This window comes from Miscanthus floridulus, chromosome 8 (genome assembly GCF_019320115.1).
Source record: "Miscanthus floridulus cultivar M001 chromosome 8, ASM1932011v1, whole genome shotgun sequence".
NCBI classification, from domain to species: domain Eukaryota; kingdom Viridiplantae; phylum Streptophyta; class Magnoliopsida; order Poales; family Poaceae; genus Miscanthus; species Miscanthus floridulus.
In genome coordinates this window covers 203,999,332-204,059,480 of record NC_089587.1, presented here as the reverse complement: position 1 = coordinate 204,059,480, position 60,149 = coordinate 203,999,332, and the positions used below count along the sequence as shown (strand labels likewise).

The 60,149-nt window shown below is 43.6% G+C and overlaps 2 protein-coding genes and 3 pseudogenes across 3 annotated transcripts; 2 read left to right on the top strand and 3 right to left on the bottom strand.

Moving 5' to 3' along the window:
- The first annotated feature begins 132 nt into the window (after positions 1-132).
- On the top strand, positions 133-2,384 carry LOC136470513 (protein EXPORTIN 1A-like; annotated as a pseudogene).
- Positions 2,385-20,804: 18,420 nt separating this feature from the next.
- Positions 20,805-24,598, top strand: LOC136477962 (protein KINESIN LIGHT CHAIN-RELATED 2-like). The gene is made up of 3 exons (XM_066476261.1): positions 20,805-21,254; positions 21,554-23,552; positions 24,194-24,598. Exons 2-3 carry the CDS (start codon positions 21,625-21,627, stop codon positions 24,405-24,407), a joined length of 2,142 nt encoding a protein of 713 aa, XP_066332358.1. The 5' UTR covers positions 20,805-21,254; positions 21,554-21,624; the 3' UTR covers positions 24,408-24,598.
- A 482-nt stretch (positions 24,599-25,080) lies between these two features.
- Positions 25,081-27,447, bottom strand: LOC136477963 (uncharacterized; annotated as a pseudogene).
- Positions 27,448-28,407: 960 nt separating this feature from the next.
- Positions 28,408-40,627, bottom strand: LOC136474645 (inorganic pyrophosphatase TTM1-like; annotated as a pseudogene).
- An 11,734-nt stretch (positions 40,628-52,361) lies between these two features.
- Positions 52,362-57,474, bottom strand: LOC136474644 (carbamoyl phosphate synthase small chain, chloroplastic-like). 2 transcript variants are annotated; one of them, XM_066472211.1, is made up of 12 exons: positions 56,951-57,474; positions 56,677-56,865; positions 56,416-56,458; positions 56,130-56,256; positions 55,193-55,281; positions 55,053-55,113; positions 54,897-54,964; positions 54,607-54,735; positions 53,919-54,025; positions 53,498-53,845; positions 52,732-52,897; positions 52,362-52,624 (listed from the first exon to the last, which is right to left on the bottom strand). In XM_066472211.1, exons 2-12 carry the CDS (start codon positions 56,833-56,835, stop codon positions 52,581-52,583), a joined length of 1,341 nt encoding a protein of 446 aa, XP_066328308.1. In that variant the 5' UTR covers positions 56,836-56,865; positions 56,951-57,474; the 3' UTR covers positions 52,362-52,580. The 2 variants fall into 2 exon arrangements, with proteins under 2 accessions (XP_066328308.1, XP_066328307.1); XM_066472210.1 differs by having other exon boundaries at positions 56,968-57,474.
- Positions 57,475-60,149: the final 2,675 nt, after the last annotated feature.

Here is a 60,149-nt window from a genome sequence, read left to right as displayed (position 1 = left end):
ACGGTGTAGATTGCCTCCGAAGTTTTCTACAGTACTCCACCCCCCTGCGAAAGCCTCCTGTCTCTCCTCGACCCCGACGCTCTCCTCCTCTCTGCTCTCTCTCTCTCTCTCCCTCTCTCCATCCATGCCACCATGGCGACCGTGCGCGGAGCACACCGGCGGGCTGTCGCAGGTGCGAACGCCCTCCTCCTCCCCCTCCCCCACACCCCCACGCCATGCACTCCCCACCCCTCTCTCTCCTCTCCACTCGCTACCTCTCTCTCCCAATGCGGCCAGGACGACGGCAACCGGTGCGCGCAGCCGAGGCGACACGGCCCGCAACCACCGCCGGCACTTCTGCGGGAGGCCTGGCCACTGCCCTCAACTGCCCAACAGTTGCACATGTTAGGGTTCGCTCTCTCCCTTCCTCCCCCTCCCCTTCCCATGCCGGCGCCGGGGACAGACGTCGATGTAGCTTGGTCGGCTCGGTCTACGTTGCTGGTGGAGGCCCAAACCGGCGGATCTGGTGGATCTAGTGCCTCCATGGCTGGATCCGTCTCACAGCGCTACCCACTGCCTCCTACGCATCTTGTCCCGCTGCTTTGCTTCCCTCTGCTCTATTGTGGTGCTACACCCAGCGCCGCCCGCCTACTATGACCGATCTGCAGCGGCGCCCATCCTCCTCATCCTCCTCCTCTGCCCTCCCTACCCTTACTCTCCCTCTCTCCCCTTCCCTCCCGAGGCAACGGTGAGTGCGAGGCCACAGCGCCCGCAGCCTAGTGGCCTCCTTCCTCTCCCACATCCTCCGCACGGCCTCCTCAATGCCCCCTGTGAAATGCTAAGTACATATTTTGCATTTGGATTCCCTCTATCCCTTTTACTCAGAACTTGACAATTATGCAAAGGGGAAATGCTTGAGGATGTGCCTCATATATTTGAGGCTGTTTTCTAGTGCACTCTTGAGGTAGGAATACTATTACTAAGTTGCTTTTGTTACTAATTTTGTTTTCAAGTACATCTTTACGTACCATTTTGTTGTTTATTCTCTCTCTTACCAGATGATTACTAAGAACTTTGAAGATTATCCTGAGCACTGCCTCAAATTTTGTTCTTTGCTTCATGCAATTGGTACTAATTGCTTCCAAGCATTAATCTAGCTTTCAAGTCTGGTTAGTAGTAACCCTTTTTATTTTGAGGTCTTGATGTGAATTTATGATGTGAGATATTGTCAACTTCAACTCTTATGTTATTTATGGTTATCATTTGACTTTCTATTTCAGCAATTGAAGCTTGTGATCGATTCGATTAATTGGGCATTCAAACATATAGAGAGAAATATTGCAGAGACTGGCCTTAGTCTATTGTTGGAAATTTTTAAAAAATTTTAGGTAGGAAAACATATTCCATCCAATGTTGTCATCATATAGCTATATGGAAGCTAACTATCCCATGTGATCTGTTTGCAGGCTTTAGGATTCCAAAATCAATTCTACAAAACCTACTTTTTAATAATTGAGCAAGAGATTTTTGCAGTTCTCATAGACACATTCCACAAACCTGGTTTCAAGCTTCATGTTTTGGTGCTACAACACTTATTTTGTGTGGTATGCTTATATTCATCCTCCCTGTAACCAATCATTTTATTTGTTCATCTAATTATTGGATTTGCTAATATGTAGGTTGATGGTCTAATAGACCCTCTATGGGATGCTTCTTTAGTACCATATCAATATACAGATAGTGCCATCTTTGTTCGAGATTACACCATAAAACTATTAGGAACATCATTCCCTAACATGACGGTAACCTAGGTACGATTGCAGCCGCACTTCTTGGGTTGTGCCATGAGTCACCACAAACCTAACAAGATTCATTGGACAGGTGACCAAGTTTGTAGATGGCTTTCTTAGTTCACAACATGATCTTCCAAGTTTCAAAAACCATATTAGAGACTTCCTGGTGCAGTCGAAGGAGTTCTCAGCTCAGGTAACCTCCTTAGTTTCGCTTGCCATAACCTTTATCCTAATTATATGCATTTGACGCAAAACCAAAATAGATAAATAGGGATGTGACAGACTACCACAACTAGGCTCTAGGAATAAGGATGCATTTCTTGCTTACCATATACTATTGTTTTTATGTACTTATGGACCAGATAGGCCCTTAGTTCCACCAACAGATTAGTGATGAATTTCGATCCTGCTCCCTTTTTGTTTACACAAGTGATTTTGTGCAAATTGTCTTGTGATTCATGTTTGTGGTTGCTTGTCTTGTGATTTCAGGATAACAAGGATCTATACGCGGAAGAGGCTGCCGCCCAAAGAGAACGGGAGCGCCAATGGATGCTTGCCATTCTAGGCCTCATTGCCCCTAGCGAATTGCAAGATGAGATGGTAGATTCCTAGTGTTCCCTTGTTGATTTAGCTTTCTCTAATGTAGCTTCCTGTTTGTTGGTCCGGCCTCAGAATACCTCTGGAGCCCTCGACTTCCAAGTGCCCGAGTTTTTTTCCAGGGTGGTGAAAAAAGGTGCCTGCTGTAATTTTATTTTTGGTTACTGAAAGCATCTAGGCCCCTAGTTGGATTTCGGTGATTAATGTCAATACAAGATTACTATGACTAACGTGTGTTTTGTAGAGGCAATTAAGTTAGGTCATGGTAATGGAGATTGATTGGGCAATCGAGGTGGTCATGCCCCTATGATGGAAATCGTTTTGGTTTTCAAAGGATGGACGACAAGGTTAAGGATGACTAGTTCTAAGTGTCGATTGGAGTTGGAGAGACACTTAGAGTAGTTTAGGACTTTATTTTTCCTTTGGCCATACTATTAAGGGGGGTATGGACGGGTAGCTTGACCTAGATGAGTCTAGTGAGTTAGGTGTGGTGCACACTTGTTAAAACTAGCTCTAGGTAGCTCTTACGAATGCCTAAGATCCTTTGGAGCTAACTTCATTCACATATGATTGAGAGTTGGAAGTGAATAGAGGGTTAAATCCTGACCGGACGCTGGCTCCGGTGCGACTGGACGCTGGCCGTAGGGTCCGATCAGTTCATTTGATTAAGCAGTTAGCGTTCGGTGCGATCGGACGCTGGAGTGGTCAACTAACCGAACGCTGAGAGGCAGCGTCTGGTCGACTCTAGTAAGGTTCTAGAGACGGGAATCTGCGACCAGATGCGTCCGGTCAGTACTGACCGGACCCTGGGGGGTTCAGTGTCCGGTCGAGTATAGTAAGGTTCCAGTAAGGGTTTTATGCGACCAGACACGTCCGGTCAGTGGTGATCGGACCCTGCCAGCGTCCGGTCAACACATTATCACTGGAATGTGGGTTGAACTGACCGGAGCGTCCAGTCAACCTAACCAGAGCGTCCGGTCACCCCGTAGAAGCTCATAATGGTTCGTTTTTTAGGCTACCTTATAAATAGAAGCTCCACTCATGTGTGGAGTTACTTTTGCTCATTCCAACAGCTGAGAAACATGTTTTAGAGTGCCAAGAAGAGCAAGGTCCTAGTGAGATGATTGAGATTTAAGAATCCAAGAGAGTAGCCTCATTAGTGAATCAAGAGTAGCCAAGTGTGCATCCATCTTCTCATTAGGCTTCGTGTGGTCAAGTGAGAGTTCGTGCTTGTTACTCTTGGTGATTGCCATCACCTAGATGGTTTGGTGATGATTAGGAGCTTGGTGATCATCTGGCAGAGCTTGTGGGTGACCCAACTCAAGTTATGAGCGGCTTTGGGTGATTCGCCGCGACGGAGTGTTGAAGAATCAACCCGTAGAGAGCACTTAATCCTTGCACGGATCAAGGGGGAGCTACACCCTTGCACGGGTGCTCCAATGAGGACTAGTGGGGAGTGGTGACTCTTCGATACCTCGGCAAAACATCACCGCGTTCCTCTATCTCCATTTACTTTGAGCATTTACTTTGTGCAATTCAATACTTATCTTTATATTCATAGAATTGCTATGCTAGAGTAAGTTTGGAACATAGGTTGCAAGTCCATTGTGCGTTAGATCAATAGAAACACTTTTCTAGGCACAAGGGGTTAATTGGGCTAACCGTAGGATTTGATTATTACAAGAAAATTTAGAATTAGCCCAATTCACCCCCCCTCTTGGGCATCTTGATCCTTTCAATTGGTATCAGAGCCTCATGCTCATGTTTTTAAGCTTAACCGCTTAGAGCAAGATGTCTCATGGGGATGGACCTCCTCCTATCTTTGAGGAAGATGACTTTCCATATTGAAAATTTTGCATGGAGGCGTACTTAGAAGCTCTAGACATTGGTATCCTTAGAGCCGCCTCACAAGGCTTCCTAAAACCTTGAGATGCTACTAACCTACAAGGCGATGAGGCTAATTATGAAAAATGGAATGCAAAGGCTCGCAACACCATCTTTAGAGGCCTTTGCAAAGATGTGTTCAACCGCGTAAGGAACCACAAAGACGCCTATGCACTATGGTCAGACATTTGTGCGCTCTATGAGGGAACCAAGAGTGAGCGTGAGGAACGCTATCATCTTGTAATAAAAAAGTTAAATTCATTTGGGATGCTTCCCAAAGAATATGCTAATGAGATGTACTCACGTTTAAATGTTCTTATAGAGGAAGTCAATGGGCTTGGACTTACTCAAATGTCACCATCCGATGTTGTGAGAAAGATCTTGAGTGTCCTCCCCATTGACAAATATGGGCATATTGTGACCGTGCTACATCAAGGTGATCTTTCCGCCGCTACACCGACACAAATCTTGGGAAAGATCAATGCTCATGAGATGTACAAGCACATCACGCCACAAGATGGCTCATCCTCTAACAAGAAGAAAGACAAAGACTTAGCATTCAAAGCTAGCCAAGAGAAGGGCAAGGCAAGACTTGAGTATGAAAGCTCAAGTGAAGATGAAGTTGATGATGAAAGTCTTGCTCTCATGGTGAAGAAGACCGCCAAGATGCTAAAGAAGCTCAACAAGAGTGGCATCAAGTTTGATGGCAAGAAGGAGAAGTTCTTCACAAGCTCAAGAAGAAAGTCTATCTCTGAGATGGATTACTATAATTGTGGCGAACTTGGCCATCTCGCTCATCAATGCACAAAGCCCAAGAAAGACAAGTTCAAGAACAAGAACAAGGGCAAGAAAGATGACTCAAGCAATGAAGATGAAGATGAGAAGAAGAAGAACAAGCCATACAAGAAGAGAGATGGCAAAAAGAGAGACTTCCACAAGAAGAAGAAGAGTGAAAAGGCCTACATCGTTGATGATTGGCTCACGGACATTGATTCATCAAGTGGATCATCCGATGATGATAGTGACAATGAGAAGGTGGCCACCATTGCTATTGATCTTTCATCTTCACTGCCACCATCGCTATCATCCTCTACACACCTATGTCTTATGGCCAAGGGTGAACTCAAGGTATCAAATGATGGTGATAGTAGTGATGATGAACATGCTAGTGATGATGATAGTGATAGCGATAGCGATGACGATGATTCACCTTCATATGATGATCTTGTTAAAATACTAAGAAAATACACTAAGATTATTAGGAAGAGTAGAGCTAAAAATGAAAAGCTTGATGCTAAAAATAATTCACTCTTAGCAAAATGTGATACATTAGAAAAGGCTAATGTTGAGCTCAAAGAAACAAATGATTCTATATCATCCAAACTCAAGGAGCTCAAATCTTCTAAGAAAGAGCTTAAAGATAAACATGATAAACTTGAGTGGGTGCATAATGAGCTCATCACTAGCCACAACAAGCTAAAAGATTAATACACTACTCTTAAGATCAATCATGATACACTTGTTATTGCTTAAGAATTTTTACCAAATGAGCCACATGATGCTACTAACCATGTTGTTAAGATTGATATAGCTACATCATGTGATGATTTGATTGATGAGAGCATTGAGCAAGGATCTAGTGGCAAAGGCAAGCAAGTGGTTGAGTGCAATGACTATGATGAATATGTCAAGCTCAAGAACACAAATGAAAAGCTCATGAAAGATATTGAAGAAATGAAAAGCCACAATATCATTGTGCTAGAAACTCTTGATCATGATAAAGAGTTGATTCTAGAGAATGAGAAGCTCAAAGAAGAAAACAAGAAGCTCAAGGAAGAGAAGAAAGATGATGCTCTAAAGGAAGAAAATAAGAAGCTCAAGTTAGAGAAAGAGCATCTCAAGATTAGGTTGAGCAAGTTTGCTAGAGGCAAGCACCTCCAAAGTGAGCTACTCATGAACACCGTCATGAAGATGGATAGAAGTGGCATTGGATATGTGGCAAGTGTAGAGAAAAAAAAGGCTCAAGTTCAACAACAACAATCAAAGCCAAAGCCAAAGCCAAAGAGATGCTTTGAGTATGGACAAGAAGGCCACTTTGCTCATGAGTATAAAACTCCACCGCCACAACCCTTGCCCAAGCATGCTAGACCCTTTACCTTCAATGCTCACTACATGCTTAGAAAGGACTCTAGTGGGAAGATGAAAGTCATGTTCTTAGGACCTCCTAACAAGAATAGGCCTAAGAAGATTTGGGTGGCTAAGTCACTTATTGAGAAAGTGAAGGGCCCTCAATAAGTTTGGATTCCTAAAGCTTGAATCTCTTGTGTGTAGGTGAACTACAAGACCGGTGGAAGTCATTGGGTTATTGATAGTGGTTGCACTCAACATATGACTGGTGATCCTCGTATGTTCACCTCACTAGATGAAGAGGTAGATGAACAAGAGAAAATAACATTTGGAGATAACTCAAAGGGCAAGGTTAAAGGATTGGACAAAGTGGCAATATCAAATGATCATTCCATCTCCAATATGCTCTATGTTGCTTCATTGAGCTTCAACTTGCTATCCATTGGACAATTGTGTGATCTTGGTTTCCAATGCTTGTTCACCGAGAAGGAGATTGTTGTATCCAAGGTAGATGACAATCAAGTGATATTCAATGGATTTAGATACAACAACTTATATCTAGTAGATTTCACCTCCGAAGATGCAAATTTGAAGACTTGCCTATTCACCAAAACAACACTTGGGTGGCTATGGCATAGAAGACTTGCTCATATTGGGATGAGTTCACTCAAGAAGCTTATGAAGAATGATTTGGTGAGAGGGTTGAATGATGTGAAGTTTGAAAAGGATAAGCTTTGTAGTGCATGTCAAGCCAGCAAGCAAGTTGCAAATACTCATCCAACCAAAGCTTTCATGTCAACCACAAGAGTGCTAGAACTCCTACATATGGATTTATTTGGACCAACAACATACAAGAGTTTGGGAGGGAATCTTTATTGTCTTGTGGTTGTTGATGACTATTTAAGGTATACATGGGTATTCTTCCTTCATGACAAATTCAAAGTTGCATCTTGCTTCAAGAAGTTTGCCAAGAGAGCTTAAAATGAATTTGAAGTGAAGCTCAAGAAGATAAGAAGTGACAACAGAAAAGAATTTGACAATACAAACAATGAAGCTTATTGTGATGAAGTTGGGATCAAGCATGAAGTCTCCGCAACTTATACTCCTCAACAAAATGGTGTAGTTGAGAGGAAGAACCGGACTTTGATCACTCTTGCAAGGACAATGCTAGATGAGTACAACACCTCCGAAGCTCTATGGGCAGAAGCAATCAACACTGTATGCTATGCATCCAACCGCCTATTCCTTCAAAAGTTATTTGGCAAGACACCTTATGAGTTGCTCAATGAGAAGAAGCCGAATGTCTCCTTCTTTAGGGTATTTGGTTGCAAATGCTACATCTACAAGAAGCAGCAACACCTACGGAAGTTCCAAAGACATTGTGATATTGGTTTTCTTATTGGTTACTCATCAAAGTCCAAAGCATATAGAGTATTTAATCATGCCACCGGCTTGGTTGAAGAAACATATGATGTGGAATTTGATGAATCTAATGGCTCCTAAGGAGCATATGAGAATCTTAATGATGTAGGTGATGAACCATTGAGAGAGACTATGAAGAACATTTCGGTGGGAGACATCAAGCCAAAAGATGATGAAGATGATGTACAAGTCATTGATCAACCTTCTTCATCAAGTATGCCACAAGATGGTGAAAAAGAGGGGAGAGTAGAAAATGAAGATACTCATATCTCCCATGAGCAAATGGTGGTACAAGCACAAGATGTTGATGCTCCACAACCTCCTCCTCAAGTGGTCAATAGAAGAAATACACCTCTCCTACAAGATTATCCATAAGATCTTATCATAGGGAGTCCATCAAAGGGTGTAATGACTTGGTCTCAAAAACTTACTTCATTTATTGCTCATCACTCTTTTGTCTCTTGCTATGAGCCTACCAAGGTAGAAGAAGCTCTTAAAGATCTAGATTGGATCAATGCCATGCATGAAGAGTTGAACAACTTCACTCATAATGAAGTTTGGACGCTTGAAGAGCGACCAAAAGATGCAAGAGTCATTGGAACAAAGTGGGTGTTCTACAACAAGCAAGATGATCAAGGTGTTGTTGTGAGGAACAAGGCAAGACTAGTTGCAAAGAGGTTCTCCCAAGTTGAAGGTTTGGATTTTGGAGAGACCTTTGCACCGGTTGCAAGATTAGAAGCCATCTATATCCTACTTGCATATGCATCACATCATAAAATGAAACTATATCAAATGGATGTGAAAAGTGCATTTTTAAATGGCTTTATTAATGAACTAGTCTATGTTGATCAACCTCTCGGGTTTGAAGATCCTAGATATCCTAATCATGTTTATAGGTTGTCCAAGGCACTATATGGGCTTAAACAAGCCCCAAGAGCTTGGTATGAGCGCCTTCGAGACTTCCTCATTGAGAAGGGCTTCACTATTGGGAAGGTCAATACCACACTATTTACCAAGAAGCTTGATGGGCATATCTTTATTTGTCAAGTATATGTTGATGATATCATCTTTGGATCATCAAATGAAGACTCATGCAAAGAATTTGGTGAATTGATGTCGAAGGAGTTCGAGATGTCAATGATTGGTGAGCTTATATTCTTTCTTGGTTTTCAAGTCAAGCAAATGAAAGAAGGCATCTTCATCACTCAAGAGAAATACACAAAAGATCTTCTCATGAGATTCAAGATGGATGAATGCAAGCTAATCAAGACACCAATGCCTACCAATGGACATCTCGACCTAGATGAGGGAGGTAACCCGGTTGATCAAACTCTCTACCGTTCTATGATTGGTAGCTTGTTATATTTAACCGCATCTAGGCCCAACATCATGTTTAGTGTGTGTATGTGTGCTAGATTTTAAGCTAATCCTAAGAAAACACATTTAATTGCCATAAAAAGAATCCTTAGGTATCTTAAGCACACACAAGCATTGGCCTTTGGTATCCCAAAGGAGCTATATTTGAATTAATTGGCTATTCCGATTTGGATTACGCTGGATGCAAAGTTCATAGAAAGAGCATATCCGGAGGGTGCCATTTGCTTGGTAGATCACTTGTATCTTGGTCCTCCAAGAAACAAAATAGTGTAGCTTTGTCCACCGCCGAAGTAGAATACATTGCCATAGGTGCTTGTTGTGCACAAATATTATACATGAAACAAACTTTGCTAGACTATAGTATAGTTCTAGAAAAGGTATCTATTTTGTGCGACAATGAAAGTACAGTAAAACTTGCAAACAATCCAGTTCAACACTCTCGCACCAAGCACATAGATATCCGCCATCACTTTCTAAGAGATCATATTGCTAAAAATGATATATCACTAGAAGGTGTAAGAACTGAAGATCAATTAGCAGATATCTTCACTAAACTGTTAGATGAGGCTACATTTTGTAGACTGCGGAATGAGCTCAATGTACTTGACTTTAGCAACTTTACTAAAAATTGAGCTTGTATTGTCCCTTGCATTCATTGTAATATACAACATGTTTAATTTTTGGCAATGCATATAGGGCTTGTCTAACATGGTTAAGATAACCGCCGAAAAGCATGCGAAGAAGCTTACCCTTAGATCAAACTTGACAAGCAACTAGATTTACTTACAAAGTATTGCATATGCATGGATGTTGTTTTGTCGTTTTGTTCCATTTGCCCTCTTATTGCCTATTTTCTTAAAAAGAATTATAGCCTAAGGCAAAATATTTTGAAAAATATGAGGGTTTAAGAGAGGTCACTCACATCAGTCCCAATTGGTATTTATTTGGATCTTATTTAAGTTGGGACTTAATTGGGAACAGGCAGCACGAAGGAACTTCGAAGATTTGCTGGAAAAGGACCATCGGACGCTGCATCGGACTCTGCAGTCCAGCGTCCGGTCAGTTCACAGGAGGTGAACTGTAGCTGAAGGAGTGACCGGATGCTGCGTTTGTGTGTCCGGTCAGGAAGGGATCCAGCGTCCGGTCGATCTACATGGAGTTCAAGGCAACTGACCGGACCCTGCCTGCGTCCGGTCATGGACCACCGAACACGTCCGGTCACGATTCTAGAGGAATTGGACCTCTCTGGAATCGATCGGACGCTGGGTGGTAGCGTCCGGTCGCTACCATCAGAGCGTCCGATCAGTGGATCTCGTGCGGCATTAGGACTCTTCTTCCATTTCCTATTCTGTCATGTTGGGGTCCTCTTTTAACCATAGCCGTCGCGTGCATCTTGACCTAACCCCATACGCTGCCGCAACTTTCTCGTGCCTAAGCTCCGCACCGCCGCAGCTCTTCCACACCGCCGAGCATCCTTGTCACCAGAGTGCTGCCCACGCTCGCCTCTGTCCACGACTGCCCGCACCAAGCACCTTGCGCCACCGCAGCCGCACGCCTCCCGCGACCGAGCGCTCATCCTTACAGCCGCATCCGCTCGACCTTGCCGTGTTCCCACGCCTCCACCGTGCCAATCCGCCATGCCAGCAGTGCTCGGGCCAGCCACCGAGAGCCATCCAAGCCAGCACCTGCCATGCCCTAGCCCTGCCTCCTCGTTGGTAAGGCCATAGCATCCACTCTGCTTGATCTTGAACCTTTCAATTTTCAATGCTTTGACCTAAATCATCCAGGGCCGTAGATTCATCGAAGTGCTTCGCCAACCCTAACCCTAGCCGGTTCCGAGGTTCCCCGCGTGACGTCTCTTCTTTTCTCGGATCACCGGTTCATCAGGTAGAAAGCCCATCGCCTCAATTTCATACCTACATTGCTTGCTTCCTAGGGTTTTCGCATCTATTAGATATATTGTATTTATTTGTATATCCATCTATTCCATCGTGCAGCGAGTCGGTGCCGTTGATGTTCTTGTGGCAGTTGTCAGTTAACTCGGAGCCAAGTTCGCGAGTACGGATCGAGGCCAAGCCTTAGGAGTGTCAGTTTGACAGTTGATCTTCGTTAGCGGCAGTTCATCCTCTTGTCAGATCAGTTGGCTCGCACGAAGAACATTGGTGGTGGTCCAGGAGATGACGATTGGAGGCCCTTGCCTTGCCTGCCCGCAGGAACCAAAGGCAAGGCAACAAAGCAGGTTACATCCAAGAAGCACAAGTACCCCGATGCAGAGACAGCGAGAGCAGCAGCAGTCGCTGAGTCCGTAGAGCGTGTTGAGAGAGGTGGTGCTCGTAGTGGAGTTATCATAGCATATCATCTGGCACCAGACGCGCAGGGCAGACTTAGGGAGATTGAGCGACTTCATGGTAGTCCATCTAGGACTGTCATGATGGCAGGACGTCATCTGGCTATTGAGGAGCCTCAGCGTTAGGGGGAGTCTCAGCAGGAGCCACAACAGTAGCCCCCCACCAGCAGAGCCTCAGCCAGCTCAGGAGACTCAAGAGGGACAACAGGCCGAGGAGACCGAGCAGGCACTCTAGCTACGCCGCTCTGGTCGTACTAGTGCTACAGTTCCACCGAGGCTAGCTACACAGCACAGGGGTTCACGCCCACTGCCTAGACCACAGGGTCTGTCTCCAGTGGTACATCTTGACTTGAGGGCCACCATAGCCAGACAGGTTCGCTAGCTAAGGTTTGTTGAGTTTGACGTGTGGTTCCCTTCGAGGAGGGATGAGAGAGCAGCAAAGGGTTTCTATACACCGCTCTAGGAGGATTTCTATAATGCTTATCTCAATAGTGGGGCAGTGTTCAGATCTCAGCAGGTATGTAGTATAGAGTCTATTATGGCAGTAGTCAGAGAGTATATCTGCCCCTACTTGTCATATTTGCCAAGGCTGACAGATCTGATTAGTTGGACAGGAGTATATGTACCATCTTGGGTTCGGTAGTTTTATGCTTTGCTCTATGTTGACCCGCATCATAACTTCATTCACTTTGCATTCAACAATAGAGACTACAGGGTGATAAGTTTTAGGGTTAGGGAGATACTGAGGCTATAGGATCAGCCTATCAGATTGCATAAGGTATGTTATAGACAGCAGGAGCCTCCTAGGCGTCCTCATGGAGGGATGGTGCCCCCTATAGATCTTGTGCGCCATTGCTTCAAGGAGCCCTTTAGTGATGGGTCGAGGAGGAACCCTAGTGACCTTACTCCTATAGCTTGAGTGCTAGATGCCATCATTAGGAGGACACTTCTTCCTAGGTTGGGATACAGAGAGGGTCTGACTCGCCTATAGCTCTGGCTCCTCAACACCCTGATGCAGCAGACCGTGTTCGATATTTGGGACCTCCTTCTATTAGAGATAGAGGATACTATAGCTGAGGGCTTCAAGGGTCGCAGACAGCTTCCATATGTACATTGGATCACATTCTTGATGCTCAAGTCTGTGCAGGTCAGGACCCTAGAGATGGTTGTCGAGTATAAAGGTGCCACCATAGAGTTTCCAGCATATAACATGGCACAGAGGATTAGACATAGCACACCATAGGCACCCACTCAGCCTAGCCATCATCCAGATATTCCAGAGTCAGTAGCTCAGCAGGACGAGATTATCAGAGGCATAGCCACTACTGAGGAGGAACAGCTTGAGGCACAGCAGAAGGCGATAGAGTCTAGTGACAGCTCGGATGATGATTATTTACCGATTCCTCATATGTCTCCATGCAGACACGATGCAGAGGCCGGTAGTTCTAGCTCAGCTCCACCTGCACCGTAGACGGACCCCGCCTTGATTGCTATTCTTGAGCGGATGCAGCAAGATTAGGCACGACAGGCTCAGGAGATCGCTGTCAACTTTGCACAGTTTTAGGCTCGTCAGGACGAGTTCCAGCGACAGCAGTAGCTCCTTCAGCAGCAGCAGCAGATGCATCAGCAGTAGTTACTCATGCAGCAGTAGCTTATGGGATTCATGCAGCATGTAGTAACAGCACTGGGGGCCCCACAGCTACATTTTTTGCCCTAGCTTGCTCAGCCTGCCACCACTACGATGACTCTAGCAGTACAGCCTAGTGGGCTTCAGAGTCAGGGATAGCCTCCAGCTCCATTTGCATCACCCACAGTTCAGGTGTCCTAGTGGTTGTCCTTACCCGTGGTAGCCCCGCAGTTCATACCATTTCAGATGGGCTTCACACCAGAGCAGTTATCCTCACTTTTTATGCCTAACACGTCAGTCTCCAGGAGTCTTGGAGCATCCTTTAGCGAGTTGATCAGCATGCCTACACCGCCACATATGTATGCCACTGGTCCTTCTACAATAGCTCCAGTCATCATGACTACTCAGAGGCTCCCTTCGTCTGTCGCCTCTTCTGATCCTACGATAGACGTCCTAGCAGCATCACAGGCAGCACCTACCCTAGCTCAGACCCAGACCGCTTTAGAGACACTTCTAGCCACAGAGGGTTAGTCAGTACAGAGCTCAGGGTCAGATGATGATGGCGCCCAGTTTCATCTTGCTCCACGTACTTCAGCGCCTGGCTCGTCCGCTGCAGCCCCACCGACCGACCCTTAGGTTTTGGTGTTTGACGCCAAAGGGGAGAGGGTTCGAGTATGTAGACTCAGGGGGAGCGACATTTAGGGAGAGCTAGTTATCTAGTATTAGCTTATTATATATATTTGGAGTTTTATTTGTGTGATACTCTATTATGTTTATGCATTCGAGTATGTAGACTTAGGGGGAGCGACATTTAGGGGGAGCTAGTTATCTAGTATTAGCTTATTATATACATTTGGAGTTTTATTTATGTGATACTCTATTACGTTTATGCATTCATGTGTTTACCTTCATACATACTATTATATCTATGTGATAGTGCTATCTACATCATTGTGATTTATGACATGTGTGCTCTCTACTTTACATTATTTATATGTCATATCACTTGTGTTATGCTCATTTGCCTTTGCTTCTGCATTTATACTTCAATGCAAATGAGCTTTGTTATTTGTACTCTTGCTTAATTCATATCCTTTGAGTACATCGTGTTGGCTTGGGTCATATAAGCTTACCTAACCCTTTTGTTCTTATTGACAAAAGCTTATATGAACCAAGCCCATCAAAAACCTCACTCTTTCACATACTCGAGGTGGTATTGTCATCAATTACCAAAAAAGGGGAGATTGAAAGTATCTAGGCCCCTAGTTGGATTTCGGTGATTAATGTCAATATAAGATTACTATGACTAACGTGTGTTTTGTAGAGACAATTAAGTTAGGTCATGATAATGGAGATTGATTGGGCAATCGAGGTGGACATGCCCCTACGATGGAAATCATTTCGGTTTTCAAAGGATGGACGATAAGGTTAAGGATGACTAGTTCTAAGTGTCGATTGGAGTTGAAGAGACACTTAGAGTAGTTTAGGACTTTGTTTTTCCTTTGGTCGTACTATTAAGGGGGGTATGGACAGGTAGCTTGACCTAGATAAGTCTAGTGAGTTAGGTGTGGTGCACACTTGTTAAAACTAGCTCTAGGTAGCTCCTACGAATGCCTAAGATCATTTGGAGCTAACTTCATTCATATATGATCGAGAGTTGGAAGTGAATGGAGGGTCAAATGCTGATCGGACGCTGGCTCCGGTGTGACCGGACGCTGGCCGCAGGGTCCGGTCAGTTCATTTGATCAAGCAGTTAGCGTTCGATGCGATCGGACGCTAGAGTGGTCAACTGACCGGACGCTGAGAGGCAGCGTCCGGTCGACTCCCGTAAGGTTCTAGAGAAGGGAATCTACGACCGAACATGTCCGATCAGTACTGACCGGACCCTGGGGGTTCAGCGTCCGATCGAGTACAGTAAGGTTCTAGTAAGGGTTTAATGCGACCGGACACGTCCGGTCAGTGGTGATCGGACCCTGCCAGCGTCCGGTCAACACATTATCACTGGAATACGGGTTGAACTGACTGAAGCATCCGGTCACCCCGCATAAGCTCATAATGGTTCGTTTTTCAGGCTACCTTATAAATAGAAGCTCCACTCGTTTGTGGAGTTACTTTTGCTCATTCCAACAGCTGAGAAACACATTTGTGAGTGCCAAGAAGAGCAATGTCCTAGTGAGGTGATTGAGATTTGAGAATCCAAGAGAGTAGCCTCATTAGTGAATCAAGAGTAGCCAAGTGTGCATCCATCTTCTCATTAGGCTTCGCGTGGTCAAGTGAGAGTTCGTGCTTGTTACTCTTGGTGATTGTCATCACCTAGACGGCTTGGTGGTGATTAGGAGCTTGGTGATCATCTGACGGAGCTTGTGGGTGACCCAACTCAAGTTGTGAGCGGCTTTGGGTGATTCGCCTTGACGGAGTGTCGAAGAATCAACCCGTAGAGAGCACTTGATCCTTGCGCGGATTAAGGGGGAGCTACACCCTTGCGCGGGTGCTCCAACGAGGACTAGTGGGGAGTGACGACTCTCCGATACCTCGGTAAAACATCGCCGTGTTCCTCTATCTTCATTTACTTTGAGCATTTACTTTGAACAATTTAATACTTGTCTTTATATTCATAGAATTGCCATGCTAGAGTAAGTTTGGAATATAGGTTGCAAGTCTGTTGTGCGTTAGATCAATAGAAACACTTTTCTAGACACAAGGAGTTAATTGGGCTAACCGTAGGATTTGATTATTGCAAGAAAATTTAGAATTAGCCCAATTGATCCCCCCCTCTTGGGCATCTTGATCCTTTCAGTTACCTCCACATGACGCTGATTCTAAGATTTGTTAAACATATTTTTTACCTACGCCTTAACCAAGTGACTGGCCGACGCGCGCGAGGGCGCGTGTGATGTACTAGTTTGGAACGCAGGTGAGCGAGATCCCTGAAGCCAGCCGCCCTTTGCGTCCTATGATTGCCGTTGCCGATGTGTATAGCGTACTGCTAATCCGTTACAGCGTTCCTTTGTTTTTTTAGGCCATGTTGCCGTGCCACTAGGTCAGGATTCAAGAACACGCCACTTTGCACTGCTTTCACTCCCACCCGACCAAATGGCCAACTTTTTCCCTGTCTGCTGCACGTCTTCTGAGAATAATATAGTAATACTGGCTAGAGCGCTCATCGCTCGTCATGTGTATTTTTCGTTGTGAAATACTCCGTACTGCCCAGGCAGCAGCTCTACGCCAGGTTCGCTGGAATTTATCAGCTCGATTTATCAGCTATGGTATACTATTTTCTCTCGTAACAAAATTATATCAACCATCAAATGAACAGTTCATAGTTGTGGCAGTCAGTTCGCTGAAAAAAAAAGAAATGGACAGCCCAACCGAACCGATCCAACTGGTTGTTAACCTTTTGTTTTCCCTGCCGTAACGTCGGCCGGCCGGCCGGCGCACTAATCAGCACCTCATCAACCAGTATTTCCAGTTGGAACCAGTGTACGTATATTATTTCCCCCAAAACAACGACAATAAACCCGTCCCGTCCGGTTGTCGTGACTCACGCCGGCCGACGGAGGCCAGGCCGCTGTCACGGGCCAGCGGTGGCGCTCGATAAATCATCACGCCGACCGCTGGTACAGGCCGGCACAAAATCACAGCCACTGACCAACCACAATACTCCTACATGCCATCGCGCAGGCCAGATTCGCACGATCACAATTCACAGGACGGTGCTCTCCTCCCAAATTACCAGTGTCCGTCCGTCGACCGTCCACCTCGCGGCGCGGACGAGAACGATACGATGCGTTCACGCGTCTGTCTCGGGTGGGGCCATGGGGGGTGGTTCAGGGGAATCCAGCCAGCCAGCAGCTATAGGCATGTTTGGGAAAACGTTTTTTTAGATAAGCTGCACAATAAAGTAAAAGCGTCAATCAAAATAAGCTGGTTTGATTCAACTTCTGTTTTTTTATATAAATGAGAGCTGTGGAAATAAGTATGGCTAGAATAAGCTACTGAAAAATATGACATTTAGTTGTTGATTTCAACTTATTTTGACCATAAGCAGCCTATAAGCTATACAGGTCCATAGGCAACGAGGAAAAGTGGAAAAACGGAGGCCGATCGAGCTCGCCGGCCGGCCGGTCGACAGTCGGTGGCGAGCGAGTCTTGCCTACTCTGAAGTTGCCATCCTGTCCTCGCCCTGCAGCCAGTGCGTTGTTTTGAGGGTGTTTAGCTGGGCGAATTTTGGACTTTAAGTTACTGTAGTATTTTTTTATTTGGTAATTAGTGTTTAATCATGGTCTAATTAGGTTCAAGTTCAAAACGTTCGTCTCGTGATTTCCAACCAAACTATGTAATTAGTTTTTTTCGCCTATATTTAATACTCCATACACGTATCGTAAGATTCGATGTGATAGGTATTGTAGCACTTTTTTGGAATTTGGTCTGGCAACTCAACACGGGCTTTATACACCGGAGTATTTGTTATACTAGTACAACTTTCGTTTCGGCCATCCCATCGCTTTCGTGCCAACCGATCATCCACTCTGGCCAGCTGCCGTCGCTGCTCCTTCATTCCTACTAACTGACAACCGAACGAAAAACAGCAAATCCAGTCCCTGGCCTTTCTTGAGAGGATAAAAAAAAATTAGAGAAAAACATCTCTACAAAAAGGATCTTGCAAATCATGTCCCAGCTCAGACCCATACGAAAATGTGCTACACTGCCACCTACTCACAAGAGTACTTTGGTGTATATATATGATAACAAAATAAGATGGTGTGAACGAGAACGTTTCGAAACTCTTGTGAGCTCTGCGGAAAAAGTTGTTTCGTTGTGGTTGGAGCTAGACCTGTACATGGTTCGGTTACAAAACCGGCCCAACCCAGTAACCAGCCCATAATAAACCGTTTTTTAGGCCACGCACGGGCTGGTTTGGTTACGGTCAAAACCGTGGTACCCGTCTTCTTCCTTGAGGATTCGACTGACGAGCCGCCGCCGGCGAGATGGGCACCCGTAGCTTCACCACCGGCGACAGCGCATCACCGCCTATGAGGAGCGCCTGATCCTCCAGCTCCACGCGCAGTGGGCAGCAGGTAGTCACGCATCTCAGGAGCCTCCTGCGACACACCGACAACGGCATCAAGAGCTTCTCGAGAACGCGGACGAGAAAGAAGGCGCTTGAGGAGGGAAGGCCGGCTGCGGCCGCAACAGGGACAACGGACTTGCCGTCGTTCCCTTGGTCCTCGATCCCCCAACAGCAGTTCAGCCATGTCGTCCTCGTTAGGTTCGTCGTCGTTGCGGGAACGGCGCCGCAGCAGCAACGACGATGGCGACGCCGAGCTCAGGCTCAAGCTCAAGGAGGCGTCCATGGCCACAGTTGCGGCGACCAAGCATGAGCAGCCTTCAGCTATGGAACAAGGTCACGGCAGCCGATGCGGCGGCGATGCTGGTGCAGTTGCTGTCGTCGCTTGGGAGTACTGCTCGAATTGATGGATCCGAACCAATCGAACCAAAATGGAAACCGTGGAACCCGCTGGTTCCTAACCGCCGAACAACATCTTTCACGGGTTGGGCCGGGTTTTGCCCAAAGACCAGTAAAACCGGACCATGTACAGGGTTAATTGTAGTTGCAAAGTGGCAGTCCGTACGTGCTTGAAACAAATTGATTGGCGTGGCAATGACCGTCGGTACGCCGGCAATAGAGCGACGCCGCAACCACTGACAGACAGAGGTGTGCACTTGACTTCTTACCCTCCTCCACGACAGCACCATCGTATTCTCTTTCATCATTATCTCTTAATCTCCACGTTCCTGTCTGTCTTCTCTATTTTTTTTCGAAGACACGCGAACCTAAATCTGATATATATAGGTGTTTGATCGGTAGATGAGGCGTCCAATCTAAGGAGAAATGTCATATGCAGAAAGCAGACATGACCGCTTCGGTTTATCAACCGTGCGCCTGCGTTTTTCTAAAAAAAATATGGAAGAGAAAACATAAACATGTTAATTCCAACGCGAACAACAGCATGAATAAGTAATGAAGTATTACTTTACATCCCAAATTATAAAATGTTTTGGCTTTTTCAGATACATCAGAATACATTAAGTCTAAATATATAGCAAAAACAATGTACTCCATCTGTCCTGTAATATAGTGCATTCTAAGAATTTTAAGACAAATTAAGAGAGGACATAAAAGACATGCACCCTCATTTTATTTTCTAACCAGACGCTATCATCAACGTGATTAATAGTGATTGGTTGATAAATAGAAAATATTTAATATAAAATTGGTTTTTGTCCTCTAAAACGTATTATATTTTGGGACAAATTTTGAATGCTAGAATACACTATCAGCCTGTTCGCTTGCTCGTAAACTATCGTAAATTTTCAGGCAGGAACAATGTTTTTCTCTCACACCAAACCAGCCAGCAGTAAATAATACACGATATGATACGGCCTCCCGAACAGGCTGTATATTATAGGACGGATAGAGTATCTAAAAATATAAAAACGTCTTATAATTAAAAATGGATGAAATATATCTCAGATGGCTGACAAAAGGTCCCTCATGATTGACAAATCAAAACATGTAGCGACAATTTGGCATTCAAAAAATTTGCGACTTGCGAGGCAAAGGAAAAATTGAGACGGCAATGGAATGCCCACAGGGCAGAGCGGAGTGAGTTGGTAGACCACCATTGTCCTGAATAAATATCAGATGGGCTCCTGAGACTTAGGGTCTTTTTGTTTTGTGGAACTAGATACTAGAGATTATTTTTTAGTCTTTTTTAGTCTCTTTTAATTAAATAGGAGGGACTATTAGAGAGACTTTTAATCTCTAGTCCACTAGTTCCTTGAAAGATGTTTTTTTGGGACTAATGGACAAACTTTACAGCCTTTATCCTTCTCTCTCTCCTCCCTCACCTCTGTCAAAATAAAGAAGAAGGATATTTTAGTCTTTGTTTAGCTCTTTAGTCTTTGAAACCAAACATATTATTTTGTCTCGCTTTTAGTCATTTTTTAGTCTCTAATCCCTGGAACAAACATGGCCTTACTTCCGGCCATAACACATAGATTCTTTTCCCATGGTGTTTTAGAGCTACAACTTGCTGGATAACATGAGACCTGAGGCCTTGTTTAGTTTCAAAAAGTTTTCCCAAAAAGTGCTACAATATCCATCACATTGAATCTTGCGATACATGCATGGAGCATTAAATATAGACGAAAAAAAACTAATTACACAGTTTGGTTGGAAATCGCGAGACGAACGTTTTGAGCCTAATTAGTCCATGATTGAATACTAATTGCTAAATAAAAACGAAAGTGCTACAGTAGCCAAATTCCCAAATTTTCCAACTAAACAAGGCCTGAGTTATTACTAATCGTGTAAAATCATGAGAGCTGAATAAACAGTAAAATCAGCAAAAGCGTTGAACGAATGCAAAGCCCTTGCCTCTGACGATTGTCATTAGTGAATTTGTCGCTTCGGAGAATTGCCTTGGTTATCTTTAACACCCGTTTTGGTGTCTTTTAGTTTTACGGTTTTACCTTTTTGTCCTCTCTCTGTCGACTCTGGTCCACAATTCCCTGCTGAGCTGGACTAAAATGCCCCTGCCCGCTCGTGGGGTTGTCTGTGGTCCGATTGCACCGAGGCGCGAGCCATCATTTCTCTCCTCTGCCCTCCGCGGCTCCGCCGCACCCGCACTCGTCTCCTCCCCTCCCCTCCGTCACCCGCCTCCTCGCTATGGCTAGGGAGACTCTCCCGGCCTCTTCCTCCCCTTCCTACCAGACTATCCTCCTACCGCAACCGCAATGGACCTGACGGTTTCCATCCACCTGGCCTCCCTGTCGCGCGAGCTGATCGACCCACGCAACTGCAATGCCGTCCAGAGGCTAGATCGTGCTGCCGAGCGCTGATCACGGTGAGGCCACCCAGAGTCCCAGATCCACCCGATTGCCACCTGGACTCCACCCCCTGCCATTTCTTCTCCCGTTCACGCCGCGTGCGCTCTCCCTCCCTCCCTCTCTCTCTCGTGCGGCAACTGGGCGACAGCCGACGCCCCTACGCCAGGTGCCCAGGTCGGGTCCTTTGCCGGCGACGAGCACACACCAGGTTTGCGCACCCTTTCTCTTCCATTCCTGCCGTGCGAAACCGAGCACACGAACCCTAATTTAAGGTTTTTTTTTGTTCGGATCTGATCTAATTACTAGCGTACGCATGCCTATAGCTAAGATTTTTTTTTTTGGCAAAAATTATTGGGTGTACAATACAATTGTACACCCATGCCCTTTACTGGGTCCGCTCCTGTCCTTAGCCAATGTTCATGTTTTTCCGTTAATATAATTGATTCGTCAGGTTCAATTTTGAAGCATTTACATGCCGCCTTAATAAATTTGTTCCGTTTCTTCCAGGGTATTGTGGAGAGCTACCCATCTGTTTCGGTTTCTGGGAAGAACAGTTTTGGCATAATTTTCACCCTAAGATGCCTGGAATTACAGTGGATGGAGTTGTTGCAGAGGAGGTGCCGAACGGGGTGAATTCCTCTCCACAGAACGAAAATCTGCCCGCCCCAAAGTCGACGGCGGCTTCAACGATGGCAGCAAGCATGCAAAGCGAGGCACTTGAGATGCATGTTGAGGGCTCCGGTGCTGGGGAGCCCTCAATTGAGCAGCTCTACAACAACGTGTGCGAGATGGAGAGCTCAAGTGAGGGTGGCTCCCCATCACGCGAGAGCTTTGGCTCAGATGGGGAGGAGTCTAGGATTGACTCAGAGCTTCGCCATCTTGTTGCTGGGGAGATGGAGGCCATGAAGGTTATTGAGGAGGAAGAGGAGAATGGGAGTGTTGCCAACGTTGTACCCCCTGCTCCTGCTGAGAATGGGACCCAAGTAAAGGAACAGTATTCCAATTCGTCCAAGAAGTCGAAGAATGCCTCAAAATCACAGCTTGAGTCTGATGCCTCTGTTGGTCCCAATGGAAAGGCGTCCACCGAGGAAGGTGAGAGCGAGGTCAGCAAACCGGCAAGCCGAGTTGGCCGTCGGCGGAAATCAAATGCCAATCCACAGAATGGAACAGAAGATGCTGGGCTTGATAACCCAGACCTTGGTCCATTTCTTCTCAAACATGCAAGAGACTTGATTGCCTCAGAAAACCCACGACGGGCATTGAAATATGCTCTCCGTGCCATAAAGTCATTTGAGAAATGTGCTGGTGGAAAGCCAAGCTTGAACCTAGTGATGAGTTTGCATGTTGTTGCAGCAATCTACTGCAACTTGGGAAAATATGAAGAGGCTGTACCTGTGCTGCAACGATCCCTTGAGATCCCTGTAATTGAGGAAGGTCAGGAACATGCTCTTGCAAAGTTTTCTGGTTGCATGCAGTTGGGGGACACCTATGGCATGCTAGGTCAAACTGCACTCTCACTGCAATGGTATGCTTCTGGGCTTGAAATCCAAAAGCAAACATTGGGAGAGCAAGACCCAAGGGTTGGAGAGACTTGTCGGTACTTAGCTGAGGCTCATGTGCAGGCACTACAACTCGACGAAGCACAAAGATTGTGTCAGATAGCCCTTGACATCCACAGGGAGCATGGAGAGACGACCTCACTAGAAGAAACAGCTGATAGGAGGCTGATGGGTCTGATTTGTGACACCAAGGGTGATCATGAAGCTGCCCTGGAGCATCTTGTGATGGCCAGCATGGCCATGGTAGCCAATGGTCAGGAGACAGAGGTGGCCTCAGTGGATTGCAGCATTGGTGATATCTACCTCTCCTTGGGCCGGTATGATGAGGCTGTGTTTGCTTACCAGAAAGCTCTTACTGTATTCAAGACCAGCAAAGGGGAGAATCATGCAACCGTGGCTTCTGTTTTTGTGCGCCTAGCGGATCTGTACAATAAGACAGGGAAGCTGAGGGAGTCAAAATCTTACTGTGAAAATGCCCTAAAAATATACCAAAAACCTATTCCAGGGACTTCTCTGGAAGAAATTGCCACTGGTTTAACTGATGTTTCAGCCATATATGAGACGATGAATGAGCATGAGCAAGCACTCAAGTTACTTCAGAAGGCCTTAAAAATGTACAACAATTCTGCTGGCCAACAGAGCACAATTGCTGGAATTGAGGCTCAGATGGGCGTCTTGCACTATATTTTGGGCAATTATGGTGAGTCCTATGATTCCTTCAAGAGCGCGATTGCGAAGCTCCGCACTTGTGGTGAGAAAAAGTCTGCCTTCTTCGGGATTGCCCTGAACCAGATGGGCTTGGCATGTGTTCAAAGATATTCGATAAATGAAGCAGCAGAATTGTTTGAGGAAGCTAGAACTGTTCTGGAACAAGAATACGGGCCATATCATCCAGATACTTTAGGAGTATACAGTAATCTTGCTGGAACTTATGATGCAATGGGCAGGTAAACTCCCTACTTCTCGAACTCAAATCATTGTCTCAACTATGTGTTGATGATTGTCTGTGTGGCTGCATGCATAATGATTTGCATTCCAACTAGTGATTTGCTGGAAATAGTAGGTGGTATGTAGGTAAAGGTACTCTGGCAAGTGGGAATTCTTTGGTCTTAGTCGACTCCTCTTCCAGCTAGGCGCATGATTAGCATCTGTACCAGCTCTTGCTACTCCAATTAGTTGATCAGATATTGATCGGTACAGTATAAAGTTGGATCAATTTAATTGAAGTAGGACCATTTTGCATCATCTTTACTTGCTTAGCACTGGCCGCTCTGTAAAGAAGGGCTGCATATACTTTATCCTTTTGCTTTATCTTTTTCTATTTGTTTTCTTCCTCCCTTGGAAACTTCATCTGCTTTGTAAGGCATGTACTAGACTTTTAGCTTTATTGTCTGGGTGAAAGAGTACAACTGGCTGGATCAGAAATGTCAACACTACCTTAGCTGGCTGGATCAGATTGCTGAAGCAACGGTGCTTTCTTCCTGAGGAGGAAATATCGCCCGTCAGCACCCCCGTGTCCTGCTAATATGAAAAGTTTGTGTTTCATTTTAGCCAAATTATCTGTTAATATTTGCATTTTGTTTACCAGACTGGATGAGGCCATCGAGATCTTGGAATATGTCGTTGGAATGCGCGAGGAGAAGCTAGGTACAGCAAACCCAGATGTTGACGACGAGAAGCGGAGGCTTGGGGAGCTGCTGAAGGAGGCTGGCCGGGTGCGAAGCAGAAAGGCAAAATCCCTGGAGAATCTGCTCGAGACCAACCCATATACGGCCACCAAGAGAAATCCAGTTGCGGCATGAATCACTGTTCTGAAATGATAAGGTTTCATGCTGAAAGGCGAGGATTGTTACTAAGGTATTCAATTGGTTTGTTCAGATGGGGGTAACGGGAATAGTGGTGTTTACCTATTTAGAAATATATGAAATGTTCAAATTGATGATTGTTGTAAAGTTTCAAATGCTATTATGGTTACTTGTTCAGTGCTCTTTTATACTGTTCTTGAGAAAGCGAGTGGTGGGTACTGTTTCTCCTTTTCTACCTGTCTGATGTGCGAGCTTGCATTCGTCGGTTATACCTTCATTTTTGTTACATACATGAAAAAAAATTCAATGCCACAGCTAATTCGATCGGTACTAATTGCAAAATAAATTTGCCAGCGAGAACCAGCTGTTGGACAAGTTGTAACACATCCAGTGTGATTTGCTGAAGCCTAGATCCGGAATTAACACGTCTACACAAATTATATGCGTCCTACTCCTACCCAACGCGAGCACCTTTTTCAGGGCAAACGCTGCCCGTAGTGTCCTCTACTACTCTGGCAGGACGAATCCGCAGGGGCTCGTAGGACCGTCATTGGTCAGACTTCGCATAATCATTCCAAACTTTTCTCCGTTGAATACAAAGCTTGATGTCACTCACTGTATATAAAAGGTTGCTCGTCTAATGGAAACATAGCAAATTCACATGCCAATATAGGGAAACTGAGGGCTAAACATTGCTATAGCCCACAAGTACCAATTAATTTCTGCAAACAGAGTAGGATTATTCGTCTACAGCTTCAAGTGAGGAAGAGCTGTTGAACAGTGCCTGAAGCATGAATATGGCCATACACCAAAATTAGAGCTTCAGAAACATTAACGATCCACTGTTCATCAGTATTCAGTAACCACTACTGCTAAACTATGAGAAACATGAAGCAACTCCACGCCGAAGCCACTCTCTAGTGACCATACTTCTGGAACTCCCACTCACTGTTGTCTGCAATGTCAAATTACAAATTAGAAGGTGAGATGGTGTGGACGGGCATGAGTAACAAATAACAATCACATTGATCAAGAGGTAGAACCGCCAGGGCTACTGACCAAGAGGGCACACTTGACGGGTCTTTAGCCAACGACTGATACAGTGGAAGTGGAATGCATGGTTGCAAACTCCTGAAAAATACAAACAGACTATCAGTTCTTTCCAAGTCAAGTGACTCTGCTAAGAGTTTCAACACTTTGCAAAATACAATGCAAGCTTTGTAAAGCCACAAACAAGAGGTAAGCTAATCGCTAATCATTTAGGCTAGAAATATTAAAGCACACATGATCACAGAAATCTAGTTATTGCCCTTAACTCGAAAACAATTTGAATAACACCCTCATCTTTCAATAATTTTGCTGCGGTTGAGAAAGGTACAAACAGAATGTTTGGCTACAGAGTGTGGCCTTGTTTTATTTTTCTTAAGGAAAACTAAGATTATACTATGCATTCATATTGCAACAAGCGTACAATACCTAAACAAGCACGGATTTGCCGGATATAAGATTAGCCAAAGTGCACAGTTCTAACCAAAATATCAGCTGTAAAAAATGAAGTAACATGCAAAAGATCCCAAAAGTAAGCTGTATCCTATTGGAAGGAGCCTTTGACATGGATTTCAGAAAAATTACCACCCATAGATTGTTTTTTTATACACCTATATACCTGTCTCCTACCATGGTATTTGAGGGTTTGTTAAGAATTGCCACCTAACCTAAGTTTGACCCGGATTCCTGATGCATACAGGATATAAACATGACCTGGGAACTGTCCTAAAAACAAATGAAATATACGTGATTAGAAGAATATTAAATATCCTATTCTTGTCAAAACAGACCTTTAGTAGAAGAGTTAATGAATGCAAGGAAAATCTGATATATCACTCTGAACTGCCTAGCTAGATTAGGTAGTTACAGGTGCAACTACAATCAAAGCATACATTGCGATGGCATAACATGTCCATATGGAAGTTAATTATACTCTGGCAAATAACTAAGCATGAGTGCATGACAGTTACTACTCAACTCAATAACATTAACTGCTCTTATGCATCTAAATTAGCCGTTTCTATCAGGATTATAGTTCCAAGCAAGTACCCTCCCCTCCCCTCCCCTTCCCTCCCCTCAACACACCTCAGGACACCAGACATACCACGATCAAGGAAGAGATTTTGTTCTATCCAAACAAAAACCAACTAGTGCGCCAATGCCGATTGTAGCAGGTATATGTCTAAGAGTAATGTACCTAGAGTTCACAACTGTGTCTCACACTTTGAGACTCAACACAATAACCAAGTAGATAGGATCAAACACTTCCGAGTAACAGTGCTACCCTTTCCAATCACTCCATGGCCCCAAATAATACATCCAATTTCACGCCACAACAATCACCAAATTCAGCAGCAACCGCACACGCTGCGTTTACACAAGTAAACGCTGCACCCGATAGGGTAAAGGGGGCAAACAAGCAAAGCAGATGTGAATCATACCCCAAGCGACGGTGCATTCTTCGCTGGTGGCGCTCGCCTGGTTCGCCTGGCACTCGATGCCTACACCACACACACAAACGCGGAACGCCACGACAAGCGAGGTCAGATCAAATCACAAAACCAGAACAAATCAAAGGGGAAGGAAGGACGAGGGGCGGCGTGCTCACAGAGGTCCATGATGTGGTTGCGGCAGATGGCGCAGTTGTCCACCACGATGTCTGCGGGCGCGAAAACGAGGACGAAACAAAGTCAAATCACACGACGAATTCAAGAGAAAAAAATAATTAAAAAAAGACAGAGAGGGCGAGAGCCATGTGGCGATGCGCACGCACCCCAGGCCCAGAGAGAGACGGCGTTCCACTTCTTGATATCGAAGCGCTTGGTCCTTCTTCCCAGCGGCAGCGGCAGGGGCCGGGGCCACGACGACGACGCCCTTGCCCTTGTCCATCTCGAGACGAGGCGAACGAAACCCTAGCTAGGGATCACGCACGAGATGGGGGCGCAGCGAAAAGGAAGAGACGACTTCCAGGAGACAGGCGGACGTCAGAGGAGTCCAGATTTATAATTGCTGTTTTGGAGAAGAAAACGAACGGGGCCGAGCGATGGGGGCCTGTCGTAGTTAGCACGGTGGACCGCTGCGAAAGCCCAAAACAATCCTTTTGCTCTGGGCCGTGGTCACGTGATGTTCCTTTTGCTTTGGGCCGTGGTCACGTGATGTTTTCTCCTTTTTTTCCTCTCTCTTATTTTTCAGCGCGCGATATTATTATTTGATTGACGTTTCAGATAGGACCGTCCGGAAGGTCAAATAATAACGGATTAATCCCGAGTCACTCTGTGAGAGTAGAACATATTTGATACACATAGCTAGTTACTAGGTAGGGCTAAAAATTAGCTCAATTAGCTATGATGGTACAATCGTGAACTCAGATGGTAGCATAAGATCTGCAACCAGGCAACAGGAGACAGTGCTCGGACTCAGAAATCACGATACAGACAACGACAATATTCAGTTAAACTTGTCGATCTCATAATTTCTTCGACATTATCTGAGGATTACTAAAATCTCCAAAATTTATTGGCACTAGGACCTGCCAGTACCCGTTACAGAAGTGTATGCTTCTGCATCATTTTCTGCGTTGGGAGTAATAATTCCCTTAAAAAGCGAAGGCTTTGTTGCATGTGCTGGTATATGAGTTTACTTGTTTAGGACTTTGTAAGCTCTTAGATATGCTACCTGTTCGTTTGGCTGTGGCTCGTCGTAAACGATCGTAAATTTCTAGTCGGAACAGTATTTTTCTCTCATACAAACCAACCAGCAGTACTTCTTCACAAACCAGCAACTATATGAACCAACCAACCGAACAGGCTGATGGTCTTCCTGATGTAAACGGTTTGAGAACTGTCTTCCTTTAGCTTGCAGGAGAGACAGCATCGGTATGAACTCTGGACTATGGGGGTATTGCAGATCAGTTGAGTTGTGACGGTTGCTTCCTCCGGTTCCACCAAAACTAGATGGTGAGCCTCAGAGCACATGTTTGGGCCGACTCACTTTGGTCAGGCCCTGTTGAGACCTTTAAACATGAAGTACCCAATACTGGCAACAGTCAGGCAAATAAGTGGACAGATGACCGTGTCCATATCCAGCACCCGGTTCCTGCCGGCGGTATTGGCTTGGCGTGTTAAGACCAAATGCTCATGAAGCAGGTTGGTCAGATTGTCGAGCTGATGTATAACCTGACGCTGACCTCTTGATATATGTTCATAATCTGCGTAGGAAACAAAGCATCAAACATGAAATGTCAAGATATGTACGTACAAAAGAATGTGTTACATTAAGATAGGCGCAACCAACACTCATGTTTATTAAGATAGGCACTGCCAACACTCATGTTTTTAGGTTTAGAAATAAATACTAAATATCACAACATACTGAATAACCAAACAACTTGCATATACCAGAAAAAATGTGCAATGTTTCATTCATCCGGGCCTATTCGGCTGGTATTAAAGCCGGCTGATAAGCCAGCTGAAGCCGGTTTGTTATGAGAGAAAACTACTGTAGATTTTAGCTGATAAGTTCAAATGAACAGGCCGGCTTTGCACAATACATATCTACAAAGAAGAAGAAAAATCATATGCCCATTGGCAGCTTCGAGTCTTGTCATTAAGAACCTCTGCCACATGAATATTTAATGCCACATTTTTTTTGGAAAGACGATGAGCGTGTTCGGCTGGCTGGTTGGCTGGCATATATGAACAGTATCTTTCAGTCAGAACAGTGTTTTTCTCTCACAACAATCCAGCTGGAACAATATTTTGGCTTATTAACCAGCCAGCCGAACACTCCCGATATGGGATTGTTTACCTGAAATACAGCTGAATGTTGCAGAATATACAAGTTTCAAATAATTTTATACTAGTTGTTGACATTAAATGATATTTAGTTTCATTGATTTTGTTAGTCTGTTCATGAAAACTAATATTACATCAAACTATCTTATGAAATCATCCAATAATCATTGTTCTCATACAATATGTGTATTTGGCAATCCAGATATGATTCCACATCCATAGATGTATAGTTACATAGTTTTTTTTGTCATTGTTAACAATATTGTGACACTACCTGTACTGGAAATGGAACTGGATTACTTTTCTTTTTACTTATTTCAGACTAGATAAACTAGAACAGGATTGAATTTGTGACCCACTTGTACACTTAATTTGAGGACACTAATGACAACCCTGATCCTTTGCTATTTTTATCAAACTGTTAGAATCTGTTTGAGGTCTAAAAAATCACACTGAATTTTAAAAATGTTTGATAAACTAATGTTTGAACAATGTTGACAATACTTCCTACATCTGATTCCAACAAGCTACAAAAAAGGTATATATAGAGAGAGACCTCTTCTATCATTGGGGAATCCTTTGCAAGTTGGTTTGACGATGAAGAATGAGGTATCAGAGTACCATTGCCCAACTAAGAGAGAGATTTGTAGGCGTGGAACCATTACAAGCATCATTTGGAAGAGCTAAGTTCTGCTGACTGGGCAAATGTTTCTTCACCGTAAATTTTGAATTGAGTTCTTCAACTCGAGAGGTAAACTCATCCATCCTTTCATTCAATGTTGATATCTGTTCTGAAAGCTGGGTGATTGCACCCTACGAAATTAAAATGGAAACAAGAACATTTGCAAGTCAGCGAGAACATATGTTTTCATTGAGGACTTCAACTGCCATGCTAATGATAATTCTTCACAAAAGTCACCTGGTTGATAGCAGGCGGTTCAAGGGCCCGCCCTGCACCAAACCTCGTGTTGGTTTCTGTTAGTTTACTCAATTTCACAATATTTTTGTCTCCATGCTTTGAGTGCGTGTTTAGTTCGGGAATTTTGGTAGTTTGGCTACTGTAGTACTTTCGTTTTTATTTGGCAATTAGTGTTCAATCATGGACTAATTAGACTCAAAACGTTCGTCTCGTAATTTTCAACCAAACTGTGCAATTAGTTTTTTTTCGTCTACATTTAATGCTCCATGCATGTATCGCAAGATTCGATGTGATGACTACTGTAGTACTTTTTGGGAACTAAACAAGCACTGAATATGATTGAGATAGGCCACCGGACAACATGATAAGAAAGTCAACTAACTTCATTCAGGTTCCAAAGTTTCAAAAGTTCAAACTTGAAACAAGGATGTTATTATGAAACCTCTTCATAAGCTTGTTCCTCCGATCAGCAGAAACACGGGAAAAGGCTTCCTTTGAACTTGAGACCAGCTCATCATCGATGCTGAGCTTTGTCTTCAAATCTTCTGGTAACGCCTACATTGCAGTAAGATCTAACCAATGAACTAAACGAAACAACTAAAAGAAATGTGAATATACAGTGTAAGCAACAATAAAATATAAATACCATAACATCATTAATCAATTTCTCCGGCTGAATTTGTTCAATATATGTGCGTGGTATATAAGAACCATCCAAACCTAACTGATCCGCTACAAATTTAACATAAAGTCGATCTCTTCCTTGCACCTAAAGAAAGAAGCAAGGTCATAACATTTGCACATCTTAAATAGTTAAAAAAAAGTAATACAACAACAACCACTACAACAACAAAGCCTTTAAGTCACAAATAAATTGAAGTAGGCTAGAGTTGAAACCCAGCAGAAGCAATCAAGGTTCAGGCATGTGAATAACTGTTTTGCAAGCACTCCTATCTAAGGTTAGGTCTTTAGATATATTCCATCATTTCAAGTCTCTTTTTATTGCCTCTACCCAAGTCAACTTCTGTCTTCCTCTGCCTCTCTTCACGTTACTATCCTGGCTTAGGATTCTACTACGCAGCGGTGCCTCTAAAGGTTTCCGTTGGACATGTCCAAACTATCTCAACCGGTGTTGGACAAACTTTTCTTCAATTGGTGCTACCCCTAATCTATCACGTATATCATCGTTCAGAACTCAATCCCTTCTTGTATGACAGTAAATCCAACGCAACATACGCATTTCCGCGACACTTATCTGTTGAACACGTCGTCTTTTCTTAGGCCAATATTCTACACCATACAACATAGCAGGTCTAATCGCCGTCCTATAAAACTCGCCTTTTAGCTTCTATGGTACTCTTTTATCACATAGGACACCAGATGCTTGGCGCCACTGCATCCACCCTACTTTGATTCTATGGCTATCATCTTCATCAATATCCTCGTCTCTATAGCATTGATCCTAAATATCGAAAAGTATCATTCCTAGGCACTACTTGACCTTCTAAACTAATATCTTCCTCCTTCCGAGTAGTAGTGTCGAAGTCACATCTCATATACTCAGTTTTAGTTCTACTGAGTCTAAAACCTTTGGACTTCAAAGTCTTCCGTCATAACTCTAGTTTCTGATTCACTCATGTCCGACTTTCATCAACTAGCACTACATCGTCCGTGAAAGTATACACCAAGGGATGTCCCCTTGTATGTCCCTTGTGACCTCATCCATCACTAAGACAAACAGATAAGGGCTCAAAGCTGACCCTTGATGTAGTCCTATCCTAATCGGGAAGTCATCCGTGTCTCCATCACTTGTTCGAACACTAGTCACAACATTGTTGTACATGTCCTTAATGAGCTCGACGTACTTCGTTGGGACTTTATGTTTATCCAAAACTCACCACATAACATTCCTTGATATTTTATCATAAACCTTCTCCAAGTCAATAAAAACCATGTGTAGGTCCTTCTTTTTCTTCATACACCGCTCTATAACTTGTCTTATTAAGAAAATGGCTTACATGGTTGACCTTCCGGGCATGAAACCAAATTGGTTCATAGAGACCCGTGTTATTGCTCTCAAGAGATGCTCAATAACTCTCTCCCATAGCTTCATAGTATGGCTCATCAACTTAATTCCTCGATAATTAGTACAACTTTGAATATCTCCTTTATTCTTATAGATCGGTACCAATATACTTATCGTCCACTCGTCAGGCATCTTGTTCGATCGAAAAATATGGTTGAATGGCTTGATTAGCCGTACTATAGCTATGTCCCCAAGGCATCTCCACACCTCAATTGGGATACCATCCGGTCCCATCGTCTTACCTTCTTTCATCTTTTCAACGCCTCTCTAACCTCAGATTCTTAGATTCTCCGCACAAAGCGCCTATTGGTGTCATCAAAAGAGTAATCCAACTAAAAGGTTGTGTCCGTATTCTCACCATTGAACAATTTGTTAAAATACTCTTGCCATCGATGTCGGATCTCATCCTCCTTCACCAAGAGATGCTCCATTTCATCATTAATGCACTTAACTTGCTTGAAGTCCCTTGTCTTTCTCTCATGAACCCTAGCCATTCTATAAATGTCCTTCTCTCCTTCCTTAGTACTTAAATGTTGGTAAAGATCCTCGTACGCTCTATCCTTTGCCATACTTACAGCTCGTTTTGCAGTCTTCTTTGCCACCTCGCACTTCTTTAAGTTGTCCACACTCCTGTCATGATACAAGCATCTATAGCATTCTTTCTTCTCCTTAATAGCCCTTTAGACTTCCTCGTTCCACCACCAAGTACTTTAGCCTCGCTTCCACTTTCTTTGGTTACTCCACACACCTCTGAGGCAACCTTCTGAATGTTGGTTGCCATCTTCTCCCACATGTTGTTTATGCCATCTTCCTTCCAAGAGCCCTCTTTGATAACTCTTTCCTTGAATACCTCTGACGTCTCCCCTTTCAGTTTCCACCACTTTATTCTTTCAATCTTAGCTTGTTTATCCCTACGGGCATGCACCTAAAAACAAAAGTCTACCACCAAAAACTTATGTTGAGAAACAACATACTCCCCTGGTATCACCTTGCAACCCAAGCATGCTCGTTTGTTCTTTCTTCTTGCGAGAACAAAGTCAATCTGGCTAGAGTGTTGTCCGCTACTAAAGGCCACTAGATGAGATTCTCTCTTTCTAAAGAAAGTGTTGGCTATCATCAGATCAAAAGCTACCACGAAGTCCAGAACTATAACACCTTGGTGTTAAGCATGCATTAGCATTTTGCAAATCATGAGCATAATCATTATTATGCATCCATAAGCATTACATGAAATATAGAATTGAAACATACTAATGAAATATGTATGTTGAATAGTTTTGTTTTAATAGATTGGATGCTATGTTTGTTTTGCCATGTGTGTACCTTGGTTGATCACTTAGACCACTTAGAAGTAATTAGGATGCAATTTGGAGCAAAGTTTATATTCAAAGTTTTACCAAATTATGCTTTTAAAAATAATTCTTCAAAATTAGGGTTTTGAATTAATATTGATTTTTATTTTGTAATTCAAAATCTATTTGGAATTTGACTTTGGTCATAAAAGCAAAGTTGTAGATCTTGAAAAATAGAACAACTTTTATTTTTACACCAACTTGTGAAAATGCCTTTAAATGGCTCAAAATGGAATTTTAGTTCTGTTTATTTAAAGAAATAAAAAGAAAATCATTTCATTTTCCTTAACGGGCCACCGCCTCCCTTTCGGCCCAGCTCGCAGAGCCAGCTCGGCCTGCCTCGCACCTCGCCCACTCGCCCGCGCCAGCGTCCCGACCGGCGTCAGGCCACGACCGCCGCGTGGCGGCCATGCGCCGGTGAACTCGCTGCGCGGCATCGCCGGCCTGCCCCTTCCCGACCAGCCCCGCCTGCCTTAGCCGCAGCCGAGCCATGCTCCTCCCCACTCCATCATTTCGCTTCGCCACCCTCTCGCGCGGACAGCAGCAGCAGTGCATGCGCCCGCCACCGCCCACACCAGCTCCCTCACCGGAGTTGGCTCGCCCAGCCACCACAGCTCGCCATCGACCACTCCGTCTCGCTCGTAGCTCCGCCTCCACCTCGCGCACCCCGTGCTCGTGTCGCTTCGCCGTGGTAAGCGTCCCTTCCTCGGGAATCGCTCGTCGGAGCTAGGTCGAGTTCACTGGAGTGCTTCGCTCCGTAGACTCCCCCTCTTCGCTCCACCTCGCTCCCTCTTTTCTCGCGCACGAGCACCGCACGAACGCTAGGTAGCTCCCAAGCCACTCCCCGCGCCACCTCTCGGCCGGAGCTGGCCGACCGATGTTGAGCCACGCCACCACGCTGCCATGGACGTCGGTAAGCTTGCTCCCGAGCTCCACTGGCCATGGTAGAGGTACTGTTAGGTCCGCCTTGTCATGGGGAAGCCTCCGGTGGTGACCTCACCGCTGGCAAGTTCACCGGCGACGAGAACCGCCGCAGCCGAGCGCCTCCCCTGCCTTAGTGACTGACCGGTGGGGCCAGGGGGCCCATTGTCAGCCGCTGGGGTGCAAGCCTGGGTAGAGATCCAGGTGGATCTAGTAGTTTTGAACCGGAATTTTCAGAAAGAATTAAAGAAATGATTTTTAGATTTTGTTTAAATGCTTTGGAAATTTATAACTTGCTCAAAATAGCTCCAAATTTGTTGAAATAAGTTTTGCTAGGTTTCTTGTAACTAGATCTATCTGTTTAAAATATTTCATGTCAAATTTGTGATACTTTTCTGTGTAGCTTTATTTAAATTGAATAAATGCTGATTTCTTAGAAAATGTCTAATAAATAGAATGTACATCAGAAAAATATGATTCCAAGTTGGTTGATCTATGCTTGAGATGTACTTTGTAGGAAAAATATATGTCATGCATGTTCTGTAGAGAAATATTGATGTGTAGTTCAAGTGCCATTAATTGATGATTTTTGTTATTTTATATAGAGAGCAAAAATTGTATAAAACATGTGTATGATAATTTTTGTGCAGTGATTATTTACTGTGTAGAACATAGAAAAAATACAAAATCTGTTGTTTGACACTTTTTATAGTACAAAGTAATTTCATGCTTAATTATCAACCATAACTTGTCATTTTTGTGTAGGCTATTTTACTTATCCAAATGCCATGAAAAATTTATGATAGTCTACTTAGAGTAGTACTATACTACTGTCATTTTCTCAGATTTTTATGAGCACCAAAAATATATGTTGCTGTTGTAGCCCTAGTTTAAAATGAAATAAACTAATCTTCTTTAATGCATGATTAGTTAATAATATTTGCTTTGGTGTATCTTTGAAGCATCTTAGATTGCTGTGGTGACTTGGCATGTTAGTACAGTGGTGGTGGTAGTAGTATAGTAGTACATGTTCTTGGATGATGTTGGCTACCTTGTAGAAGAGCTTTACTTCTACTATGTCTAATAAAGTTAAACATGTTCATCTACATTTCATGCATCATGATCATTACATGTCACCTCTTCGATGCACCTATGCATTAGCACTTATACATCTACATCATACAGGATCGCAGGAGGAGTTGCTAGTAGTAGTTCAGAAAGAGCAGACCAGGGCAGATCCACTAGAAGTCCAGGCATAGGAGGTGCCAGAGGAAGAGGAGTAAGGAGAGGACTTGCCCAAGTGCGTGGATCATCACCCTAGTTCGTTTGAACGAGGCAAGCCCCGAAGCATCATAAGTCTCTTACTTTATAAAAACAATTATTTCTATATATATATGAGTTTATATATTGTTGCATTAAGTTATAGGAGTTGATTGAAAACCATTGATGCATTTATTACTATCCTTGCCTACCTTATTACCTTTTACCCTGTTAGGTCAGGATCGAATAACTGCTTAGCCTTGCTTACACTGGTAGCGATTGATGATATCCGGTCACCTACATTTATAGGTGGTTACTAAAAGAATTTAACTATGGAAAGAATGATATCCTAGAATTAACCATGTGTGATGGATAATTGAAGACCAGACGGAAAAGTTGGAGGCAACCAGACAGGGTTCTGGGGTGCTGTTAGTTTTCGTCTGTGTCGATTAAGGACCGATCGTTGCTCGTCCCTCTTGTCATGTTGAACGTATGCCTCACATTTAGCTGGCCGAATAAAGTACCTTTCGACTGCGAAGCTAGTGACACTATTTGAGCTAGGATAAACTCGGATTGGTAGACTGGTGCTGAAGGGGGTATGACGGGGATGCGAAGAGTGAGCCCAAGGTGCGTCCTGGCAGTCGGGCGGTCCCTGGGTAGTGCGGTCCCTGACTGTTATCCCGCAGCTACTTGGAAAGTGTCATTGGTGATCTGTAGCTCACTTGATCGGTGAGTGTGGTTTGTGTGAGGAATAAATCACCAGCTGGTTAGGAATCGATTCGAATCGCCATCGCTCCTGGATAGTGAGCACTTGACTCGAGCTACAACATCATAGTAATTATGATGGAACAATGATGGTTATCTGGATGGTATGGGATATGCTAAATCTAAATTGGTAAATGGATGTTATTGGTTAATCAAGTGATTGCTATAGTACAGGTGCTTACCTAGATGGATAGGTCATAATAAAGATGATGCAAAGTACTTAAAATGGTTTCTTCATGATAGCTTATGCTTTTCGCAAATAAGTCAGCTAGCCCACTAAAGAAAGCCTTGCATAATCCTTGGTGTTGCTTTATTTTGGTTTAAGACGGGTAAGTCTAGCTGAGTACCTTCTTGTACTCAGGGTGTTGTTCCTATTGTTGTTGCAGATGGTCAAATATACTATGGTTATTGCATTAACTGCCTGTACCCGGCAATGGGCGACAACTAGGACCAAGAGCAATGGTCACTCTGTATCTCTCATCTGATGCTTTTGTTAGAGATGACTACCTACTAGCACTGTATCTGAACCAAAAGTGTGTGTGTGGCTTTAAAACTATTTGCTTTCGCTATATCAGTTTGAACTTGGGTTGTAATAACTTTATATTCTAAACTCTGATGTATCCAACTATCATTGCAAACTTTATGTAACATGTGACGGTACTTGCTAAACTTGTACAATCTTGGTTTGTATGTCGATTGGTTTGAAATCCTTCGTGGTTTCATAGACTACTGGGTTATACGGGCTTAAGTTTGCTAAATTATCTGCTTCGGTGGAAGATTTTCTTACTTAATCTCGTATAATTGGTCAGTTCTGTTACAAGAACTTCCTCCCCCTCCTGATTTCTACTACCATACCTAAAACCTACATGAACTGCCTCAAAACCTGCACTTGTAGTACCTACATGCCCATTAAGATCTCCTCCTATAAATAGCTTCTCACTACTAGGTACAACTCTAATAAGGCCATCTAAGTCTTCCTAGAACTATCTCTTAGCACTCTCGTCGAGGCCTACTTGGGGGGCATACACACTAATTATGTTTAAGACCATATCACCAACGACAAGCTTGACTAAGATAATATTATCTCCTTGTCTTCTCACTCCCACCACACCATTCTTGAGGCTCTTATCAATCAAAACTCCTACTCCATTTCTATTTGCGACTGTCCCTATGTACCAAAGCTTGAAACTTGTATTGTCCACCTCCTTCGCCTTCTGACCCTTCTATTTAGTCTCTTGAACGCATAATATATTTACACGCCTTCTAGTCGTGGTATCAACTAATTCTCTTAACTTACCTGTAAACGACCCTACATTCTAACTACCTAAACGGATCTTAGTTGGTTCGACTAGCTTTCTTACCCTTCGCACCCGTCGGCTCAGATGTGAAGACCCTTGCTCATTTTTCACTACACCCGGGCGCCGATGTAGCGCGCCACTAAGAAAGCGGTGACCCGATCCTTGCTCACTTGACACCATGCCCAGATCGCGACACGGCACGTCACCAAGGGGGTGCCGACCCAGCCCTTGCCCATTTAACACCATAGCCGAGTTCTGATATGGCGCGTCGCTAAGAGGGTTATGCCCCAATGGTTTTCTTTCAGGTTTCATGTTGGCTCGCCATGCCTATCACAACCTTCCTCCTTTACTAGGACTTAGGACCTGCTATGTTGAGACAATATAGGCAGAGATAATGAAATAAATAGTATTCAAGAGCCTAATATAACAATAACATTGAGAGAAACTACATCAACCAGACAACAAATATTATGCTCACTTGTATATACTATCTGTTAAGTTGTTCTAGCCAATCAATTTTAACAGTTGCCTTGCCATCAAAAAAAACACGACTGCTTCTCTTCAGTATAGCTGCTATAGTATATCCCAATGCCATCAAACCACCAAGAAGACGTACACTGACTTCAAAAGTGATCCTTGGTCATATGATAAAAGAATTGTCGGTCACCCATTCCTTCGAGCACAAAATAACATAAGAGTTTTAGTGAACACCAGGGCTGCCAGCAAGGGTTTGTTTATTGCATGTAGCCAGGGGTGAAAATGGTACAGATATTTTCCGACCGTATTCGAGACCGAATTCGTTTAGAGGGGTTCAGATATGTTCATATCCGAGTCTGGATATTCAACATCTGATACCGTATCCATATTCGAATACTCAAATTGCATATTTATGATGTCGATATCCAATCATATCCTATCCGGCATGGTTGATATTATCCGTATTCGAATCAGTGATATCCGTCCATATCCGATCCGTTTTCATCCCTACATGTAGCCACGAACAATAGAGACAAATATAGGTAAATCTAAGTGACTATAGGGGAGACTGATCAAATGTGATAAATTAAGCAGATCTAGAAAATATAAAAAGAGAAGTAAAATTTAGAATCTGACTACGATGAAAATTGAACTGAATTAGTCTTTCATGTTCTAGTAAAGATTCCAGGGGAAATATGGTATGGAATAAAATTACATGGCAGCTAAGGAGTGGACTTAATCCAAAGAACCTTATATAGTACTAGTATCAGAACATTATCAACTAACAATATCACTCAAAAGTATAATTCATAGCTATCAAACATAAAACTGAAATTCCATTCATAAGAGAGAAAAGCATAAAACTAGAATTCCATTGGTAAGATAGGAAAAAACATAAAACGGATATACCTCAAACATTATATTATATTTCCCTTCCCTATTCTGCATTCTCAAGTAAGATTGGCAGGCTTCTGGGTCTTCACCAGGTCAAAGTAGATATATATCATAAGTTTCTTCATTGCTTTCCATATGATCATCACCAAGCACAGCCTTGATTTTCTCAGGTGCTAGAGACCTTGGTGACGGCAGGCGGTGCACAATTCAACAATTTTCTCAGCGTTTGTTGTTGAAACTATGTCATTGGTGCATAATTCTACAATTTTCTTGTGATGCCTACCTTTAGAATGTACATAGGATTTTGGAACCCTGAGAATGGGTTGAACTTGTTGATGATCTTAATATGTGCGGTCTCCAAATCTGGTTCGATGAAAGCCTTGTACATTGGATAAACCTGAAAATGTCATCTTTCATTAAACCACACCAATTACAGTAAGAGGCAATTCACATGTTAACATGAACCACAAGATTGCTCATAAAATGTATAGCCAAGTTGAAAAATTCAACCTACCGTTTTAGAGATCTGATGAATTATTTCTTCAGGCTCCTGGCCAACTCGCTGTATATCCCTTAAAACCCTCTTCACTAGGTCAAAATGGACACCACCAGTGACAGAAACACGTAAGTCCATCACAGGCCATAACTTCTCACTCAGTGCATAAATACCTTCAATGATAACAATTCGGGAGCTAGGGACATCAACTTTTGCACATAAGAAATTATGATATTCAAATGAATGATCATATTCGAATGGATGATGAAATATGGACTTTAGCTTGTAATATTGAAAGATAGCAGTGATTATTTACCTATAACCGGTCCAGGAGCTCGACTTGAAATCATATATTGGAACCTGAATTGACCTTCCTTCAGACCATGAATATTTTCCAGCAGTGTGTCATAGTCTGTCAGACGTGGATCTAAGCAAGTTTTAAGAGGTGAACATATCAATTTCTCTGGTAGGAAACACTATCACCTTAGAGAATGCAGCTTGTAATAATAGAGCACTCTGATACTAACATTGCGTCATATATTTTATAAGATAATAATCATGCCATTATCAATGCAGTGGTATGCAGTTTCCAAATGACTAAATGTGCAAGAGACACAGCTCAAGATATATGTAACATAACTATCTTTTATTGCTTTTTCCAGAAATTTTGTTGTTGTGAAGGAAGTGGCATTTATAGATTAAATAAACAATAAGACAATATGCAAAGTGCTTTGTGAGTCAGCACGGATCACAACAAAGAAGCCTTTCTCAAAAGACAATGGATCATGGAAGCGGACAATCTCATAACGATTTGAGTCCTTCCTTTTCACCAGTTGGACCTTGTCACGCAGAAGCAGAAGGTTGTGCCACCTCCTTGGTGAGTCAGCCATGGAATCATGTTGGTCCATTTTATTCTTCAAGATGCAATTGTAGTCTACACAATAGATGAAAACAAAAAATCAAAGATATAATAGAGCTATGGAAATTCAGGGGTTCCCTAAGAGGCTCAAACATAGATCGATTGGCTTCAAGGTCGGCGTCACCTAACTGACGAATCCAATTATAGTGTACATCCTACTTCCTACTTCCTAGCCCCTTTTCACTGTTGCTTTCACTTTTTCTTTCTCTAACTTTTGTACCATACTTTCGTGTAACTTTGTACTTGATGTTTACTTTTAGCAAAAATTCTACAATGCAGGGAGAACGGCCAGCATCTATTAAGTGTAGACCATTAATTGAGCTCTAACAAAGAACAAGGTGCGGACCCAGTAAAGGACGTGGGTGCCCAATAATTTTTGCAAACAAATAAAAAGTAAAGTAAGTTAGTAAGCATGTATACACTTGTAATTAGATCAGATCTGAATACCAAATAGCAAGTAGCTTAAGTTAGAATTCAGGTGGGATTCAGGTGATCGGTTTCGCATAGCATGAATGGGAGAGGGAGGGTGCGGATACCTAGTGGGTGCTTGTCGCCGGCAAGCGAGGAAGGGCTTGGTGAAAACCTGGGCACATGGCTTAGGGAGACGGCGGCAGTTGCCTCGCCGCACGAGGGAGAGGACACGTATGCCTTGGCACACCAGAGAGATCACGCGGGGTGGACGGGGGATGGAACCGATTTTTTTACAATTTGGCCCTTTTTTGAAAGTTTCTCATGAATAGACCCCTAATGGAAAGAATTTAGGAAATGGACCCTTAGATCGGCGATATTGATGTTGGCGCCGACCTCGGTGCCAGCATCTCTGGAGTCAAGCTCCTGGGCACGGTCGAAGACCTGCCAGGGGGCTCGGCGCTAGAGTCACTGGCGCTGAGCTCGGCACCATAGATCTTGGTGCCAAGCTCAGCACCAGTCACTCTGGCATCAAGCTCGGAAATATCTAATGGCCTCGTGCCTTTCCTCTCTTCTTTTCCCATCCGCCGCTGATGCCTAGCCGAGCACTGCCGCCGATGCCACTGACCTTGCCCATGCCACTGTCGTGCCCGTGCCCGCGTCGGCCCATCGCCCCACGCTGAGCCTGCCCCACACCGAGCCTGCTCCCACACCCACGCCCGCCACCGTGCCTGCGTGTGCGCCCTGAGGCCACCCCTCGCCGCCTCTCACCATGCCGCGCCTCAGCATGCTGTAGCGCTGCGCCGCCCCTCGCGCCGTGCTGTTGCCCGTGGTTGGCCACCGCGCCACGCCGCCTTCGCCGCCCTCCACCGTTGTCCTCGCCTTGCCCTCCACCGTCAGCCTCGGCCGTGGGCTGCCTTCCCGCCCTCCACCGCCGGCCTTGCCGCCGTCCACCGCCGGCGTGCCTCCCACGCTCGTTGAGACGGACTCGCCGCCCGTAGCCCCAGGAATCCCGCGCCCGCCATGTGCCACCGCTGTCGTCTACCGCGCCACCGTCGGCTCGGATCTTCGGCCTAACCCACGCCCATCGTCCACCGGCCCAGAAAGGTAAAGATTATGAATATGCAATGTACCTACTTAGGTGGCATTTGTTATTTATTAGTTAATGTGATGACTCAGGTAGTTGATTTAGTTAGTGATCTAGTGAGATATATATGTAGATAGATAGAAACATAGACACATAGGCACATAGATATAGTTAGATAGCTACTTAGATATGTAGTTATATTTTTAGTTATCTACATATGATCTAGCTATTTAGTGAGTACACTGTAAATATATACGTAGTTATTATCTTGATTACTTAGTTTGTAATTAGAAAGTACTTGTTATGTACTATCTATAGTCTAATTTAGACTAAAGGACATGTGTTTCGTTATGTGTTTGAATTAGATAGACAGCCTAGTGACCATATATCATGGAGGCACCATTGAAAGCGATCGCTATAGATATGTTGAGTTTCTTGACATGCAAAGCGTGCCTGTGCTATTCAATGATAGGCCTTCATTTAGTGACATGGTTGCAAGGGCTCAAGAGGAGCTGCATTGCTTTGGAGATCATGGCATTGCAGTTGATGGTGTATTGCACCTAGGTTGTCTTCCAAACATCTTCAGGTGAATGATCTCAATTGGTTGTGCAAATCAGTGGGAGAACTATGTAAGATCGGCTATGAAGAGCCAGCTGCAATGTTTGGACGTGGTTGTGCGTCAGGTGTTAGTTGATCCCATCCCTCATGGGTTTACCCTAGCAATGGATCATCAGGCATACATCGACCCTTCCATTTTGAAACCTTACCTATATGTGCAGATTGCACCTACGGTTCCCGATGCTCAATCTGCCCCTAATGTGGTATTTGGAGATGGTTGTCAGACTTATTTTTCTGTGGCAGATCCTCCTTGTGAGATCCCTTTGACATAGAATCATCTGAGTAAGTGTCTTAACCGCATGGTTTTTGGGAGCTTACCCCATTTCTTACATCTATTTCTTTCATTCTTTCCTTATTTCTGTAATGATGTTGTAGGAGACATTTATGAGAATGTGGATGTGCCTCCTATTGCTGTGCAAGTGCACTTTGGAGATGGATTCCGTGGGTCAAATGGTGTTGAAATTATGCATGATTTAGAGCCATATGAGATGGCTAGGGCTCTTGATTCTGATGATGATTGCCCTATTGGAGAGCTAATGAAGAGTGATATTAAGATGATGAGGCGTATCTTTCTTGGCCGCCGTGATCCTAGAGTTCACGAGTTCAGCGATCTTGCTCATTCCGATCAGGCATTTGCAGAAGGACATGATGATGAGCTCATAGAAGCTCCTGAGGCTGGTCCTAACATGGTAATTGAGAATAGGAGGGTGTTTAATGACCTCCCTGCTTTGAAGAGGTGGTTGGAGGCTTTTGCAGTGATACGAAAGAGGCCTTATAGGGTATTGCATTCATATGCGGAGCGCCATTACACAGTTGTGTGTGACAAGGAACACTGCCCATGGAGGGTTTGTGCAAGGAAGCAATAGGTAACCGGAAAATGGAAGATCACTAAAGTTGTCGGGCCACACAATTGTGCTGACCATGAGCTAACACTAAGGCATCGGCAGTTAACATATACCCTCATTGCTAAGCGGTTGATGGGAATTTTACAGAGAGAACCCAACATAAAGGTGAGGACAATTATCAGGACCGTTGAAGCGTTGTATGGAGGATATGTGATAACTGATGGTAAAGCATGGAGGGCTAAGCAGCGAGCATGGAAGATGATATATGGGGACTGGGAGGATGTGTATGAGCAGCTGCCAGTTCTTTTCAATGCAATCAAAGTGGTGAATCCAGGCATGCATTATGAGTACATCCTAAAACCTAATGCATGGAAGGATGGGAGGCAGATATTCTTCCATGCCTTCTGGTGCTTCCATCAGTGTGTCGAAGCCTTTAGGCACTGTTGTCCCATCTTCTCTATTGATGGTATGTTCTTGATTGGCAAATACCAGGGCACACTTCTTATAGCCATATCCTGTGATGCGAACAACAAGTTGGTTCCTTTGGTATTTACCTTGGTTGAGAAGGAGAACAATGACAGTTGGAGATGGTTCTTGAGGCTAGTCTAGATACACATGGTTGGGCCTGGCAGGGAGGTTGGCGTCATATCTGATAGGCATCAGGGCATACTTAATGCCGTGCGAGAGCAGATAGAGGGGTATGCATCGTTGCACCATCATTGGTGTACTCAGCACCTTACTAAGAATCTACTCTGGAAGGATGGTGTCAAGGGTAACTTTGATCTATTCTAGGAGGCTGCTCAACAACTTAAGGATAAGTACTTTAAGGAAAAGTTAGAGCAGATCAGAACCGCATCAAATGCAGAAGGTAGACAATGGCTCACAGGTTTGATGAGGGATTTGGAGAAATGGACGAGAGCTCACAACGCCGGTGGCTGGAGGTACGAGTTTCAGTGCAGTAACATGGTAGAGTCATTCAATAAGTTGCTATTGGGGATACGTGGTATGCCCATGAATGCAATCGTTTAATTCACCTTCTATAAGCTTATTGACTGGTTCAACGATAGACACGCCAATGCATTGTAGTTGCAGAGTGATGGAGAGATATGAGCTCCGAAACCAAAGGCACACCTAGAGAAGGCAAGAGAAAGGGCTAGCACACATGAGGTTGCATGCTTTGACCATGCCATAGGGACTTATTAGGTCGAGCATAGGGGTGGTACAACGTCCGATGACGAGGTCCGAGAGTCAAGGATACATGTGGTTGTCCTCCAAGATTTCAAGTGTACTTGTGGTAAACCAAGGCAATACCACTTTGTATGTTCTCATTTGGTGGCAGCAGCTAGACATCACAACTATAATATCGAGAGGAAGATACCTCACGAGTTCAGTGTCGACACGCTTGTGAACACATGGAGCCCCCGCTTCGTGCCTTTCTGAGACCCTGGAGAGTGGCCTCCATATGATGGGCTGAAGTACATTACGGATCCAGCTTACCATTGGAACAAGCGTGGATCAAGGCAGAGGATGAGGCATAGGATGGTTATGGATTAGATACCCAGAAGAACTAGGCGTGGGAGAGGAACTCCATTTGTTACTGATCCCGAGCAGTATGAGTGCGGCAAGTGCGGTAGACTTGGCCACAACTCACAAAGTTGTTGTTGGTAGATAAGTGAGGTAGGACTATTGGTTTATATTATTATTTTATATTTGTCGTATTCATATATTTAATTATGCATGTCTCAATTTATGCTTGTATTTGTGTCAATTACTTATACATTTCTAAGTTCATGTTTCATTGTATATTGGAATTCTAATTCATTCACTTTTTTGTAGGATGGAGCAATTCCACCTGCTTGACCCAACGTATGAGGTGACCCACTGAGGACGTCTCATAGTGCTAGGACAGGTAATAATCTATAAGTTTTATTCGTACATGTGTTCGTGAAGTAACAGGAGCCTATGTTTTATTCGATGCAGGACCTTCTGCACCTTCGTCCTAGAACCCACAGTGGGTTCTTGGATATGCGGTACGATGATAGGTACACTCCTTTTCTACAAAGAGCTGGCCTGGATGTCATCTCTTTTTAGGTTTGTCATGGGTTGTCCAAGTTCAACTCAGCGGCCATAACTGCATTGGTAGATAGGTATTAAAGTGAATCATTGCCTCCATTCATAGCCATTTGTTCATGCGATTGACTTTTTGACAAGTAATCTTGCTTTGTTTTAAATATAGGTGGCGGTCGGAGACTCACAGCTTCCACCTACCTTTCGGGGAGATGACAGTCTCGCTCCAAGACTATCAGAAGATGCTAGGCCTAAGGATTCATGGCAACCCAGTCACTAGGCAGTGCAGGTCAGAGGGCTGGAGAGCATGAGTGGAGGCCTTCCTTGGGCGTGAGCTTGGTGAGCAAGGGGCTCGCACTTCTAGAGTTCCCATCTCCTAGCTACGTGAAGAGTTAGCACAGTGCCCCGAGGAGGCAGATGAGGAGACGGTTGGGTACTACTGCCGGGTGTGGATCCTACACCTTTTTGCCTGCGTTCTCTTTCCCGACACCACGAGTGATAGTGCGTCCTAGATGTGGATCCACTGCCTCAGTGACTGGGACTAGGCGGGTCAGTACAGCTGGGGCTCTGCAGTCTTGTGTTTTCTATATCGGTAGCTATGCGAGGGGTGTCGTCGGTCTTCGTCCAACCCATCACTTGGTGGATGCGTATACCTGTTACAGCTGTGGATGTGGGCTCATCTTCTAGTTGGCCATCTAGAGGTTCTGGATCGTCGTGAGTGGTTCCAAGGTCAGCCTCCAAGTCGCCAGCCGACGTGGGCATACCTTTGGGACCAGGTCAGGGTTCTGCACACAAGGATAGACCGGGCGTACATTGAGTACACAAACAAGCTAGAAACACTGACGGCGTCTAGTGTAAGTAAATTTTATTTTCCATGGTGCTTTGAAAAGGATTAGTATACCATCTAACATCTTATTTGGACATGTTGCAGGTGGAGTGGGAGCCGTACGGTGGAGAGGACGCACTTTCTTTTTAGCCGAGCAATGTTTGTGGGGCCGATGATGACTTCTATAGGATGAGGTGCCCTCTAATCTGCTTCTATGTTGTCGGGTACCATCTGCCAGATAGGGTTGCATGCTAATTTGGAGTGAGATAGCTTTGGCCTATGGCTCTGTTCTCGACTGGGGTTGACTTATACAAGTAAGTGTTTTGATATTTCAAATGTCTCATGATGATGGTCCATTTCTATTAATATGATGACATACGTGTAGGTTGGATCGTCAGAGGAACAAGAAGATTTTTGACTAGGAGAGGCACCACCAGTCCTTCATTAAGGAATGGGAGGAGATGCATGACAATGTGGATGACAACAACGAGCCACACACGAACCATGAGTTTAGGCGGTACCAAGCTTGGTATCAGCGTGCGACATGTTGCAGGCTGAGGCTACAATGGACTAAAGCTGACTACACCGACATTGAGTCCTCCGACGATGAAGACATGGCGTATGACCAGTCGACTCGTGCAGGAAGGTAGGTGGAGGCAGGACCGATCTTGGACATAGTGTTAAGCCAATTGTCTTATTTTTGTACGTTAAGTTGCATAACAATACATTAGGCATTCTTGGATCGATATTAGGAGTTATCTATTGTAGTTAGTGCAACCTTCGAGCCGTATCACCCTTATAATACGTTAGATTCTTGTATAAAAGAAAACAAAACCTATTGCTATCTATTTAGAAGTATTATTATTGAGAACTTTGTTGCAGGGCAATACACTCAAATGCTCAGTTGAAGAGATCGAGCGCGTTCGGCCGAGAGTCAATGATGACTACACACTTGGCTTCCTAGACGTAAGATTAAAAATATTCTTTCAAACATATCATTAATACGTTAGATTCTTTCAGTTAATATAGTTTTGTACAACAGAGGTTGTCATGTCATCTACGCCATGCGGCTGGTCATTGTGGTTGTAGGACAGACACGACACAAGACATGTATGTTCCTTCTACAGGCAGAGGAGGCTTGGGTTCCTCTAGTCAAGCAGCTACAGGGGACAGGGACGAGGATGAGGAAGACGACGATGACGACGTGGACAAGAGGCACAAGGAGCTTGGCCCCTCTCAGCTCCATGATGCTCCCTCGACTCATCCTACACCGCCTCTAGGCACTAGGCGACGCCGTCCGCGTGACCCTTACACTCTAGGCACCAGCGCTCTGGGTCACAAGGGTAAGGGCAAGAGTAGGAGGCAGTGAGGGATGTGGTAGCTGTTAGTATGAACTATTATGGATTTTATATTTACTTTTCTATAACTATTTGGGACTGTATGAATATTGTGGACTATTTGGACTTTGCATGACATATTATGTTGGTTGTGATGTTCGTTGTGGTTGCATTATGCTCATTGGATGATTAAATATTTGGAATATATATTGATGTCTCTGTTTGTAACTGTGGATGCTCCTAAAACAAGGCAAACTCTTGTGAATTTTTCCTATGAAACATTAATCATACTACACTTCTACAAAAGCATAAATGTAGTACACAGATTAACTATAAATTTATTCGAACATGTATAATCCAAACGTATCGTACATACGCTTTGTAGATGAATCTAGGGTTACCAAGCAATAGTGAACGAATCTATGCTTTTCAGACAATAAACATAGACTTTTCAGATACAAGGACAACATCGAATTATCACATCACTGATATAGTACTGGCATGCAAGGAAGCACAACTCCACTCTATCTCCACCATCCATCTTATGACTGTTTGATCAAAGGGCTGAGGTGAAGAGGCACACGGATCGCTGACATGGCACATTGAGAGGCCTCCATTCCTCCTCTCAACCTATAAATAACCACTCACTCCCTCTCATTTACACACACAACAAGGAAGAAGAACACTCCTCAGCATTTGCTTTCGTTGTAGTACCAATATTTGGAGGGTCGTCTAGAGGGAGAGGAAAGGGGAAGGGAACTACCTGGGGGTGGGAGGGTCCTCTTGGTCCTGATTTCTTTGAGAAAGCTCTTTATGAGAGGTTCCCAGTTGAGAGCAAAAGTGATTTCACCAAAGAGGTACCACTGAGAGGATACGATGAAAGGAAAGAAGAGTGGCCAAAATGCATGCATGGTAAGGACTGCCTAGTGCAGATGTTCACCGAAGGAATAGATGGAGGTCGTCATTTTTTCAAATGCCCACAAGCATGGGTAATTGCTATTACTATTTGTTTCTTCAATATGTTTGTCTTGTATATAACTTACACGACATACTTATTGTAGTCTTCCTTGGCCAAAGAAAATTGTGGGTTCAGTAGGTGGGTCGATCCTTGACCTATTTATCCGCATGTGGAGTACATCTACTGCCTATAGGACCGTATCTTCGATCTAGAAAGGGAAGTTAGCAGCGGTTACAAGGACGACAGATAGGATGACAACAATAATAGTGACGATTCACAGGAGGCACTCTGCAATGATTCATATTGCACCTGTCCTAACCACAAGAACAAGGGGCCTCCCCCGTCACCCCTGTCACCATCAACAACAACAACAGGAGGCTACTATGGAGAAGGTGCAACACAATTTGCTATGTGGCCACACTACTAGGATGACTTTATCTTTTTCACATGTACCCTAGTTTAATTGCCTAAGGCATGTTAGGTTTAATTACCTAAGGCATGGTTTAATTATCTAAGGCATGTTAGGTTTAGTCGAAGGAAACTCTGTACCTAGGTTCGGTACATGTAGTCACATGTCATTTGATGTGTTTCGTGTGTTGATTTATATAATGACATACGTCGTTAGTTTTTTTGCAGCACGTGTTCATATTTTAATACGTCCGTATCATTAAGCGGAATATTAAGACCATAGATAATGAAAACAACCACATAATGAAAAGTTCAATACTATGCCACATTACACAACATATTAATACTACAACTATGTGCCGACAGTAGGCATAGGGGCAAATACATTTTCAAATCCTCAGTCTAAAACGTACTGAGTAAGCAACTCATCATCCGAGTACCAGTCCTCTACTACAACCCTGTTGCTGTGGCTAGGCTCAACTACGTTGCTCTGACCTGCCTGTCGCTTGTAGTAAGCGGCATCTGCTTCATCTGCGGCCACTGCGGCCTGAGTGAAGAACGCGTCGTCACTGAAAGAAAAAGCACCTCTCATGGTCCTACACAACGAGATTCTAACAAAATATTAGTAGCATACTTACACAAATAAAGAAAAAGGATAGTGGAAATAATTTCTTACATTAAACCAACTACATGTGTAGAAGCAACGCACCACTGTGTCCGGATGTTTCGATTGAAAAATATGGGTCAGGAAACCACAGTCACAGTTAGGGATAGGGAGGTCAGGAGGGACGGGGGCATCTTTGCTAGACGCGTCGAGGTATAATTCTCGAGGACGACCCCGTTTTTGCCAAAACTCCCCCCGAAATATTTCTTGCATCTAACAAAACGGATGTAATTTAACAAACATAAATCAAAACATCACAAATAAATATCAATGAGAACCATAACTACAATACAACCAATTTCATTCTAAGAACCGAAAGCAGTTAACATTAAATCCTAAACCTAGGGTTTCTCATTTGATCCACAACAATGAACCCATAATATAACTACATGCGCCTAGGTTTGCTAGCTTTTTCCACGCCTAGGAATCAACCTACGGTTGTATAATGCATATATTGAGGGATACAATGAAACCCTAAGTGATGACGATTCTTAGGTTCAAAATTCCGACTAATATATACCGAATCGATGCGAAAAAACAAGGAGGGGAGCGAGGATACCTTGCTCTCAAAGATCTATGGATCAAATCAAGGTTTTCAAGGTCCAATATGACGATTCGACAACTAGGGTGAAGTGGGGAGAGAAAAACCCGAGAGGGAGGAGAAAGAAGAGGAAGAACGCTCGGGCAAGAAGGTTGAGTCGGGGTTAAATGCAGGGAGCTCGACGCCAGTCATTCTGGCGCCGAGCCCCCTAGCAGGTCATCGACCGTGCCCAAGAGCTCGGCGCCAGAGACGCTGGCGCCTAGCTCGGCGCCAGCATCAATGGCGCCGAGCTAAGTGTTCATTTCCTTAATTCTTTCTGTCAGTGGTCTATTTGTGAGAATCTTTCAAAAAAAAAGAGCCAAATTATAAAAAATTCGGGGGATGGAAAGGCAGGGGTGAAGTCCAGAACAACAGAAATATCACGCTTCTCAGGCCCGGGAAGCGATGAGGACGACAACGACCACGAGCGGCAGCTGAGAGTTCCTCTCGGTCTCGGTGGTGTCTTTTGGTGCTTGGGTCGACGCTGGACTCTCTGAGTCTCTGGCTAGTTCGGCGGCGCTGGCAAGGCCGAATTTGAGCACGACGGTGTGGGTGGAGGAGGATGCTTCGTTCGGCTATCTCCAACAACATCATCTAAAATACAAGACCCATTCGTCTTTTGGGTAGCGCTACAGGCAAAAAAAAAAGTTTAATATCTATTCGACATCTTCTCCAACAACAAGACCCAAAAGAGAATCTTTTCTGCAAATGGGTTTTCAGAAGAAATAATACTTATATTTGGGTTGTGTCTCTCAGGCAACCCAAAATAGATCTCCCGTATAGATAGTCTATTGGATGCTAATTTTAGATGTCTCACTACGTTTGGATCTCTTGGAGACAGTCAGTGCCGACGAAGGGACCAGGGGCCGGGATGGACATGGACGTGGCTGAGCCCAAAGGCCGATGTATATGAGTTCGGCTACATATAAAAAACGCTATAAAAACCGATATAGTTGAGATGGAGTCGTAGAATGAGGATCAGTCTCGAGGCCAATAGTGCATTGCCTTCTCAGGAGGAGTTGCTATGGCTCTATTCTTTAATCTCGTTTTTGCTAAGTCGGGTGATATTTGTATGTTCTTTTTTATCTTTTTCTTAGAAATCGTATTGTCCTTTTTGCTCTTTTTTTTTAGAAAATTTCGTCAGGCGAAGAAAAAGAAGGAAAGAACATGCGATTATTCGGTGCTCTATTATCAGATAATATGATGAAACTTGCCTAGTCTAGTCAGACCTCCCAAAAATGCTCGGCAAACCTAGAAGGCAGATTCTCTCGCACTCTCGCATACCTTTCCTAGAGAGTGATGTGCTTACAACCTCTGACCAAACACCTAGCAAAATGCTGAAAGAGAGCAAATTCTCAAGTCTTGTGATCTTTTCTCCTTTTTTTTAAGAGACCTTGTGACTTTTTTACAACAAATTGCCGAAAACACACGGTAATCGAAAGCAGAACACCTCAACTTCGAACATGGACGTATCGACGACATTAGAAATACCAACAAGGCAAACTAACCAAAAAAAAAATAAAGGTATCCAAACCCCTTTTCTCCTCGTCACACCGTCAATCTGATCAGACAGAGCATCTACAAGTGCACTACGGATAAACGAGAAAGTTTCCAGATCAGATGCACATCGAAAGATCTACGCGCAACTTGTCGCCACCAAAAGCTAGATGATTTTCCATCAGACATTTAAAAAGCTGACAACAACGTTGTGCACATCTGACTAGCCTGGAACAACAAAAGTATCAACTGACCAGCCTTCATGGCCATCCTTTATCTCGGCCCTACTCGCTTGAACTTATCAGCTAGAATCTACAATATTTTTCTCTCACAACAAAACAGCTTCAGCTGGCTTATCAACCGGCTTATGTATCAGCCGACGTCATCACTACTTTACTTGCCGATCAGAAATTCACGAGGCATAATCGTACCGTACAATTTGATAACATGTTATTCTCACAAAATTCAACCAGGTCATTTCATGGTACAATGCGCAGAGCATCTCATGCTATGTCCTCTCGACCCAAAAATTCAAGCACATGAACATCCAAAAGAAAAACACTACAGATGCAACAAATTCTTTTGAGCTTGGTGCGAGAGAGCACCAATACAATTATTGACCTTTTCATTTCAAGTACTTCCCTCCCTCACAATCTGTTGCTCTTCATGAGCTCTATAAACTCACCGAAGGCTGTAAAACACAAAAGATGAATCCAGACATCAGCTAAATCACATTAAGAAAGCAGTATGTTCTACACCATGGTGGATCTATACAAGATTCTAGCAAAAGAGATGTACCTGTGTCGGAGTCATGCGGACCTGGGGAAGACTCAGGATGGTACTGGAGAGACATAAGCTTCATCTTGGAGTACTGAAGGCCAGCGCAACTATTATCGTTGAGATTGACGTGAGTTACTTTTGCTCCTTCTGGAAGTGATTCTGGGTCAACTGCGTAGTTATGGTTCTACAGGGAAATGAATCATGCTTTAGGACAATACATATTACAAATACAAGCTAGGAAGCATCACAAGTAAAAAAACAAAGAACAGTGATTTCAGATTCTCAGTAATATGGATTAGAGAAAAGTAACAGCATGGATACTACCATAATTAGGAGGTAAAACATAATCTTCTTGGTGGGAACCCCCACTCATTTCAACCAATAACCGATTTTATATCTCAACTGACTTGTCATATTTACTCTTACTCTAGCAGGCTATACTGCTATTGGTTGTAGCATGATTCCCTAACAAAACAAAAACACCTCTCAACAAATAGAGATACAACAGCAGACGGTGGTAATTGCAATGAAGATTAGCATAAACTAGTAACTATTTAAGCCCAAATCCTTTTTTCAGCTGAATGACGACTAAGCTGGCTCAGTTCGTTGTGGGTGTGTATGCATGCCCAGACCACCAAAGTTCAAGAACTCATCAAGTCTAATCTGCCAATCTTGGCGCTAATTTCTTTCTTAATGTCAAAGATGCCTAGTTCCTCCTAGGTTGGTTTTTTTAACAGACATGACTCACATCAAGCATAAAGAAAAGTAAGAGGTAGGAACAAACCTGTGCACTTATGTCTACACGTCCACTACGGAGATCACAGACAGGGTGATTCCCGCCATGATGACCAAATTTCATTTTAAATGTCTTCCCACCAAGAGCCTGCCCAATCAATTGGTGGCCCATACAGATGCCAAAAACAGGAACCTTCCCAATTATTTCTTGTACTGTCTTCACAGCATAGGGAACTGCAGCTGGATCTCCAGGACCATTGCTAAAAAGAACACCGTCAGGCTTCAAATTGAGTACCTCTGAAGCAGGCCAATTTGCTGGAACAACTGTTATTTTGCATCCATACGATGTCAATCGTCTCAAAATATTATGCTTGATACCAAAGTCATAGGCAACCACCTATAGAAGAAATGAAGTGAATATCAGGTACAATATTTATTTTGGATGTGTAGGAAAGAGTGTCAATACTGACATGAAAAGTTTTACTTGACTGATCCCTCTTGAACTCCCATTCTGAATCGGTCTTGTCCGACCATTCATATGGAGCATCACATGTGACACCACTAATCAAATCCACTCCTGCATAATATCAACATGAATGTTTCTTTCATTATTAGAGCCAAGAAACTAACAGCTTAAACATCATCCAAAGGTCATTTGCAATAGTAATAACTACTAACAATCTACTGAACATGGCAACCGAGGTGCCGAGCAATATCAAATAACTAAATCAATTCCTTGAAACAGTAGGACATCAAAGTATTCCAACAGATTCAACCAATTTTAGAAGTGGATATTTTAGCTGCTTTCTATAATCCCATATTTTTCTTTTCTTTTCTGAACCCATTAAATATTTGAAGTGATAATTCACTGATTATATCCAATTGCACCTAGTTCTTTCAAAGATCAAAACGCTTATGATATCAGAACGACAGCTCTACAATCCAATTAATACAAATCAAGAGCAAAAGAATAAACAGCTCAATACATGTTAGGTTAGTTCTCACTGGAATATGTTGGGAAAAGAAATCTATTATATCTAAGCTGACCACTATGCAGTCATTTAGGTTCATCAGTGGAGATAGATACTGAAGTGTGCATAAAAAAGAAGAAAGTCACTTCTTTCAAGGACATTGCTGATTGATGAAGTTTTAACATACCAACAATTTTCCACTTTTGGGCCATTTCCAACAACTCATTGTCTGTCTGAGACTGGTCAGTACTCAAGACACCAATAAGACTACCATCTTCTCTTAACCTTCGTGTTATAGCACGTGTATCCACGTCATCTGTCAAAAACGTAAATCCATGGTGAATTTAAATCACATGTGTGTCTAAGTCGGAGAGTCCACACATAAGACAGAGAAAGGGAGAGGGATAGGGATAGGGATAGGGATAGTGAGAGGGAGAGGGAGAGGGCGGGATGGAGGTTAGCTTCTATATCACTTACATATTCCCATGATGTTCCTCTTAATCAGATACTCTTCAAGTGTTTCTTTGCATCGCCAGTTGGAAGTACTATAACAGAAAATATCATTTAACAGATAAAGAGGCCGTAGTTCGTTTAAAATGCCAAAAATAACAAAACCAAAGGAAAAAATCTAACCATATGCTTAGATTTCTTATGATTAGGCCACCAAGAAAACATTGGTTTGATTCTTCATCATCTGCAAGAGCATTATACTTCATTCATGCTAAATTGTGAAAAAACGCATATTAAATCTCTCAAGTAGAGAAGTAACAAACCAGGATTAACGCCAGTGTTCCCAATATGAGGATTGGTCATGAGGACAAATTGACCAGCATAGCTTGGATCAGTCAAAATCTCCTGATAGCTGCAACCACAAATGTGCAACATAAGTAACAATTCTTAGTCCAACATAGAATGGTGCATAATCATCAACATAACTACATCGACAAGTCATATTCAATTCAATAGTACAGAAAGGTTTGTCGAGGAAATGCAGCACTCTGAATGCCAAAACTAGTACAATCTGTGTCAAACAACCAGCCAAAAAAAATCAAGCTATTATCACCAGCCTAACTTCTGAACGACTTAACAATCCTCTGTATCTCCAGGCCCCAATGCCTCCGCTGAATATGATGAATAATATCATCTCAAGCTATTATCACCAGCCTAACTTCTGAACGACTTAACAATCCTCTGTATCTCCAGGCCCCAATGCCTCCGCTGAATATGATGAATAATATCATCTCTGCAGGTTGTCTCACCTCAATGAAGCTCTCCCACTCCCCCCTGGTTGCAAGAACCACAAAAATTCAGCAATTGATCCCATTATCCCAAACAGTTCTGTCACATCAACTTTGATGTAAACGGAAGCTTGTAACTCTTAAATTTCCAACCACAATGAACTGACTGGAAGCTGGAACCAAATTTATAGTCATTTATGTTCATTTGCTTCATATAACTATATGACTAAGCTAAATCAGTATGTGATACAGGTACAGTGAAATCGGAGGTTGGTTAGGTGATAGGAGTAAGTGTGCCCCCCATCAAATATCTAAACTCCTAATATGAGAATTGCCTGAGTAAATAGCAACTTGACTGAGAAAACAAACAATAATCAGCCAAGACATGCAAAACATGCCACTGCTCAGAAAAACAATAACCAATGAAGACATGCAAAACATGCCAAGCATAACTCAGTCCAAAATGATTTACCCTGTCAGTGATGTGTTGAAAACAACTTCACCGACTTGTGTTCCTGAAGCACCAAAAGACTTGGCCCTCCACACCGAACCATCTTCCAGGACAAGACGGGCATCACTGAGCTTCCACGGCCTTTCCGCTGCATGGAGATTTCAAAAATGGTGAAACTAGAAATAATGGAGCTCTCAAATTGTAAAGTACATTATCAATATGAATCGTGCTACAAAATCCCAAGCGCTTACTCCACGTGCCAAATACAAAACTTCATATCCAAATCAGCGAGTAAAAGACAACCCACCTCCATCATCCACAATGCTGGCCCTCTGCACGCCGGAGGCAACCTGCGTGGAAGAACACAAAACAGCTCAATTCTATAGGGGTAAAAACAATCAGTAGCCAACAGTAAATAACGGATCCAGAGCCCTACGGTAGCATGGAATTTGGATGAGACGATTGCACGGTTTTTTTTTTAAGCACCACAACCAAACTACCGAAGAAGTCACTGACGCTTAGTAGAGTAGTCAAATCTGCGGAAACGATAATCTCGTCCGACGCTCACCTTGGCACGGACGCTGAGGACGCCGCTCCCACTTTGCCGGAGGCAAATCGCAGGGGCCGAGATGGCAAACGAGCCGGAGCTCCGCTCAGCAGACCAGCGCGCCTTGGCACCGGGCAGATACCGGGAGGTCGCGGGAGCCGTGGCCGGAGGCGCCGCCATCGTAGAGTGCAGACTGGGGCAGGGACGGACCTAATTTTTGCAAAATTAAAAGTTTGAGTTAGTAAGCATCAAATAGCCAAATACGCTGGTTGGTGCTGCTCGTCGGTGAAGATACCGATGAAGGCCTCGCACCTGGCGTAGGGCGAGCGGCGGTGGCGGCGGCGGTAACGCAGCTAGTCGGCGTCGCAGGCAGAGAGAGTTGGAACGGTGGCCACTGAAGTCTGAACGGTAGCCGGCCGGGCTTTTATTCGGCCCAAAGGAAGCGCACGCGTGGGTCTGGACGTCTTGGTAACGGGCCGGGATCCGAGTCCAACCCTAACTCCCAGCCCCGCTCTCGGACGCTCTCGTGGGCCCTGGCGTGCCTAGTCCAGTTTGCCCCCGAGACGAGCAAGGCTAGTGGAGGGGCGGAGCAGGACGACGGCGCGGCGAGCTCCGAAGATGACGGCGCGGCGAGCTCCGAGGACGGTGGCGCGGCGAGCTCTCCGAGGATGCGGCTTTGCGGCCCGGAGTGCGGGAAGGTGAGCGCGGCCGTACCGGGGCAGGAAGGGCGAGCGCGGCCGTTCCGGGGGAGTCGCCGGGGACGGGCGGGGCGGACTCGCCCAGACCACTGCGCGGCGAGAAGTTGCGTGCCGTGAAGCAGCCCAGCCGGATAGAGGAGAGAGAAACAAAAAAGTAAAATAAGGGAGAAAGATAGTAAAGGAAGAAAAGAAAAAAAAAAAGAAGAAAAAAAGAAAAGGATATTATAGACATTTCAATGTTTTCAAAAACAAGTACAAGTTGTTTTAGCAAACGGTTTACCTATACATATTTAACTTCACCGGTAAAGTTGCTTTTAGAGTCAAAGCCAACAAAAATTAATTCATTAGTGAAGCTGAGCTATAACAAACATGCCCGTGGCCAGCGCAGCCCGGTGGAACCGTGGAGGAGATATGGATTGCGGCTCAAGTGTTTTTTTCTATGTTATTAGCAAATATGTCTGTGTGTTGCAATGGGAGAAAAAAAAACAATCAAATGTTTATGAAAAACAGAGACAGAAGTGCTACATAACTATTTATGTTTTTCTCTTTTTATGAAATTTAGGATCATAATTCATTTTGTGACGACTATAACATCCAAAATATAAGCCAACATTGGCAATAATATAACAATATTCAATCAAGCTTTGTATCGGCCTTGATATATTTTTCTCCCGTTGCTAGCACAGAAATATTTGGTCGTAGATGTTTCTTAAGTTTAATTTTATAATATCCATACATTGGTACAGTTAAATATCAAAAAATTTTAAGGCCTGTTAAATATCAAATTTCATGAATTCTTTTAAAGATACGTAAAAATTTGTAATTCGAGTTGGCTTGAAGTTAGTTACCTGTATGTTAAGGCCTCAAGGGTTGGTGTGTCTGATGATTATTATGACGATGATTATAATAGGAGGCTTCTCTTAATTTTTCAGTTCGCGTTATTGTCGGGGAGTGCACTCATACATACAACATACATGGGCACATTTATTTAGACCGGACTGTATAACAAACTACGCAATATCTAGTTTCGATTAGTTCGACCAACAAGGTTATAATAATATATATAAGTTTTGCTTTTAATCAAAGTTAAATAAATAATTTGGTGGTAGGAATATTTGTTTCTAAATCGGTGAAATGTCAAGTTCAGAGCCTATTGTGTTGTTTTTATTCTTTATTTTTATTGTTATTGTCCATCTATCAGTTTTTATTTTCACATCCACTTTTAATTGAACGTGAAAAGTAAAACAGACATAATGGAAATAGATTTAGTTGAATGGAAAATCAAAATAGAACGTGGCCACATTCACATTTAGTTCAATAGGAAAAATAAAGAAAACATAATGGAATGAACAGGAAAATCGAAGGGAGGTTTGGACAAAAAATGGCATCAAATGGAAAAAAGAAATAAAAATCATGTGCCGCTGTGCGTGACGGACGAGGACTCGAAATGCCCTAGACCACGATGGTACCCTGTGCGTCGTGTTCAACCATAGTAGAATAACGTTCGCAAAAGAATATAATTCTAGCATAATATTGAATTAAAAAATCTTGAATTTAACTAATTATAGATAAAAAAAATATCAATATTATAATTAGATTAGTTATAAGATATATCTTTATACTATATTTATTTGGTGTTATAAGTATCTATATTTAGTTAAAATTTAGATATGTTAACAAAAATGCAAACTATAATTGAATTATATTTTTGGACAGTATCTGAAATCTGAACAGATCAATGAATCATTACTCACCGGATCCGCGCTTCTACAATCATCCTTCGGTCAATGGGCAGAGCGACCCACGTGTGAGCAGCAGACAGCGCACGGCCTCTACGTGGACAAGACTCTGCGTACCCGGGCCATGTCGGCCGTCGAGACAACGTCAGCTCGCAGTTGGCCCGTGAGAACCACGCGTTCCCGTGCAAATGAGGCTGAGCAACCGCAGAACCGCTGCACGTCTCCGAAGTGCACCATAGGCCAGAGACATCGGTAGCAATCAAGTGATTGCTAACTGAAAGCATACATTGCTTCCTGCACACCAAAAGTGCCAAAGAAAATTTGCACGATGATGGAAGGGGTCGGTTGAATCAGATTCCTCCCGTGAATATATATAGCATGTTTTCCCCCTCATTATATGCTCAAAGTTTGGCATTAAAAAAACTAACAACCTGAGCCAGATGTTTATGCACCGTGACCACGGCATGATCATTTTTCCTATCCCGCTAATTTCTGGGTGGTCCAAGTCTTTAATATCACTAACTTGTCATAACTCATAAGCAATGGCTATTTTATGTTATTAGAGGATTAATTATATAAGTGTTAAATGCATATATAACATATGATTGCTTAAACTAACACTTAATGAGAGAACTTTGTTCGTTGATTTTTTACGGCCGACCGTGTTCATCATGGTTCAAATTCTATGCTTGTTATGAGTGTCTAAGTATGTGTTTGTTCATTCGCTTGTTCATATGGGTGTGTGGGTATAAGAATATGTTTCATAAAGAAACTTAAGAAAGAAAGAAAAAACCACTTGCATAGGAGCCTTGATGTGAAAGAAACTAATAATACATGCTAATATCATATTTCCCATGCTTATACCGTTAATTTCCATACTAAAATTAAGGTGTTTATAATAAATTCATCTGAAGATACAACTATTAATAATATATCTTGTATAAGTCTAACCAAACTTAAAAAAAGTTCGACTTGTTCAAATCTAAAATTGTTTTTTAAGACAAAAGAAGTTGACAAACTATGATGTTGTCTACAACCACATGCTGCCATGAAAGCA

Coding starts and splice junctions, on each gene's coding strand:
- LOC136477962 (XM_066476261.1), top strand. CDS start 21,625: ATGCCTGGAATTACAGTGGATGGAGTTGTTGCAGAGGAGGTGCCGAAC. Junction 23,553..24,193: donor ACTTATGATGCAATGGGCAG/GTAAACTCCCTA, acceptor TTTGTTTACCAG/ACTGGATGAGGCCATCGAGA.
- LOC136474644 (XM_066472211.1), bottom strand. CDS start 56,835: ATGGCGGCGCCTCCGGCCACGGCTCCCGCGACCTCCCGGTATCTGCCC. Junction 55,114..55,192: donor GAACACTGGCGTTAATCCTG/GTTTGTTACTTC, acceptor ATGCTCTTGCAG/ATGATGAAGAATCAAACCAA. Junction 52,625..52,731: donor TCCGCATGACTCCGACACAG/GTACATCTCTTT, acceptor TGTGTTTTACAG/CCTTCGGTGAGTTTATAGAG.